The sequence below is a fragment of the Ursus americanus genome, chromosome X, assembly GCF_024610735.1.
Source record: "Ursus americanus isolate L20-20 chromosome X, mUrsAme1.1.p, whole genome shotgun sequence".
Taxonomy (NCBI): domain Eukaryota; kingdom Metazoa; phylum Chordata; class Mammalia; order Carnivora; family Ursidae; genus Ursus; species Ursus americanus.
The window spans coordinates 44222561-44294649 of NC_142164.1; the positions used below are offsets into that span (position 1 = coordinate 44222561).

Here is a 72089-nt window from a genome sequence, read left to right on the forward strand (position 1 = left end):
GAGAGAGGGAACACAGGCAGGGGGAGTGGGAGAGGAAGAAGCAGGCTGCCAGTGGAGCAGGAAGCCCGATGTGGGGCTCGATCCCAGGACCTTGGGATCACTCCCTGAGCCAAAGGCAGACACTTAACTACTGAGCCACCCAGGTGCCTCCGGGAAACAATTATTAAAATTTTAAAAATATATTTTTAAAAAGAAGAGATGAAACAGAAGAAACGGAAATTACAGATCAGTGAGGGATATGTGTGTGTGTTTGTACCAATTTCAGGGTTTAACAAAATTGTTTGCTTTTACAGAAAACTTCGAGAAATGTATTCAGTTTGAAACTTTTCCCGTCAACCTAAAATTTTAAGTGCTACTCTCTTTAGAAGCTAAGTAACATCCTAAATATTAAAGAACAATTTTAAGTATTACTTCATCCTTGCTTGAGCTAAGAAAGTATTCCTATACATAAATGCATACAAAATAAACTTTCTGAAAAATATATAGCAAACTCATTCACTTTCTACATTACGTATACCAGTATTACTGTATTATTTTTTAAACACAATCATTAAGGACAATAAAGATTTAAGAATAGATGTTCACCTATGCTAAGAATTAGAGAAAATAAATCGGCAAATTAAAGAAACAATTTTTAAAACTCATTAAAGGGTTACCAAACTTGCCTGATCTTACAAATTATCTGGGGTACTTTGTAAAATACAAACTGTCACGTCCTATTCCAGATGTACTAAATTAAAACCTCCAGAAGACAAACCTGTGTATCTGGGTATCATTTACATATCTAGGATGCCACCCAAGAAAGGGTAGATTTGGAAAATCCTGGTAGATCAGGTTTACAACAACAACAACAAAAAACCTAAATGATAAACAGAACAAATATAAAATTTTGCTGTTCAAGTGAAGGAAGTGCAAAGGAACCATACACAAGGATGTTTCCTGAATCTATGCTTGTAACAGAAAAAAAGAGAAAAAAATCTAAATGTGCATCAATAGGAAAACAAAAAATGAACAATACAAATTATACAATGGAATACTGTACTACTGTAAAAAAGACCTACATCTATACATCAACATAGATGAATCTCAGAAAAATGATTTGTAATAAAAGCAGGTTATGTGTTTGTATATGTATGCATATATGTATTTACATGCATATACACACATTTAAAATACATAAAAATGTCTCTATGTGTCTGTATGTATATAAATATGTATTTATATATATTCAAACTATATACAGTGTAAAAGCATGGATGTATGCTTTATTCTCTCAACATTGTTTTGCATGATTCAGTATTTCCTAAATTAATATGATTGATTACAACCTGTGTTGGTGAAGGCATGAACAGATAATATTTTTGAGGGCAATCAGCCATATATACACTATTGAAACAATACCAGTAACTGTAAATATATGGAAATAATGCCAAGATGAATCAGTTGGGGGTTGGTTAAATAAATTAAGATAATTTGAACACTCTTGAAATATCAAAACATCGAAAACAGAGTGCTTTAACTGTTACTAACCTGAAAATATGGTATACTATTACATTAAAATAGAAGCATAATAAATTATATGAATAATAATAGTGAGAACATTCAGTAAGACCACATACTAAAATTTTTATCTTTATATATTACAAGTTTATATATATTTCAAATTTTATATAATAAACCTCCAAAGACAAAAATTAAACTAATTTTTAAGAAAATTTTATATGAAATTAATTGAACTAAGTAATTTTAAATGATCATTTAGTCTTCAACTGACTCAAATGATTTAGAAAAAAAATAACGTGTCCTTCTACATGAAGTGAAAATAATAAATGTAGCAAAATGTTAACAAGTGGGGAATATAGTGAAGGCTTTGTGGGGCTTCTTTGTGCTATTTTAAATATCATTCTGTAGCTTTGAAATTATTTCATAATAATGTTCTTTTAAAAAAAGACCACTTACAAAATAATGGAAGTTTTTTTTTTAATTTAGTTTTGGTCCTTTTTGCCTAAGACATGATTCCCAAACCTACCTGATATTAAGAATTGTGGGGCACCTGGGTGGCTCAGTTGGTTGAGCATCTGAATTCAGCTCAGGTCGTAGTCTCAGGGTTGTGGAATTGAGCCCCACTTCAGGCTCCGCACTCAGTGGGGAATCTGCGTGGAATTCTCTCTCTCCCTCTCCGTCTGCCCCTCCTCCCACCCCCACATGCTTGCAATCTCTCTCTCAGATACATAAATCTTTAAAAAAAAAAAATAGTGTAAGGAACTTAAATACAGGTTCCCAGACCTGGCTCCATTTTACTGAACTAGAATCTTCAGGGAAAAGTCTGGGAATCTTAAGCTCGGGTATTTGTTATGATGTGGCAGGTTTAGAAAACATTACCTGATGGCCTTGAAAACAATTTTTTATTTGAATATAGATGACACGCAATGTTATGTCAATTTCAGGTGTGCGATATAGTGATCCAACTTCTCTATATGTTATGCTCTGCTCACCACAAGTCAAATAAAATAAATGGAATAAGAAAAAATAAAACAAAAATCAAACAAAATTTTAAAAATACAATAAACCAGGTAATACTCAGTGTTGGTGGACTCATGAGAAAACAGGAATGCTCATATGTTATAGATGTCAAACTGAGACAATATTTTTCAAGGCTGATTTCCATGACAATTAAAAGCATCCATAGTCATTTCAATGACAGTCCTAGGAATTTAATTTAATACCTATTAGTATTTAAAAAACTATGTACAAAGGATTTCAATCAACATTGTTTCTCATAGTTAAAACTACAAATAGCCCAACTATACATAAATATTGGAATGGATGTGTGTGTGTATTATCTTTATTTTAAAGGAAAATATTTGAACTGATTCAGAGTAAAATGTGAGTAGTATTATTTCTCGAGGCAGGAATAAAGCTGATATTGTCCTTCTACCTTGTCTGTATTTAATTTTACTAATTTTACTGAGGACTTTTTCTGGTATCTTGGGAACTTGCTCAACCCAGGCTTAGGACAACCTCGAAGTGTCAGAGATTTTAACATTCCCAGAGTAACATCTACCAGTAAATAACCAATGCCTGTGGATAAACACTCCAGTTTCCCATTGCTAATTGGGGTAATTCTGAGGGGCATTCTACATGGTATTTTAGACTTAGAGGGTCCCCAGCAGGATTGGGCCAGTTACCTGTTGGCCATGTCTGTCTCTGGTGCTATAGTTCTAACGAACTTTTTTGTCCTAAGATTATATACAAAATAACATTTGTTATATACTACTTTCAATGGTTTTGTGTCCTTTTATCTGAATATTTTATGTCTGTATTTAACAGGAAAAAGGCACTTCAATTTTGTTTTCCAAATAGCTGACCAATGATCCCAGCACCATCCCTCAGTAATCTAACCTCTCCCTGCTAATTCAAAATATTTGTCAGATTTCTAATATTTCTCTGTATTTGGGCTTGAAAATGGCTTTCTCTACTGTTTATTTGTCCTATATTTATTCTGCTATAATATTGTTTTTAATATTATAACTTCACAATACTTTGTATCTGTCAGCATAACTTTCCAAAATTATTATTCTGGATTGTTGGAAGACTTCAGTGTTTGTTCTACTTTAGAGGCCACGCTAGAGTTTTGTAAAGTGACATTGTCCTAAGATAATTTAGAGGAGACCATAGTTTGTCACAGGCTCTATAGGTATGAAAATCCACCAGCAAGACTCAGTGCCGCACCTCATGGGAAGACCTCACAGAGACCCTTCACAGGGGAACCATCAGGTTAGGTTTATAACCTAAAGTCCTTAAAAGGGGGGTGCTGTCTGAAGCATCTATATTTATAGGGTGATTCCGCCCTGCAGGAGAAGGAGGTTGTCAAGATTTTACAACTCGAAATCCTATTTTTCAACTGAAAATAACTGTATTGTCTAATTACAACAACCAAAAATGGAACGCATGCTAATGGGAAACAAAACAAAAATAACCACCCTTTCCCTTCAAAAACAAAAACAAAAAACAAAACAAAACAAAAAAACAGAAAGGGAAATAAAGTAAAAGGTTGTTTTTTAAAATTTTATTTTAAACGTCACTTTCTATGTATTTTCCAGATTTCCTTGCCTCGCTATGACGGGTAATTCTGGGTTTTACTTGCAGGGGAGTGGAGGGGAGAGAAGTGGGTATTTAATGGTTTAGAAGAGAAAGAAGTAATTATTTAAAGCCTCCGGCAGAAATCAGGAGACAGGCAAACATAAACTGCAAAATATCATGATCAATTTGGTCTTAAAGACTGCCAAACAGGAAAAAAAATAGGAATGCGACGTAGCGTAGCGAAGAGAAGACACGGATGAAGAAAATGGTGGCTCCGCCCACGCTCCCGCCCCCACCCTCTTGCCGCAATGCAGGTGGGAACCATAATTGGGTATCTGAGCTCACAGTGACGTGGCCCTTACGAGACCTAGAGCTGACGCGTGGGTTCGTGTCTCCTCCTAGTTGCAGTCTGGCAGTCGTTTGTGGCTGTGCGCGGTCTCGCTCTTGCCTTGAAGGCAGGCGAGCCTGCAGCCCAGGGAAGGAGGAAGTCGAAGAAGCTGACCCTGATTCGTAGCAGGTTAGTGGGCGCTGACTGGGGTGGCAGAGGGCTAAGACCAGAGCGGGTTCAGGACTGGATTCTTTCTACCCTTACCCAATACCCATTTTTATGGTGCAAGAAATGGAGGGCTTGGTGGGAGGAGATCGAGAGGAGCCAAGAGTTGGGAATGGGTACCAGTTAGGATGTTCTAGGAGTGAAGATCTCCTGGGCGATCCGGCGTCTGGAAGGGAAGGGCCAGAGAAGGGGACAGCGAGGAAACAGCCTGATTCTTGCAGGGCGACGGGAGGGTGTCGCAACCGTTGGCCCTGGGGATGGCGGACTCCAGGGGGGGTCTAGGCCTCCGTTCTGAAATCTGTTCTCCACCCTCCGTCCATTTTGGAGCCGGAAATGGTGGGCTGCGGCAAACGGTGGGGGAGGGGGGCGGAGCGGGGCGGAGATGATGGCTGCTGCAGAGGATCGGGACAGAGATTAGGTTCGGGAAACGCTTCCCTTCTGCGGAAGACGAAGCGTCCCTTCGAACGGAAGCTTTCTGGCTGAGGTATAGTCGGGGAGCAAGAAGCTGTTTCTGATCGCTGCAGGTCGGTGTGAGCGTGGGCGCTGCTTGCGGACCTTGGGGTAAGCAAGACAAAGCGCTGAAACCTCAGCGGGTCCAGTTTGTAATGCCCACGCTACCTCTTCGCCCTTCGTCCATTTTGATGCATAAAATGGTGGGCAGTGAAAGGAGGGTGAGTTCCAGAAAGGCTAGTGGGACCCAAACATATTGAAAATTTTTATAAACTACGTCACCATCCAGCAAGCTCTTTTGGCTCCCCCGCACAGCAGGTTGTCCATTAGCGTTCAAGAAATGGTAATTAGGTGACGGGAAGGATGAGACAGGGGTTAAGGGGCCTAAACAAGAGGTGAAACTGGTTTGGAAATAATCATCTTTGATTACAATGCCTATTTCTGGAGGGCGGGGTAGCGCATGAAAGGGCAGGAAATGAAGCCGTGATACAGGATGGAGGAGAAAGAGAAGGTGGCAACATTTGATTAACGGAAACCTAAATCAACAACGGAGCTGGTGCCCCTGATACTGGCCCTTTAATCAAGTGATCAGTCTTGGCCACTGTCGCATTTTTGTCTGCAGGTCTTTAGGTCGGTTGGTGCAGCAGATTGCAAGGCTAAGAGAGGAAGACCGCTTCTGATCCCTGCAGGTAGGGGGCTGCTTGGGACCCTCTGGTGTATGGTTATCAGGGGTTAAGACAGAATCTGCGGGACTCACTGTCCTTTCTGCCCGAGTTAAGTGCGGGAGGTGCGAGGAGTGACCTAAGGAAAAATTGACGCGGAAAATGGTGGGCTTTGGAGGAGGGCTGGGTCTGGGGCGTCCCCTAGAGGGCGCACGAAGTCTCTCAAATGGGAAAACCTTTTCTGATCGCTCTGAATCCTGTTGTTAACAACGCATTCCATCCTTCTTGCTTTTTATCTCCTAGGAAGAGTAAGCAGGAAAAAAACCTCAACATGGAAAATGTACCCCAGGAAAGCAAAGGAGACGAGCAGCCTCCAGTGCAGAATGAAGAAGAAGCCCACCCTTTGGGAGGTGGTGAAGGCCAGGAGCCTGGAGGAAATATTAGAGCGGGTTGGGCCCCACCTGCCCCTGATGTTAGAGAGGATATGCCCAATAGGCTTGTTAATAACCTTGACATGATAGATGGAGATGCAGATGATATGGAACGGTTCATGGAGGAGATGAGAGAGCTAAGGAGGAAAATTAGGGAGCTTCAGCTGAGGTACAGTTTGCGCATTCTGATAGGGGATCCCCCTCACCATGACCATCATGATGAGTTTTGCCTTATGCCTTGAATGCTGAGGTTAATAATAATAAACCCCCTGCTTCCCAAAGTTGCATTTTCTTGATGTACCCTTTACTGTGAACCTGTGGTGTTCTATCATTTTTCTGATTGGAGATTTCATTTTGACTTAACTCTGGAAGTTTTTCTGTCCGCAGGGGAGTTTCATCAACTTGCATGGAAAGATGTTTATTACATACTGTGAACATAATAAAGCAGTTTAAAAAGCAGTCTGTAGATATACTATCTCATTTAAAAGCATGCATATTATATGTGTCAGGATGTTTTTTTCTTACTTTGTTTAATTTCTCTTGATGACCTGTTTTTTCTCATTTTTCCAAAATGAATACATGTGTATTATGTGTGTCAGAAAAAAGGTAAGAGGCAAAGAACTTGCCTGTTGGCTTATAAAGGGAATGGAGATAATCAATAAATACTTGAGACACAATTTAAAGACACGTAAATCTTATATTACCTCTTATAATAAGATCTCTTATTTAGAAGCACAAACCTGGTCATTATTACAGATACATTTCTTTACAGTCAGCCTATTAATCTATAAATAAACATAACACATGCACCCTGTAGATGCTCTTCATGTTTAGAGAAGGGCCCAAGGAGTATGTCTACCATCAAGTCTAATTAAATGCCAAGTGGGTGACACCTTTTTTTTTAAAAAGATTTTATTTATATGAGAGAGAGTGCACATGAGTGGGTGGAGGGGCAGGGGGACAAGCAGACTCCCTGCCGAGCAGGGAGCCCCCTCACAGGGCTCCATCCCAGAACCCCGAGATCATGACCTGAGCCAAAGTCAGATGCCTAATTGAGCCACCCAGGCACCCCTGGGTGACACCTTTCTAGACCTTTGCTTCTGTGTCTCCATTCCCCAGGTAATGCCATGACTGCTAAGCACTCCTTCCCCTTCTGTTAGGTTTTGCTTTCTCCACTGGTCCCCACCACTGCTGATGTGCTGGAGTCCTAAAGGTGACAAAGACCTACTGATTTCTCTTGAACCTTCAGTGGTCTGAATTCCCATTTTGCCCTTTCAGAAATTTGGAGAATGCCCTTTACTGCTTTGTAGTTATACTTAGTCCAGGTGGGTACTTCCCTAGTGCTGCTTAGGGGTCCAAATAGCCCTTTAGGGTTTTTCTCAGACTTTCTTATCCCCTTCCCCTAGATAAATCTGAGTGACACTGATATTGTGTTCAAAATTGGACTATCCTTTCCATCCTCTGATGAATATGGCCTGTTTCCTTGACTCCATTTTCTGTGCAGACAGTGCTACAGGTTTCACTCAGCACATGCACAGGTGTGGGGGTGGCTTTATGTCCATAGCATCCTAACCCTAGAATCCCCAGTAGTCTCTACTCACGCTAACCTACATGGATCAAAGAAGTTTCCCTCTTTGCTTTGATTTTTGCTATGCCCAATAAACCTATAATCACAGGACAATGGGAAACTGGCTGAGACTAGAGACCTAGTAGGTAGACCTTTGTTTTAGAGTATTTTCCATCACACAGTCATCACTGGTCCCCAAGTAGACTGTGCCTTTCTCATAGTAAATAATATTTCCCAATTTGTCCTGGTACCCTCGGTTCCTAGCATAGAGACTGGTAAGTTGCAGGGTACAACAATTAAGTATAGCCGAGTCAAGTGTCCTGCAATCTGGGCTCAGGTTTGCCTCTGATCACTTATGGGCCAGTTAGTTTTTTTCCCTACAGACTGTAGCTTGCAATTGAAAAAGGAACACAACAGAGAAAGCATTATACAACAATTTCAACACATGGATTTACTGTAATGTTACATATGTCAGTGTTTATCAGCATATGCTATACAGACCAACTGCATCATAATCACTGGCTAAAAATCCAGTCAACTAGGTTTTACTCCACGCCCACTAAATCCTACAAGTTCATCAGACATCTCTGGACTTAGATAAATTAAAGTGGAGACCCCCAGGTTTAGTTCAAGTTTGGGCACTCCCCTCCTCATGCATATATGAAATTACTTTTTAAGTGCCTTAATTAACATATATCTATATCTATCTATCTATCTATCTATATCAGGCTTTATTTTTCCACCAGACTGTGCCTTTTTTAAAGAAACAACTGTCTTATTTTTATGTTGTTATCTTTAATGCATAGGTTCTCAACCTTGGCAGCAGGTTTGAATTACCTGAGAATTTGAAGTAGAGCTCAGGATCCACTCCCAACCAGCTGAATCAGACTCATTGGAAATGACACCAAAGGATCATTACATTGTAAAAACTCATAGTCATTCCGATATACGTGTAGAGTTTAGAACAACGGAGTATAATTTGTGACCTAAGTACCTCTGGTTTATTTTCTCTGCACTACCCCTGATTGACTGTGTGATCCTAAGCAATTCATTTCACTGATCTAGAATTTAGATCTTGTGAAATACACATCAAAGTGAAGGAATTACACCCTATATTTTTTTGTTTATTTTTTTAATGTTTTTTTATTATGTTAGTCAACATACAGTACAACCCTGGTTTTTGATGTAAAGTTTGATGTTTCATTAGTTGCGTATAACACCCAGTGCACCATGCAATACGTGCGCTCCTTACTACCCATCACCAGTCTATCCCATTCCCCCACCTCCCTCCCCCTGAAGCCCTCAGTTTGTTTCCCAGAGTCCATAGTCTCTCATGCTTCATTCACCTTCTGATTACACCCCCTTTCTTTATCCCTTTCTTCCCCTACCGATCTTCCTAGTTCTTATGTTCCATAGATAAGAGAAATCATATGATAGTTGTCTTTCTCTGCTTGACTTATTTCACTTAGCATTATCTCCTCCAGTGCCGTCCATGTTGCAGCAAATGTTGAGAAATCGTTCTTTCTGATAGCTGAGTAATATTCCATTGTATATATGGACCACAACTTCTTAATCCAGTCATCTGTTGAAGGGCATCTCGGCTCCTTCCACGATTTAGCTACTATGGACAATGCTGCTATGAACATTGGGGTGCATATGGCCCTTCTCTTCACTACGTCTGTCTCTTTGGGGTAAATACCCAGTAGTGCAATGGCTGGGTCATAGGGTAGCTCAATTTTTAAATTTTTAAGGGACCTCCACACTGTTTTCCAGAGTGGCTGTACCAACCTGCATTCCCACCAACAACGTAGGAGGGATCCCCTTTCTCCACATCCTCTCCAGCAATTGCTGCTTCTTGCCTTGTCATTTTTTGCCATTCTAACTGGCGTAAGGTGGTATCTCAGTGTGGTTTTGATTTGAATTTCCCTGATGGCTAATGATTTTGAACATTTTTTCATGTGTCTGTTAACTATTTGTATGTCATCATTGGAAAAGTGTCTGTTCATATCTTCTGCCCATTTTATGATTTATTTGTTTCTCACGTATTGAGTTTGGAAGTTCTTTGTAGATCTTGGATACCAGTCTTTTATCTGTAGCATCATTTGCAAATATATTCTCCCATTCCATTGGCTGCCTCTTAATTTTTTTGACTGTTTCCTTGGCTGTGCAGAAGCTTTTTATCTTGATTAAGTCCCACAAGTTCATTTTATCTTTTGTTTCTCTTGGCTCATAGAATTTTTAATTTCTGCCAGATTCGCTCTCATTTCCACCCTTAGAGATTCTATATTCTCATTAACATTTTCGTTAAGACTTTTTTCAAGTCTACACATCATCTTGACCATTGTTACTATGAATTCCATTTCTGATAATTTGGTTATATCCATATCCATTAGTTCTGTGGCAGAGGCCACAGACTCATTGTCTTTTCTTTGCTGGGAGGATTTCTCCTTCTCGTCATTCTGATGAGGAGAGGTTGAGGGGTTGTCCAGAGCCCAAATTATTGACCGGGACCCAGGCCGTTCGCCCTTGTTTTATAGGGATCTTAGGGATGTGGGCTTCTTGATTTTTCAGCCTGCCTTCTGGGGGAGGGGCCTGCCGCGCCGATACTCAGGCAACCCTCTTTGGGTAGAGTCTCCATGTCCCCTGCGAGGGGGAATGGGGATGGGCACACTGTGAGCTGGTATTTCCAGGCTTTTGTTCTCTGATGGCTTTCACTGGCAGCTTGCTTTGCCTCTTCTGAGAGTCAGAGCAGCAGTGGCCGAATCTCAGCCTCTGTCTCAGAACAGAGGGATCGCGGACCGTTCTCCACTGATGTTCTGGCCACTTTAACTCTGTTTCTGTTGGTGCTGCTCAACCCTGCAGCATCCCGGGATATGCGCCCCACACCCGGTGTCCCAGCCCTCACTTCCAGGGCCTGTGCGTCTCTGTCCTTTGTGTTTCTAACACCGCCAGCCGCCAGCCGCCAGCCGCCCCTGCGTGCTCCGGAGCTCCCGGTCTCAGTCTGGCTCCAGTGAGCGCACCGGATCTGGTGGTGCGCGTTCCCGGCTCATGGTCTCAGTCTGCTCTCTCGTGGGTGCCCATCCGCGAGTCCGCCCGCTCCCCTGTGCAGGTGGCTACTGCTTCCCGGCGCCCAAACACGGCGGCTCCCTCCCCCTTCCGTTTATCTTCTGATATCTGTGCAAGGTTTTACGGCTCCCCACTTCCGTACCTCAATACTCAGCGCTGGAGATGTTCATTTGTAGAGATCCAGATCTATCTTCCTGTGTCTCATGCTGATTCCGTGGATGTTCAGGATGGTCTGGTACCTATCCAACTTGACTCAGGGACCGCTGAAAAAGGGGTCCCCTACTCCTCTGCCATCTTAACTCCTCCTACACCCTAAATTTTTAAAATAGTTTATGCGAGGGCACCTGGGTGGCTCAGTTTGTTAAGTCTCTGCCTTTGGCTCAGGTCATGATCTCAGGGTCCTGGGGTGGAGCCCTGCATCAAACCCTGCATCTGGGGCTCCCTGCTCAGCAGGGAGTCTGCTTCTCCCTCTGCCCCTCCCCCCATTGTCTTTGAGGATGCTCACGCATGCGCGCTCGCTCTCTCTCTCTTTCTCTCTCTCTCTCTGATAAAATCTTTTAAAAAATAGTATATGTGAGTGTTCCTTCAAGTTTGCTAGTGTATCAAATGCTTCAGAATCACATGTGGAGCTTGTTTAAAATACAGAATCCTGTCCCTTCACCCAAGACTACCCTTTAGTAACGGTGCCTAGGTAACTGCAATGTTAACAAACTCCCAGGTGATTCTGTTGCACACTAGAGTTTGAGAGTTACCTGTGTATGCATTTTTATCTAAAGTACATTAAGGACAAACCAATAAAATAACTAAAAGAGAATATAGATATATGTTAGTCTGTATTCAAGGAAAAGAGCATAGAGGAGAAGGCCTATCTGAGCATTAGAAAAATAAAAGACAAGGGGTGCCTGGGGAGCGCAGTCGTTAAAGTGTCTGCCTTTGGCTCAGGGCGTGATCCCGGCGTTCTGGGATCGAGTCCCGCATCGGGCTCCTCCGCTGGGAGCCTGCTTCTTCCTCTCCCACTCCCCCTGCTTGTGTTCCTTCTCTTGCTGGCTGTGTCTCTCTGTCAAATAAATAAATAAAATCTTTAAAAAAACAAAACAAAACATGATTTCCTCAACTGAAGACTATGCAATGCTTTTCTCTCATTCCAATGTGGGTAACATATAAACAATAAAATGAATAAAAATTTCATTCCTCTTGCCAATTTAAAACTTTGGTTGTGAGAGTCCATCCTAGCCATTTTGAATTGATCCCATTACTAAGGAGTGTTTATCTTCTTGTCTCAGGGAAAAAGTGGGAAGTTGAAAATAAGCATAAATATTCATTTGTATTGGTTTCCTGTGACTGCTGTAAACAAACAAACAAACAAACAAACAAACAAAACTACCACAATACAAATTTATTCTCTCACAGGTCTGGAGACCAGAAGTCAGAAATTAATTACCACAGGGTAATGCTCCCTGTGGAAGCTCTTCAGAAGAATCCACTCATTGCAGTGCAACTGTTATCAAAGCTACAATAATCAAAATAGTGTGGTGACATAATGACAGACATGTAGGACAATGGGATAAAATAGACATCTCAAAAATAAACCCACACATGCGTAATCAAAAGAAAGTCAACAAGGGTGCCAAGAACATTCAATAGGTAAAGAACATACTTTTCAACAAGTGGTCGTGGGAACACTGCATATTCATAGGCAAAAGAACAAGGTTGGACCATTAACTTACACCATATACAAAAATTATCTCAAAATGGGTCAAAAACCTAAACCTAGAGCTAAAACCATAACTCTTAGAAGAAAGCATGCGGAAAGCTTCACAGTATTGGATTGCTCCCTTTTGAAAGGAGAATATCTATTATATGCCTATCCCACCATCATATTTGGAAGCACTTAAATTATTTCACAGGCTCACAGCTAAAGAGGATTTTTGCCTCTGGATGAATCATACTTCTAGTCTCACCCAGACTTCATTTAGCTAGTGAGATGAGACTTTGGAGTTGATGCTGGGATAGGTTAAGACGTTGGGGTATGTTGGAATGGAATAAATGTATTTTATATTTTCTATATGAGAAGGACATAAATATTGGGGGGGCCAGAGGGTGGAATGTTATGTACTGAATTGTGCCCCCCGCCAAATTCATAGGTTGAAGCTGTAACCCCCAGCGTGACTATATGTGGAGATATGGTCTTTAAAGAGGTAAATAAGGTTAAATAAAGTCTTAAGGGTGGGGCCCCAATGAAATAAGCGTTCTCCTGAGAAAAGGAAGAGACTCCAAGAGTGTTTGCTCAAAATAAAAGGGCCATATGAAGATAAAGCAAGAAGACAGCCATCTGCAAACCAAGGGAAGAGGCCTCAAGAGAAACCAAACCTGCTGACAACTTGATCTTGGAATTTTAACCTCCAGAACTGTGAGAAATTAATTTCTGTTAAGTCACCCAACCTGTAGTATTTTGTTATGACTGAATTAGAAGGCCAGAACAGGATGTAACACAAATTGGTGATTGCCAGAAATTAGGTAGATAGCATAAAGGAGGGAAACTACTTAATGAGTAAGTAGCTTTACTTTGGAATGATAGAAATGTTTTGGAACCAAGTAGAGGTGGTGGCTACACAACATTGTTAATGCACTAAATACCACTGAATTGTTCACTTTAAAAATGGTTCATGTTTTTTTTTTTAATTTTTATTGTGGAAAAATACACATAATGTAATATCTACATTTTAATCATTGTTAAGTGTACAATTTAATAGCATTAAGTACATTCACATTGTTGTAGAATAATCACTGCTATCCATTTCCAGCAATTTTTCATCATTTCAAACTGAAACTCTATACCCATTAAACAATAACTTCCCATTCTCCATCTCTCACTGCCCCTGGTAACCACTATTCTACTTTATGTCTGTATAAATTTGACTCCTGTAGGACCCTTATATAAGTGAAATAATACAGTACTTTTTTTGTGTGTGTCTGGCTTATTTAACTTAGCATAATATTTTCACGGTTCACCTATACTATAGCGTGTAGCAGAATTTTATTCTTTCTTAAGGCTGAATCATATTTTTTAATGTATATACCACGTATTATTTGTCCATTTATTTCTCAATAGACACTTGGGCTGCTTCTCCCTTATGGCTATTGTGAACAATGTTGCTATGAGCATGGGAGTACAAGTATCTATTTAAGCCTCTGCTCTCAATTATTTTGGGTATATACCCAGAAATGGATTCCCGGGAACATATGATAATGATATGTTTTGGGTTTTTTTTTTTTTTTTTTAGTTAACAGCATGTTGGTGCTGCTGTACCACTTTACATTCCCATCAGCAGTGTACAAGTGTTCCCATTTTCCCCACATCCTAACACATTGTTTTCTGAGGTTTTTTTTTTATAATAGCCATCCTAATGGGTGTGAAGCATATCTCACAGTTCTTTGGATTAGCATTTCTGTCATTGTGATGTTGAGCATCTTTTTATATGCTTTGGTCATTTGCATATCTTTTATGAAGAAATGTCTATTCAAGTTCTTGGCCCATTGTTTTCGAGTTGTAGGAGACCTTTATATAGTCTCCTTTAATAGACATATGATTAACAAATATTTCCCCCAATCCTGTAGGTTGCCTTTTAGCTCTTGATAGTGTTCTTTGATGCACAAAACATATTTTGATCAATTCCAATTGTATTAGTTTGGGCTACTGTAACAAAATGCCATAGACTGGGTGTATTAAACAACAAACATTTTATTCTTGCAGTTCTGGAGGCTGAGATGTCCAGGATCAAGGTTCTGGAAAATTCAGTGTCCAGTAAAAGTCCTCTTCCCAGTTTGCAGATGGCCACCTTCTTGCTGATCCTTTCATGTTGGAAAGAGAGAGAACTCTGGTCTCGTCGTCTTTTTGTAAGGACAATGATTCTATCTAGATGCTTCACCCTTATGACCTCATTTAAATCTAATTATATCCCAAAGATCCCATCCCTAAATACCATCACACTGGGGATTAGGGTTTCAACATATAAATTTTGGGAGGACACAAACATTCAATCTATAGTAGTCCAACCTTGGCCCCCCAAATTCATGTCCTTTTCACATGCAAAACACATTCATTACATCCCAACAGCCTTAAAAGCTTTAACTCATTCCAGCATAAAGTCTAAAGTCAGAAGTCCAAAATCTCTTCTAAATATTACCTAAATGAGATATGGGTGAGATTCTAGGTGTAATTCATCCTGAAGCAAAATTACTTTCCAACTATGAACCTATGAACCAAATAAGTTATGTGCTTCCAAAATACAATGGTGGGGCAGGCATAGGATAGACATTTCCATTCCAAAGGAAGAAACAGGAAAGAAGAACGGGGTGATGGGTCCCAAGCAAGTCCAAAACCTAGCAAGACAAATCCCATTAGATCTTAAAGCATGAGAATAATCTTCCTTGATCCAATGTTCTGCCCTTCAGGCCCTCTGAAGTGGCAGTATCACTCCTGTAGCTCCTAGGGTTGCTGCCCATGCTGTAGCTCTGTGGTAGCCCTTCCCACATGTCAGCTCTCTTCATGGGGCCACCCACATATAATCTCTGATAGGTGGAGAACAAATCCCCAGTGGTCTGCCAGGTGGGAGCTATGCTCCTTGATTCTGGACCACCCATGGCTTTGGTTAGAGACTATCTAACTTATTGACACTGAAGATGGTGGCCTTGATAATCTCTGAATCATCTTCATAGCCATTCTTTCCTATTCTTGAATAGTGCAAGTTCATAGCAGAATAGGTTTATTATCCTGTCCTGAAGAATTTGGAAACTGAAAAGCTTCCTTCATTCCACCCCATCTTTATCCTCTTCGGTTCAAATTGGCAGTGTTTCTGCTGGGGTGGCTGATTAGAACTGTGGTTCACACCCATACTAATCTCCTTATCAAATGATTGTTCCACCATAGGCTTAGAACCTGTTTTCTAATTTTTTTTTTTTTTTTTTGCAATTTAGGTGGGCCAAGGATTTTCCGAATCCTTAAGCTCTGGTTCCTTTTAGCTTAACAATTCCTTCTTCAATCACTTCTCTCTTTTCACATTGTATGATAAGCAGTCAGGAGGAACCAAGATACTCCTCAAACACTTTTCCCAAAAATATTCTCAGCTAAAAATCCATTTTTGTTGCTTGCAAGTTCTACCTTCTACAAAACACTCAAATGTGAACACAATTCAGCCAAGTTATTTGCCACCTAATAACAACGGTTGCCTTTTCTCCATTGTCCAATAATATGTTCCTCATTCTGAGACCTCACAGAATGGCCTCTACCATCCATATTACTACCAACATTCTATACATGATTATTTATGTATTATTCTCTAAGAAGATGAAAACTTTATTTCTAGCACTCTTTCCTTTCTGAACCCTCACCACAATTGAGTTTAACAATCCTTTCAGGACAACATTGGCTTTTTCTAGCATGCTTCAATATGTGAATTTTGGTGGGACACAAACACTCAGTCCATAGCTCCAATTTATCTTTTCTTTTGTTGCTTATGCTTTGAGTATCATATTCAAGAAATCATCGCCATACCCAATGACATGAAGTTTTTCCCACCTTTTTATTCCAGGATTTTCAGTTTCAGTTCTTATGTTGAAAACTTTGATCCATTTGAGTTAACTTTTTATAAGTGGTGTAAGGTAAGTGTCCAACTTCATTCTTTTGCATGTGGATGTCCAGTTTTCCCAGCACTATTTATTGAAAAAATAGTCTTTTTCCCCATTGAACAGAAAATAATAGGAATGAGAAATTCCCTTGGGCTGGCTGAAGAAGGAATCACTCAACTTAAAAATAGGTAAATAAAGATTTCAAGTCTGAAAAATGAAACAAAAATTAATGAGAGTATATAGAGACACAGAACCTTGGGACACTATCAAGTATACCAACATAGACATAATAAGAATAACAGAAAGAGATGAGAAAAAGGAAGCAACAAGGAAATACATTTGAAAATACAATAGCCCAAATGTTGTGTAATCATTCTTTCTGATGGCTGAGTAATATTCCATTGTATATATGGACCACATCTTCTTAATCCAGTCATCTGTTGAAGGGCATCTTGGCTCCTTCCACGATTTAGCTATTGGGGACAATGCTACTATGAACATTGGTGTGCATATGGCCTTTTCACTACATCTGTATCTTTGGGGTAAATACCCAGTAGTGCAATTGCTGGATCCTAGGGTAGCTCAATTTTTAACTTTTTAAGGGACCTCCACACTGTTTTCCAAAGTGGCTGTACCAACTTGCATTCCCACTAACAGTGTAAGAGGGATCCCCTTTCTCCACATCCTCTCCAACATTTGTTGTTTCCTGCCTTGTCAATTTTTGCCATTCTAACTGGTGTAAGGTGGTATCTCAAGGTGGTTTTGATTTGAATTTCCCTGATGGCTAATGAAACGATTACACAACATTTGCAGCAACATGGATGGGACTGGAGGATAATTATGCTAAGTGAAATAAGTCAAGCAGAGAAAAACAATTATCATATGGTTTCACTCATCTATGGAACATGAGAAGTAGGAACATCGATAGGAGAAGAAAGGAATAAAGAAAGGGGGGTAATCAGAAGGGGGAATGAAGCATGAGAGACTATGGACTCTGAGAAACAAACTGAGGGCTTCAGAGGGGAGGGGGTGGGGGAATGGGATAGGCCGGTGACGGGTAGTAAGGAGGGCACATATTGCATGGTGCACTGGGTGTTATACGCAACTAATGAATCATGGAACATTGCGTCAAAAACTGGGGATGTACTGTATGGTGACTAATATAAGAAAATAAAAATTATATATATAAAAAAAGAAAATACAATAGCCCAAACTTCTCAAATTTGATGAAAAACACTAATCCACAGCAGTGTTCTAATCAGAAATCATGGAGATCAGAAGACAGTGGAAATTCATCTTCAGAATGCAGAAGAAAATGAATATTAACCAAGACTTCTTAACCAACAAATTCTCCTTTAAAAATTAAGTATTAATTAAGACATTCTCAGATAACAAATACTGAGAGAATTTTTAGACAGTGTCACTGTTCTATAAGAAATATTAAACAGAGTCCTCAAGGCTCAAATCAAAGGACACTAGATGGTAACTTGAATCCACATTAAGAAATAAAGACCACTGGCAAGGTAACTAAAATAGGTAAATATAAAAGACAAAGTGGTTGGCTAAATAATGGCCTCCCAAAAGGTACTCATATCCAAACCTTGTAACCTATAAATATTACCTTATATGGCAAAAACAGACTTTGCTGGTATGATTAAGTTAAGGATCTCAAGGTGGAGAGATTATACTGGATCTTCTGGGTGGGGCCCAAGTGCAATCACAAGTGTTCTTACCAGAGAAAGACAGAAGGAAATTTGACATTGAAGAGGAAGAAAGGAATGTGATGATGGAATCAGAGACATTTGAATATGCTATGCTGCTGGCTTTGGAGATAGAGGAAGTGGACATAAATCAAGAAATGCAGCTCTAGAAGCTGGAAAAGGCAAGGAAATCGATGTTCCCCTAAAGATTCCAGAGGCAGTATTGCCCTGTTAATACCTTGGTTAAGCCCCATAAAATTATTTCAGATTTATGACCTCCAGCATTGTAAGACAATAAGTTTCTGATGTTTAAGCCATGAAGTTTGTGGTACTTTGTTACAGCAGCAATAAAAAATACAGACAGTATAAATGTATGTTTGTGACTCTTTCCTATTTGATTTAAAGGAAAACTGCATAAAAACGATAACTATAAAACAGTGTTTATGGGTATACAATGGCTAAACGTGTAGTTTCTATGACAATAATAGCACAAAGGAGGAAGGAGGGAATGGAGATATATTAGAACAAACTTTTTAATGGTATTGAAATTAAGTGAGAATTGACAAAAGTAGATTGTTTTAAGATGTTAATTTTAATCCCTAGGGCAACCACTAAGAAAATAATTTTTAAATCTTCTAAAAAACAACAACAGAATTAAAAGGGCATACTAAAAATGTCTTTTCAAAAGAATGCAATAGTGGAGAAATAAAGGAGCAAAAAAGACAGTAGACATATAGAAAACAAATAGTAAAATGGCAGATGTAAATTCTACCTTACCCATGATTACATTAAATACAAATTGATTAAACACTCCATTCAGAGGGCATCAATTGGCAGAATGGGCAAAAAAGCATAATCTAACTGCATACTATCTACAAGAGAAACACTTTAGATTCAAAAAAATAGAATGAAAGTGAAAAGATGGAAAAATATATACCATGCAAAGGGTAACGAAAAGAGTAGTGGCTATTTTAATATCAGGCAAAATAGACTTTAGGACAAAAAATGTTATTGGTGGGGCGCCTGGGTGGCACAGCGGTTAAGCGTCTGCCTTCGGCTCAGGGCGTGATCCCAGCGTTGTGGGATCGAGCCCCATATCAGGCTCCTCCGCTATGAGCCTGCTTCTTCCTCTCCTACTCCCCCTGCTTGTGTTCCCTCTCTCGCTGGCTGTCTCTATCTCTGTCAAATAAATAAATAAAATCTTTAAAAAAAATTTAAAAAAATGTTATTGGTGAACAAGAAAGGTATTTTATAATGACAAGTCCGGCCCATCAGGAATATATTAAAACATATGTAAACATATATAAATATCAAAATACATGAAGCACAAACTGCCAGAAAAAAAAGAGGAAAACAGACAATTTGATGATAGTAACTGGAGACTTCAAAATGACACTTTAAAAACTTGATGGAACAAGTAGGAAGAATATCAATAAGAAAATAAGACAGTTGGGTGCTTGGGTGGCTCAGTCTGTTAAGCATCTGCCTTCAGCTCAGGTCATGATCCCAGGGTTCTGGGATCCAGTACTGTATCGGGTTCCCTGCTCAGAGGGGAGTCTGGTTCTCTCTCTGCCCCTCCCTCCCAACCCCCCACTTGTGTTGACTCTCTCTCTCTCAAAAGTAAATAAATAAAATCTTAAAAAAAAAGAAGACAGTTGAATAAAACCAAACCAACTAGAATAACAGACATCTATAAAATACTCCAAGCAACATCAAAATACACATTCTTTTTTTTTAAAGATTTTATTTACTTATTTGACTGAGAGAGACAGCCAGTGAGAGAGGGAACACAAGCAGGGGGAGTGGGAGAGGAAGAAGCAGGCTCCCAGCAGAGCAGGGAGCCTGATGCGGGGCTCGATCCCAGGACCCTGGGATCAGGGACTGAGCCGAAGGCAGATGCTTAACGAATGAGCCACCCAGGCGCCCCCAAAATACATATTCTTGTCAAGCACCCATGGAACTTTCTCTTGGATAGACCATACAGTAGGCCATAATAAAATACCATATAAATTATAAGGATTAAAATCATATAAATAATATTCTCTGAGAATAATGGAATTAAGTTAGTAATCAAAAACAGAAGGAAATCTGAAAAAATCTACAAACATGCAGAAATTAAACAGTATATTTACATTTAATCAGAAGAAATCATGAGAGAAATTAGAAACTATTTTGAGATGAATAAAAATGAAAACACAACATACCACAACTTACGGGATATAGTTAAGCAGTGCTTAGAGGGAATTTTATAGTTCTAAATCCTTATATTAAAAAGATGAAAATCTCAAATCAATAATTTAAATTCTCACCTTAAATCACTAGAAAAAAACTGCTTAAAACTAAAGAAATCAAAAGGAAGGAAATAGTAAAAATTAGAGTGGAAATAAATGTCATAGAGAATAGTAAAACAATAGAGAACATCACTAAAACCAAAAGCCGGTTCTTTGAAAAGATAAGGAAAAAAAACTGGCAATGCTATAGCTAGACCTACCAAGAAAAAAAGGATAAGGATTCAAATTATTAAAATCAGGAATGAAAGAGAGGACATGACTTAACTCTAAAGGTTTACAAAGGATTATACAGTGATACCATGAACAGCCGTATAACAATAAGACAAGACAGATGAAAAGAACAAATTCCAATAAAGACACAAACTACCAACACTGACAAATAGAAAGAAAAGTAACCTTACTGAAAATAGCAATGGAATTCTGGGACTTGACCCCTCACCCAAAAGCAACTAATAAGCTGGCAAAAAGTATCAGAATCAACTTTTGTAGAACTCTGGAATCTAGTAAAATAAAAATTGTAACAACCAGGGGGAAATTTGGTGAAAAAAGAGGCTGCTGCTTTGTGGTCTGCCTACCATCCACCATGCCCTAGGTTGTCAGCAGTCTGTGCATGACAACTTAATATCCTGATTTAGATGGCTAGTGCCAGAGAGAAGAATTCAGATCCTATTCTCATAGAATTGTGGTTGTGGGTCCTAGTTTACCTGGCTGTTCCCTCAAAGACCAGCACAAAAACTTCCTTCTATCACATGATACAGAGCATTCCTTGGATTGGCACTGGGGCAGCTACCCGGGTGACTTTTGCCTAAAACATTTAAAGTTATAGGTATTGACCACAGCAGCCTAGGGTGAGGAACAACATTTGGGATAAACAATAGACAGATTGAGAAGTATAAGTATGAGAAGTTGGGGAAAAGACATACATGGAGGAACAAGCACTTTTAAAAACTCATATATACTAAGGAATCAAATAGTATATGTCCATACCCAAGATTGGATACATGCTCAGAAAAAGGCCAGAGAAGACCCTAAATATTCACCGTGGGCTGGCCTTAAGGTCTGCACAAGCACAAAGTAAAGCATTAAAAATACCTAGACTCAGAGCTCATCTGCAAAGACTGGGAAAGTATTCTTTTTTCTGTTGGCTCTAGACATTTAAAGTAACTCTGTCCAAATACCAGTTGATTATTGAGCTAATCTGGCACAGATTTCAGTGGCTACACGTGACAGAGAATACAGAATTTACAAAAAATATTTTAAAAAGTCACTAAACAAAGAAACAACCAACAACAAAGAACAACAACAAACCCTGGAAAGTGGGAGGATCTGATTTACAGAGTTGACATTTTCTAATAAACAAAACTTCCAGATTCCAACACAACTTATGAGGCATATGAAGAAACAAGGAAGTATGGTCTATTTCTAGGAAATAGTGGAAAGAAAAAAATTATTAAACTGAATATAAGAAAGTTCATGTATTGGACAAACTAGGAAAAAATTTTTAGATCAACTTCCTTGAGTATGTTCAAAGAGCTAAAGGAAACCATAGACAAAGGACTAAGGAAATGAGGGGAAAATGCCTCAGCAAATATAAACTATCAGCAGAGGGACAGAATATAGAGATAGATTATAAAAAGGAACAAATATAAATTCTGGAGCTGAAAATAACTGAAGTGAAAAGCTCACTAGAGGGGCTGACAGCATATTTAAGCAAGCAGAAGAAAGAATCAGTTACTCCAGAGATAGATCAATTCAGACTATCCAGTCTGAGGAGCAAAAAGTAAAAAGAATGAAGAAAAATTAACAAAGCCTAAAAGAACCAGGAGACACAAGGAAGCATACTTAACATATGCATGATAGGAATCCCAGAAGGAGAAAAGAGATAGACACAGGAAGAAAGAATTTTTGAACAAATAAAAGCTAAAAATTACTCCTAATGGGACACACTAATCTATGTATCCAAGAAGTTCAGTTAACTCCAATCAGGATAAACATGATCCAAACCAAGACACATAATAGTCACATCGTCAAAACCAAGTATATGATGTTACACTGTAACAACTATAGTTTTGGCAATTTTCTAGTTTTTGAGTTGGGTGGTGGTTTCACAGTATGAAAGAGGAAAGGGAAGGGAAAAAATAAAGGGGAGGAAAGGAAAGAGGGAAAAAGGATTAATGATACAATTGTGTTGCAGACCAAAGATTACAATAAATCTGTTCAGGGGCGCCTGTGTGGCGCAGTCCTTAAGCATCTGCCTTCGGCTCAGGGCATGATCCCGGCATTCTGGGATCGAGCCCCACTTCAAGCTTCTCCCCTAGGAGCCTGCTTCTTGGAGCCTGCTTCTTCCTCTCCCACTCCCCCTGCTTGTGTTCCCTCTCTCGCTGGCTGTCTCTCTGTCAAATAAATAAATAAAATCTTTTAAAAAAATAATAAATCTGTTCATCTGTGATACATTTAAAAAAATTTTTTAATGCTTTCTTTTTTAGCTACCTGACATTCTACATGAGAACAGGTCAAATATTGGAGTGCAAGTTTCAAGTGCAAAGAGAAGTGAACGGAGAAGGTGAGAAGGAAGTTGCTGAAAGCCCGTTGTGGTATATGGATTTTGAGATCCCTCAGGGACATTCAAGCAGTGGTATCCAATCGACAGTTGGCAAAGAGGGTCTGTGGCTAAGGGGAGGAAATAGCCTGGAGATGGAGACTTGAGAATCATCTGTGCTTAGAGGGAAATGAACAGAAATCACTCAGGGAGAGAGAACATGTGGACTGAGGAAAGAGGAGGCCCAGGAACACAGCTACTCAAGGTGGCAGCGCCGCTTCCTGGCGGGCACTACTACCTGGGCTCGGGAGTCCGGCAGAGCCGGTCTTGAAAGCAGCCTGTGGGCCTCAGTTGATGAGCGCTCCGGGCAAAGCGGGTACGGTCCCTGTGATCAGCGCTCACACCTGGCAATGACGTACATCTCAGAGGGATGCTGTCCGAGGACCTGAGATGCGCCAGGTAAAGCACCTGCGGTCGGGAATCCTCCAGGCTTCTGCTCGCTGCTGGATTCCCCCTTTGCCCCCCGCCCCCCCCCCATCGTGTGTGGTTGCTCGGTCCTTTGGGGATGGGGGTGAGGGGGTGGGACGGGGGGGGACTGAGCTGCTCGGGTGACGCGGCGCTCACGTGACCGGCTGGGCGCCGACGTGGGCAGCAGCCCCCGCGCCCGCCCGCTCGCCCGCCCTGCGGTCCCGTCCCTGCGCTGTCCGCTCCCGTCGCCCGCGCGGAACCAGCTCCCTGAGCTGCCCGGGCGGCGGGCGAGGGGCGAGCGGGCTTCGGCGAGCCCGAGGAGGCGCAGGCCTGCCCCGGGCCCCGCAGGTCAGTGTGAAGGTGGGCGCTGCTGGCGGCCCCGGGCAGGGGTGGAGGTGGCTGGGAGTAGGATCCGGGAGCAGCACCGGGTGGGATGGGGTCCGGGAGGTTGGTGAGGAGGGGGATGCCGCTCGGAGGTGGGCAGGTGGGGAGGGAGCACCCCACCGCCTCCTCGACGCCCCTCCTCTACACCCTCCATTCATTTTGGACCTGAAATGGGGGGAGGCGCCCCCGCAGTGCGACAGTGAAATGTAGACATATTCTAGAAATAACCCCCCTCACGCTCTGCACCTGAAAGGAAATACTGACCTCCTCGGAAAGGGGGTGGGGGTGGGCGGCTTGCCTGCAAGGGAGGGGGACACAGAGACCCAAACAGTTTGGAAAGCATCCTGGTTTAGAGCCTGAGGCCTGAAAATTAATGGCGGCTGGGATGCGGGGGAGGTAGGCGAGGGAAATGTTGCATGAGGAGGGCGCAGGTTCAGGAAAGAAACCTCAGTCGGCTGAGCACACAGGCCCTGCCCCTGTCTCCTGTTTGTCTGCAGGTCTGTGTGTCTGTCCCCAGCACTCTGCAAGGCTAGAAAAGGAGGAACAACCTGTTCAGAATCCCTGCAGGTGAGTGAAAGGGGGAGACCACTGGACAGAAACGGTGGGGAGAGGGTGCGGAGGGCACAGTGTGGGCAGAATTTGAGGTCCCCACTGCCCATCTCACCACCATGTATATTGCACCCACCCCGCCACACTGAGGGATGGTACAGAAAGTGGTAGGGCCTGCCAGGGAAATGGTTGGCTCTCACGTGTGGGGTGAATTGTGGGGTAAAGGGTAGGCAGAAGACACACTTGGAGGGCTTCCCCAGCCACGGGGAAGGATGCCGGTACTATCAGCACCTGCATTCCACCTCCAAGTCCTCAGTTTCCCTTGTCTCCTTTGACTTCTCTTACCCCCCCATCCCACCCTACCCCCCAGGACAAGGAAAAGAAGGGAAAATCTCAACATGGAAAATCTCTACAACGAAAATGAAGGCAAGCTGGAAATCGAGGGAAGGCCAGAAGATGAAGTAGAGCCGGAAGATGAAGAAAAATCAGATGAGGAAGAAAAGCTGGAAATGGAGGGGAAGCCAGGGTATGAGGGAAAGCTCCAGAGTAAGGGGCAGCCAGATGATGAGGGACAACTGGAAGATGAGGGAAAGCAAGAAAAGCAGGGCAAGTCTGAAAATGAGGGAAAACCACACAGTGAGGGCAAGCCAGAATCCCTGGCAAAGCCGGAGGGTGAGCCACGGGCTGCCGAAAAGCGCCCAGCTGAAGATTACGTGCCGAGGAAAGCAAAAAGAAAAACGGACAGGGGGACAGATGATTCCCCCAAGGACTATCAGGAGAATTTACAGGAAAGGCACTTGGGCAGTGAGGAGATGATGAGAGAATGTGGAGATATGTCAAGGGCTCAGGAAGAGCTAAGGAAAAAACAGAAAATGGGTGGTTTTCACTGGATGCAAAGAGATGTACCGGATCCGTTTGCCCCAAGGGGGCAGCGGGGTGTCAGAGGAATGAGGGGCGGAGGTAGGGGCCAAAGGGGTTTACATGATATCCCATATCTTTAATGCCTTTGGCCTTCAGTTCTAACTTCTCTGATGAGAATATTGCTGACGCTGCTTTCCCTGGCAGGCATTTGCCAGGCTATGTGCTTTAACCTTAAGCCGATACTTTGCTTTAGGTGTCACTCTTGTTACCAGCAGCATTTTGACCCAACTACAGTGTTCTCTGTCTTTCAGGAGGGGATTTTCACCCATGTGCATGGAAGAAATGTTCATGGTACACTGTAAAATAACAATAAAGAAAAAACAGGTTTCAGAACCACATATACAGTATCAGACCATTTTTGTAAAAATATGTTTGCATAATGCATTTGTGCACAGAGAAAACTTTGAAAGTGTGTTACACTAAAAAGTAGGCAATGGCTTTTCCCACATGGTAGTCAAAGTAGGTCTCACCCATACTAAAAACTGAGTTCAATCCCCTCATGGTTAGGTACTTCCATGGTATTCCTCTGCAGGCATGCCCAACCCCATGTCTTCCCCTAGTTGTAACCATGTCAGTGAGCACAGCTGCTCCTTCTGAGTCTTGTACCGTCCTATGGCTCCCACCGTGTGTAATGCTTTATTTGGTCACTCATCTCTTTTTCCTAAATATATGAATTGTGTTTGTCATAATAAAAAATAACTAAAATCAGAAAAGAAAAAATGGTAAGTGATTGAACTGTTCTGTGAGTTTAAGAGGGAAGGGAAGACACTTAAACTTCCTGTTGTCTGAATGTACAATAATAGATAAAACTCACATTTTCTAGGACGCATAGCTGACAGTTATAACAGACCCACTGCTGTAAGGGTCAATGTTGTCATCTGTGAAATGGGGATATTACTTGCTTCATGGACCTGCAAAGTGGATCAGATGAGCTGTGTTTCAACCCAGCCTCTACCAAATACTTGCGTGTATGTCGGGGGGAGATGGCTGCCACACCATTCCCAGGCATCAGCAGGTATATGGATGGAATCAGACACTTGGAGCAGGACTGAAGGATCTCTCACCTGTGCCCAGTAATAAGTCTAGGCAGCTAGAAGATGAATGCCATTATCTCCTGGATACTTCCATGTCTGCTGGGCACTGTGCCCTTTCTCCTGGGTTCTGTACCTATTACTGATAATAATGATCTGGAGGCCTTAAGGTGCCAAAGTCCTATCAATTTCTCTAAAGCCAATGCCCACCCACCCTTGACCCTTATAGAAGTGTGAATAAAGCTCTTTCCCCACTTGAGTTATAGTTATTCAGTTACCTGTAAGTATCCCACTAGTGCTACTTCAAAATGATAATTTATGTGTATTTTTTTGGTATGTGTGTTTTTGCATACATGAATATCTCCATCAAATTCAGATATTGCAGGCTAGACCAGGAAAAAAATATTTGTATGATAAAAGCTGTGCTGGTGTTCCTGGGTGGCTCAGTTGTTTAAGTGTCTGACTTCGGCTCAGGTCATGATCTCAGAGTCCTGGAATAGAGCCCCACGTTGGGTATGGGTCTCAGTGGGGAGTCTGTTTGTCCCTCTGCCCCCCTCCTCCACTTAAGTTCTTTCTCTCTCAAATAAATAAATAAAATCTTTTTTTTTTTAAAGCCGTGCTATTCTTACAGGTTAATATCTGCAGACTCTCTTTCCTAGGATGAGTTCTCTCCTTGTCAGGCCCCACTTTAGCAGTTCAGCTGAGCCTTAAACATATTTGATTTTTAGATCCTTATTAGTGAACATGTGGTGCATGGACCAGCTCATCACTATCACTTGAGAGTTAATTAGAAATGCAGGATCTCAGGCCCTACCTCAGACCTACTGAGTTAGAATCATTTTAACAAGATCACCAGATGATTCCTATCCACATTGAAGTTTGAGAACCGCTGGCTTAGATGGAGACTCTTTTCAGGCTCTCCACTCCCACCTTCCCATAAACTATGTACCTGAAAGTATAAATATATGCACCGTATAAGGTATACATCACAGATTATTAAATAGACTCATGTTTGTCAAACTGTAGTTACCACTCTCCCATGCATTGGTAGATCTTGGAATTAATTCGGTGTGTCAAGACTTGCAAATTGTTAAGGAAATAAGATAGAATAAAGGCAAATAGAAAATATCAAATTGCAGGTATGGTGAATATTATATGAAATTTGTGTTTCAGATGTGTGTGTGTGCGCGCGTGTAAAATGAGTTGCGATACAAAAATATATTTCTAATTGTGGGCTGTGGTTTTAAAAACCTGAGAAACACTTTATTTGATTCTTTGCATCTCAAAACATATCCAGTCCATTTCATATTTGTATCCCTAATGCCCAACACGGTACCTGACAAATAGTAGGTATTTAATAAAAGCATAAATAATGACTAATTTGGGAGCCCTAAGTTTTTCCCCAAGCTTAGCCCCTATCTACATAATTAACTTTGGACAAATAATTTTAATTGTCTAACAGGGCTTACCAGCACCAAGGAGAGCTCCTGGGCTAGACAGAGTAGAACTTTTCAACCCCAGGAAGACAGGCTCTGTAAAGGGAAACTAAACAACTGTGGTATCCATGCTGTGAAGGGACCCAGTGGAGGACTCTGTGTATGCCACAGGAGCACAGTGTCATAAAGGAACAGTATGCCTGCCAGGGTGGGAGGCCAGGGTAAGGAGCTGCCATGGAGGGATAACAATTGAGTTACCTATAGGTGATCTTTCTCCAGTTAGCCTGTGGGAATCAGGGCCTTAGATTTTAGAGACAACATATATCATATTGGTTTTGTGCTTGGACTCCATATAGTTTCCAATTTTAAGTGGTACCCAGAGCAATAAAAAGATCTATAGTAGGTCCAGGCTATAGTGCAAGATTCTCTGACACTTCAGCCTCATGACCTTACAGACCTAGTTGTATTATATTTTTACTGTACAGAGTTTATTCAGCCTTAAAAATCCCTGATAATAGAATTAAAAACACCCTCCTAGGGTTTTTGAGCAAACCATGCCCTCTTCTTTTAGCAATTAGTCTCCATTTGAGAAGGTGCTCACTTGGGCTTGCTACCAGACCCTGGTAGAGACTTAACACCTGGCCATGAGGTATTAATTTTCTGTATGAATGAGACACCCATTATGAACATGTTTCTATTTACTCTGTTGAATAATAAAGTTTTGTGTAAGCACCACCAAATGGATTAAAAGACTGGACTTGGGTACATCAAAATGGCACAAGTAAATTACATGATACCCATTCCTGCTACTTCATTGTCTCTATCTCTCAACCATCATGTATGGCCTCATGGGAGTTCCTCATTACCAGTTAGAAGAAGAAGGATAAAAAGATGATCCAGTTTGTAGATGTATCTTCTTGGTATGCTGATAGTAGATGTAAATAGATGTCTGCTGCACTATAACCCCACTCAGGAATGACTCAGAAAAATACTGGGAATCAGGGAAATTCAAATCAAAACCACACTGAGATACCACCTTACGCCAGTTAGAATGGCAAAAATTGACAAGGCAGGAAACAACAAATGTTGGAGAGGATGTGGAGAAAGGGGATCACTCAATGCAAGTTGGTACAGCCACTTTGGAAAGCAGTGTGGAGGTCCCTTAGAAAGTTAAAACTAGAGCTACCCTAGGATCCAGCAGTTGCACTACTGAGTATTTACCCCAAAGATACAGACGTAGTGAAGAGAAGGGCCATATGCACCCCAATGTTCATAGCAGCATTGTCCACAATAGCTAAATTGTGGAAGGAGCCGAGATGCCCTTCAACAGATGACTGGATTAAGAAGATGTGGTCCATATACACAATGGAATATTACTCAGCTATCAGAAAGAACGAGTTCTCAACATTTGCTGCAACATGGACGGCACTGGAGGAGATAATGCTAAGTGAAATAAGTCAAGCAGAGAAAGACAATTATCATATGGTTTCACTTATTTATGGAAGATAAGAAATAGCAGGGAGATCGGTAGGAGAAGGAAGGGAAGAATGGAGGGGCGGTAAACAAAAGGGGGAATGAAGCATGAGAGACTGTGGACTCTGGGAAACAAACTGAGGGCTTCAGAGGGGGGTAGGGGGGTGGGGGATTGGGATAGGCTGGTGATGGGTATTAAATTGTCTCCCTCTCTGATTTCTTCCCATTCTGCTTTTCCCTGCCTTCCCCTATGATCCTCTGCACTGTTTCTTATATTCTTCATATGAGTGAAACCATATAATTGTCTTTCTTTGATTGACTTATTTCACTCAGCATAATACTCTCCACTTCATTGTCAAAGTAAATGGTAAGTATTCATCCTTTCCGATGGCTGAGTAATATTTCACTGTGTATATATATATACACCATATTGCATGTTGCACTGGGTGTTATATGCAAATAATGAATCATGGAACACTACATCAAAAACTAAGGATATACTGTATGATGACTAACATAACAATAATAAGAAATTATTATTAAAAAATATATCCTTACTAGTAATTTGTCTGTTCAAGTTTTCTATTTCACCATGATTTAGTCTTGGATTAATGTTTCCAGCAATTTATCCATTTCTTCTAAGTTGTCCAATTTGCTGGCATATAATTGTGCATAATAGTCTCATGACCTTTTTCATTACTGTAGCATTAGTTGTAATTTCTCTTCTTTCATTTCTAATTTTATTTATTTGAGTCCTTGCTCTTTTTTTCTTGGTGAATGTAACTAAAGATTTGTTAATTTTGTTTATCTTTTTTCTTTTTTTAATTCTTTATTTTATTTTTTATTGTGTTATGTTAGTCACCATACAGTACATCATTAGTTTCTGATGTAGTGTTCCATGATTCATTATTTGCATATGATACCCAGTGCTCATTATAACACATTGTTTACCTTTTCAAAGAACCAGCTCTTAGTTTTACTGATCTTTTCTATTGTCTATTTATTTCCACCCTGATCTTTATTATTTTCTTCCTTCTACTAACTTTGTGCTTCATTTGTTCTCTCATGAGTTCCTTTATGTGTAAAGTTTGTTTATTTGAGCTTTATCTTGCTTCTCGAGGTAGGCCTCTATTTCTATGAACTTCCCTCTTAGCATCACTGCATCCCATAGATTTTGATGTCATATTTCTATTTTCATTTGTGTGAAGGTATTTTTGATTTCTCCTTTATTTTCTTTGAAGTACCATTGGTTGCTCAGTAGCATGTTGTTTTATTTCCACATTTTTATGTTTTTTTTTTCATTTTTCTGCTTGTTATTCATTTCTAGTTTCATACCACTGTGGTCATTAAAGATAGCTGATATAATTTCAAACGTGAATATATTGGGACTCATTTTGTGGCTGTACATATGATCTATCCTTAAGACTGTTCCATGTACACCTGAGAAAATATATCTTCTGTCGCTTTTGGACAGATGTTCTGTATACGTTTATTAAATCCATCTAGACTGATGTGTCATTCATGGCCAGTGTTTCCATATTGGCTTTGGATGATCTATACATTGATGTAAGCGGGTGTTAATGTTCCTTATAATCACTGTATTACCATCAATTTCTCCCTTTAGTTCCATTAATATTTGCTTTATGTATTTAGGTGCTCCAATGTTAAGTGAATAGATATTTCCAGTTCTTATATTTTCTTGTTGGATTGATCCCTTTACCATTATGTAATGCCCTTCTTTGTCTTTTGTTACAGTTTTTATTGTTTTTATCTTTTATTTAAATTCAATTAGCCAACATATAGTATATCATTAGTTTCAGATGTAGAGTTCAGTAATTCATCAGTTGCCTATAACACCCAGTGCTCATCACATCACGGGCCCTCCATAATGCCCATCACCCAGTTATCCCATCCCCCCACCAACCTCCCCTCCAACAACCCTCAGTTTATTTCCTATAGTTAAGAGTCTCTCATGGTTTGTCTCCCTCTCTGATTTCTTCCTATTCTGCTTTTCCCTCCCTTCCCCTATGATCCTCTGCATTGTTTCTTATATTCTTCATATGAGTGAAACCATATGTCTTTCTTTGATTGACTTATTTCACTCAGCATACTACTCTCCACTTCATTGTCAAATTAAATGGTAAGTATTCATCCTTTCTGATGGCTAAGTAATCTTCCACTGTGTAAATATATACACCACATTTTCTTTATCCGTTCATCCATCGATGGACATCTTGGCTCTTTCCATAGTTTGGCTATTGTGGACATTGTTGCTATAAACATTGGGGTGCAGGTGCCCTTTAGATCACTTCATTTGTGTCTTTGGGGTAAATACCTAGTAGTGCAATTGCTGGATCATAGGGTAGCTCTATTTTCAGCTTCTTGAGGAACCTCCATACTGTTTTCCAGAGTGGCTGTACCAGCTTGCATTATCACCAACACTGTGAGAGGGTTCCCTTTTCTCCACATCTTCACCAAGAATTGTTGTTTCCTTACTTGTTAATTTTAGCCATTCCGACTGGCGTGAGGTGGCATCTCCTTGCGGTTTTGATTTGTAATTCTCTGATGTGGAGTGATGTTGAGCATTTTTTCATGTGTCTGTTGGCCATTTGTATGTCTTTGGAGAAATGTCTGTTCATGTCTTCTGCCCATTTTTTGACTTGATCATTTGTTTTTTGCGTGTTGAGTTTGATAACTTCTTTATAGATCTCGGATACAAGCCCTTTGTCTGATATGTCATTTGCAAATATCTTCTCCCATTCCGTAGATTGCCTTTTAGTTTTGTTGACTGTTTCCTTTGCTGTACGGAAACTTTTTATTTTGATGAAGTCCCAAAAGTTCATTTTTGCTTTTATTTCCCTTGCCTCTGGAGATGTGTATAACAAGAAGTTGCTGTGGCCAAAGTAAAAAAGGTTGTTGCCTGTGTTCTCCTCTAGGATTTTGATGGATTTCTGTCCCATATATAGGTCTTTCATCCATGTTGAGTTTATTTTTGTGTATGGTGTCAGAAAATGGTCTAGCTTTGTTCCTTGGCATGTTTGCTATCCACCTTTCCTAATATCATTTGTGGAAGAGACTGTCTTTTTTCCATTGTATATTCTTTCCTTCTTTGTCAAACATCAGTTGATTACATAGTTGTCCATTTCTGGGTTCTCTATTCTGTTCCATTAATCTATGTGTCTGTTTTGTGCAGTACCATACTGTCTTGATGATTACAGCTTTGTAATACAGCTTGAAGTCTGGAATTGTGATGCTTCCCACTTTGCCTTTCTTTTTCAACATTACTTTGGTTATTCAGTGTCTTTCTGGTTCCATACAAACTTTATGATTATTTGTTCCAGCTCTGTGAAAAATTTTGATGGTATTTTTTAAAATTTTATTTATTTATTTAGAGAAACAGAGAGAGAATGAGCAGTGGGGAAAGGCAGAAGGAAAGAGAGAAAAAGAAGCAGACTCCTTGCTGAGCAGGGAGCCCAATACGGGGCTTGATCCCAGGAGCTGGAGATCATGACCTGAGCAGAAAGCAGACACTTAACTGACAGAGCCACCCAGGTGCCCCTGTTGATGGTATTTTGATATGGATTGCATTGAATGTGTAGATTGCTCTGGGTGGCATAGACATTTTAACAATATTTATTCTTCCAATCCATGAGCATGGAATTTTTTCTATTTCTTTGTGTCTTCCTCAATTTCTTTCTTTTTTTTTTTTTTGGATGAGAGTAACATTTATTTTTTTATTTTTATTTTTTTTTACAAAACTTATTTTTATTTCTTAATTACAGATACACTGCACATATTTTCAGATCTGTGCACATATATCTATATCATTCTTTTTATTACTTGTATAACACTGCTCACCTCCAAACATGTTACACAGTTTAGTCATTCATTATGTTTATTGTCTATCTCCTTTCATAGATAAGCTTCATTGGATAGAGAGTTCTTCATTTACTGCCATATCCAAGTGCTTAGGTTAGTCTTACCATATAGCAGGTTCTCAACAAATACTTGCTGAATGAATCAAGTTTTATTTCATTTTTTTAATTTTTAAAAAATTTTTTTATTATATTATGTTAGTCACCATACAGTTCATCCCCGGTTTCCGATGTGAAGTTCGATGATTCATTAGTTGCGTATAACACCCAGTGCACCATGCAATACGTGCCCTCCTTACTACCCATCACCGGCCTATCCCATTCCCCCACCCCCTCCCCTCTGAGGCCCTCAGTTTGTTTCTCATAGTCCATAGTCTCTCATGTTTCATTCCCTCAATTTCTTTCATAAGTGTTCTATAGCTTTCAGAGTACAGATCCCTTACCTCTTTGGTTAGATTTAATCCTAGGTATCTTATGGTTTTTGGTGCAATTGTAAATGGGATCAATTCCTTAATTTCACTTTCTTCTGTCTTATTGGCAGTGTATAGAAATGCAACTGATTTCTGTGCATTGATTTTGTATCCTGCCATGTTACTGAATTCCTGTATGAGTTCTAACAATTTTGGGGTGGAGTCCTTTGGGTTTTCAACATTGAGTATCATGTCATCTGCGAAGAGTGAGAGTTTGACTTCTTCTTTGCCAATTTGAATGCCTTTTATTTCTTTTTGTTGTTTGCTGAGGCTAGGACTTCTAGCACTATGTTGAACAACAGTGGTGAGAGTGGGCATCCCTGTTGTGTTCTTGACCATAAGGGAAAGGCACTCAGTTTTTCCCTATTGAGAATGATATTCATTGTGGGCTTTTTGTAGTTGGCTTTTATGATATTAGGGTATGTTCCCTCTATCCTTACACTGTGGAGAGTTTTAATCAAGAAAGAATGCTGTATTTTGTCAAATGCTTTTTCTGCATCAATTGAGAGGATCATATGGTTTTTGTCCTTTCTTTTATTGATGTAGTGTATCACATTGATTGGTTTGCAGACGTTGAACCACCCTTACAGCCCAGGAATAAATCCCACTTGGTTATGGTGAATAATCCTTTTAATGGATCTTATTGGCTAGAATCTTACTGAAAATTTTTGCATCCATGTTCATCAGGGATATTGGTCTGTAATTCTCCTTTTTGGTGGGGTCTTTGTTTGGTTTTGGGATCAAGGTAATGCTGGCCTCATAGAATGAGTTTGGAAGTTTTCCTTCCATTTCTATTTTTTGAAACAGCTTCAGAAGAATAGGTATTAGTTCCTCTTTAAATGTTTGGTAGAATTCCCCTAGGAAGCCAGCTGGCCCTGGACTTTTGTTTATTGGGAGATTTTTGATTACTTGTTCAATTTCCTTGCTGGTTATTGGTCTGTTCAGGTTGTCTATTTCTTCCTGTTTCAGTTCTGGTAGTTTATACCTCTCTAGGAATGCATCCATTTCTTCCAGGTTGCCTAGTTTGTTGGCATATAGTTGCTCTTAATATGTTCTTATAATTGTTTTTCCTTGGTGTTGGTCGTGAGCTCTCCTCATTCATTCATGATTTTATTAATTTGGGTCCTTTTTTTTTCTTTTTGATAAGTCTGGCTAGGGGTTTATAGATATTATTGATTCTTTCAAAGAGCCATCTCTTAGATTCGTTGATCTGGTCTACTGTTAGTTGGTGTGTATTTCATTGATTTCTGCTCTCATCTTTATTATTTCTTTTCTCCTGCTTGTTTTAGGTCTTATTTGCTGTTCTCTCTCCAGCTCCTTTAGGTGTATGGTTTGGTGTTATATTTAAGACTTTTCTTGTTTCTTGAAAAAGGCTTGTATTGCTATGTACTTCCCTCTTAGGGACACCTTTGCTGCATCCCAAAGGTTTTGAACAGTTGTGTTTTCATTTTCATTAGTTTCCACAATTTTTTAAAATTCTTCTTTAATTTCCTGGTTGACCCATTCATTTTTTTAGTAGGATGCTCTTTAACCTGTAAGTTTTTAAGTTCCTTCCAAATTTCCTCTTCTGTTTGAGTTCAAGTTTCAAAGTATTGTGGTTTGAAAATATGCAGGGAATACTGCTCAGCAGGAAGACTGCTTCTCCGTCTCCCACACCCCCTGCTTGTGTTCCCTCTCTCACTGCCTTCCTCTCTGTCAAATAAATTAATAAAATCTTTAAAAAAAAGAAAAGAAAATATGCAGGAAATAATCCCAATCTTTTGTACTGGTTGATACCTATTTGTGACCCATGATGTGATCCATTTTGGAGAATGTTCCATGTGCAATCGAGAAGAATGTGTATTCTGTTGCATTAAGATGGAATGCTCTGTATATATCTGCGAAGTCCATCTGGTCCAGTGTGTCATTCAATGCCCTTACTTCCTTGTTGATCTGCTCACATGGTCTGTCCATTGTTGTGAGTGGGGTCTTAAAGTCCCCTACTATTATTGTATTATTATCAATGTGTTTTTTTAGTTCTGTTATTAATTGGTTTATATAATTGGAAGCTCCCAAGTTAGGAGCATAAATATTTATGATTGTTAGGTCTTGCTCAGTTAGCGGCCACTCAATAGTGTGTGCACCCTCGTGGCTCCTCTTGTGGGAAGGAGGAAAATCTTGCAGCTGTTCTGCAGCTTGCTGGACCCCTGCTCTGGGAGCACATACCTGAGAGTGTGCACACCTGCATCGCTCCTCCCAAAGGAAGGAGGAGGGTCTTGCCCCTGTGATGCTGTTTGCTGGGCCCCAGCTTGGAGAGTGGTCACCCAGTTGTGCCATGGTTCACAGTTTATGGCAACACCAAGCTGAGAGCCCACTCCTGGCCTTGCTGATTATAGTTAGTGTCCCCGCTCCAATGCTTGGGAACTCTGTCACACTCAAGGCACTCCTGTTCTTTCTCTGACCCCAGGGATCCCAAGACCACACTGTACCGCCTAGGATTCTGCCCTGCTTCAATACCTGAGCACCTTTCAGACAGGGACGTCCCTCACTAGAGCAGACTTCTGAAAGTTTTGATGTTGTGCTCCAGTGCTATATCACTTTCTGGTAGCCAGTTAATAGTGGCTCCCTTCCCCTGGGGTTTATCTTCCAACATATCCCCTCAGATTCACTTCTCTGCACCTCCTACCTTGCGAAAAGTAGTCACTTTTCTATTTGTAGAATTGTGGCAATTCTTTTCTTAGATCTCAGCTTGAATTCACAGGTGTTCAGAATGATTTTAGTTCAATTCAAGGGACCAGATGAAATGAGTGTCCTCTACTCTTTCACCATCTTCCCTCCACAAGCTTGTTACAGTTTTTGTTTTAACGTCTATTTTGTATGGTATGAGTATATGTACACCCTCTTTCTTTTGGTTTCCATTTGCACGGAATATCTTTTTTTATCCCTTCATTTTCAATCTGTGTGTGTCGTTACTTCTGAAGTGAGTCTCTTTAGGCAGCATATAGATATGTCTTTTTTTTAGATCCATCCAGCCACTCTAAGTCTTTTAATTAGAGAATTTAGTCCATTCACATTCAAAATAATTATCACAAGGTTTTACCGATTGCCATTTGCTAATTGTTTTCTAGCTGTTTTTGTAGTTCATCCCTGTTCCTTTCTTCTCGTCTTACTCTGTTGCCTTGTGGTTTGATGACTTCCATTAGTGTTATGTTTATATTCTTTTCACATTTTCTTTTGAGTATTTAAGTTTTTGCTTTGAATTTACTATGAATTTCATATATATCATCCTATGTAAATAACATTTTATTTGATAGAAACTTATATTTGAACACGTTCCAAAATACCAGATTTTCCCCCTTCCCATGTTTTGTTTTTGATGTCACATTTTACAGATTTTTATTTTATGTATCCTTTAAGTAATTATTGTAACTTCAGTTAATTTTACTACTTTTGTCTTTCAGCCTTCATAGTACCTTTCTAAGTGATTGATCTGTGTTTATTATATATTTACCTTTTCCAATAAGATTTTTACTTTCATATTTTTTGTTATTAATAAGTGCCTTTTTCAGCTTAAGGAAGTTCCTTAACATTTCTTGTTTTGTTTTTTTTTAAGATTTTATTTATTTATTTGACAGAGAGAGTGTGTGTGTGCCCAAGCAGGGGGAGCAGCAGAGGGAGAGGGAGAAGTAGGCTCCTCACTGAACAGGGAGCCCAATGTTGGGCTCAATTGCAGAACTCTGGGATCATGATCTGAACCAAAGGCAGACACTCAACTGACAAAGCCACCCATTTCTTGTAAAGCTGGTTTAGTAGTGATAAACTCCTTTAGCTTTGGGCTGTGTAAAAAAAATTCTCATCTCTCTTTCAGTTATGAATGATAACGTTGCCAGGTAGAGTATTCTTTGTTGCAAGTTTTTCCTTTCAGCACTTTGAATATGTCTTGCCACTATCTACTGACTTGCAAAGTTTCTGCTGAGAAATCTGATAGCCTTATGGGGTTTCCCATGTATACAACAATTTATATTTCTCTTGTTGCTTTTAAGGTTCTCTTTAACTTTTGACATTTTAATTATAATGTGTCTTGGCTTGGATCTCTTTGGGTTTATCTTATTTGGAACTCTCTGGGCTTTCTGGACCTGAATGTCTGTTTCCTTTCCTAGGTGAAGACATTTTCAGCCATCATTTCTTCAAATAAATTTTCTGTCCCTTTCTGTCTCTCTCTTCTCCTTCTGGGACCTCTATAATGTAAATGTTATTCTAACTGATGTTGTCCTATTGGTCCCTTAAGTTAGCTTCATTTTTAAAATTTGTTCTTTTTGATGTTCTGTCTAGAGCTCTTCCAGCTTGGTGATTGGCTCTTCTGCTTCATCTAGTCTGCTGTTGTATACTTTTAGTGTATTTTTTCCAGTTCAGTTATTGTATTCTTCAGTTGAATGACGCTAGTACTTTTTTAATATTTTCTGTCTCTTCGTTGAAGTTCTCACTATGTTCATCCACCCTTCTCCTGAGCCTGAGTGTTTCTTTATGACCATTACTTTATTTCTCTATTGGGTAGATTACTTATCTCTGTACATTAAGATCTTTTTTTCTGAGGATTTTTCTGGTTCTTTCATTTGGAAGATATTTCTATGTTTTGTCATTTTTCCTGAGTCTGTGTTTATTTCTATGTATTAGGCAAAATAGCTACCTCTCTGTCTTGAAGGAGTCTCTTAGCTTTGTGTAGCTGATGAAACTTCCTGTTCAACCATGCCCTAGTTCTTGTTTTTCTTTCAAATCTTTGTGATTATCTAAACTGCCTGGTTTATTCTTGAAGTGTTCCTGTTTTTGGAAGTGTGCCAAGACCTATCAGTGCTCCAAAAGAAGGAATCTCTTTTAGCATCTAGTTCAGATTGACTGGAAACCAGAGGCAGGCAGCAACTTTTAAATTATGAAAATATATACAGTCCTGTCAGGCTGTAATTATATTCCCCCTGGCCTCCACACCAGGAAATCTGGAAATTTTCTTTGGACAATAGTTGCAAAAATCAGGGTTCCAGGTATGTAGATAAGCTCCTTTCTGGGATGTCTCATCAAGCTGCAGCGGGCCAAGAGGGTTTGCAAAGATGGTGTCTCTCTCCTTATATTTTCTGGAAGCACCTCTTTAGCCCCTAGTTATGTGGCAAACCTGAAGCCTGTCTTTCAGGCTAAGCTCCAGGCTAAGTAAATAGGCCTTTTTCACAGGAAGCCTGGGGTTGTGTTTCAGTCTGCTGTTTGTGCTGTGCCCTGGGGGTGGTGGCTGGCCAGGAACTGTCTTTCTGATTGTTACATTCCCATGGAGCTTAGGAACACCAGTCCCATTGGCCACCAGGGCCAGGTAATCAAGAAGCACCCATTGTGTAAATTGTGTGCACCCTTTGGTTTTAGCTGGGCAGCTGCGGAGTATAGGGGTTGGGATATGCTTGCTGGCTTCAATGTCTTGGAAAATGTCTTGACTGTGCATGCCCTTGCCTTCAGGAATGCATCAAGACAGTGCCTTTTCTGTGACCATGTGCCAACTTTAAGCTGGGAGTGGAAGAATGCCATGATTGCTTTCACTCCCAGCACAAGCCAGGGAATGGAGGGAGTGTTGCAATCACCCATGATCTCTGGCTTCAGCAAAGCTGTGGGATACAGCCACAACTGCTCACCCCCACCTGTCTTAGCAAGCTGGCAGGAGGGTTCTGCACCTGAGCTCACCTACCTGTGCTAGCAGGGTGAGTGGACAGTGCAAAAAATGGCATCTGCCAGTGCCTCCAGCTCTTCAAAGTGTTTCAACTGTTCCCTGTCCCTTCAGCAGATGCTTTTGGATTAGCAAATGAATCTCCTTCACATACAGTTTAGGTGCTTTTCAAACTGCTGCTTTTTTGTTGGGTCTCAGGATGAGAGAGACAACATGTGAGCCCTTTAAAAGTAGAATCTCAGTTTCCTATAGCACATTGGGCCCCGTGGGCATCAGCTCAATCGGTTTCCTAAACCAAACATTTTGGGAGCTTGTCTCGTGCAGATCCCAGGGGTTGGGATGGCTGATGTGGGAGATATGTAAGAGATATGGAGGACTGGTGATATCCTTCCCTATTGTGTATCATTGTATTGGGGGTGGGATTTTTGGTGAGACTGTGTCTCTCTGTCTCTCCTGCCCATTTCAATGTGGTCTTTGTATCCCTTGTTGTGGAGAAGCAATTCATCTAGTTTTCAGGTCTTCTTCAGAGGAGAAAGATCTGTCTATACGTAGCTGCACATTTGGTGTGTCCATGGGAAAATATAAGCTCAGAATCTTCCTAAGTGCCATTTTGTGGAAGTCTCTCTTTCTTCTTGAGTGGGTTTTAGTAGTTTGTGTCCTTCTAGGAATTTTTCCGTTTCATTTAAATTATCTAATTTGTTGGCATATAATTGTTCTAGTATTGCTTCACATTCTTTTTTTTTATTTCTGTAAAGTTGATAGTAATGTTCCCTCTTTCACTTCTGATTTTAGTTATTCAAGCCTCTCTTTTTGCCTTAGTCAATTTGGTTGAAGTTTGTCAATTTCATTGACCTTTTCAAAGAACCAGCTTTGGTAAAAACTTTCTGCAGCGTAAGGATAGAGGGAATTTACCTCAATATCATAAAAGCCATATACAAAAACCACATAGTGAATATCATTCTCAAGAAGAAAAACTGAGAGCTTTCCATCTTAAGGTCAGGAACATGAAAAGAATATCCACTCTCATCACTGTTTTTCTGCATAGTACTGGAAGTCCTAGCCCCAGCAATCAGATAATAAAAAGAAATAAAAGGCATCCAAATCAGCAAAGAAGTCAAACTCTCACTCTTCGCAGATGACAAGATACTTCATGCTGAAAACCCAAAGGACTCCACCCCAAAATTGCTAGAACAGGAACTCAGCAATGTGGCAGAATATAAAATCAATGTACAAAAGTCAGTTGCATTTTTATACACTAACAATGAGATAGAAGAGAAATCAAGGAATCAATCCCATTTACAATTGCACCAAAAACCATAAGATACCTAGGATTAAATCTAACCAAAGAGGTAAGGGATCTGTACTCTGAAAACTATAGAACACTTATGAAAGAAATTGAGGAAGACCCAAAGAAATGGAAAAACATTCCATGCTCATGGATTGGAAGAATAAATATTGTTAAAATGTCTATGCCACCCAGAGCAATCTACACATTCAATGCAATCCCTGTCAAAATACCATCAACACTTTTCACAGAGCTGGAACAAATAATCCTAAAATTTTATGGAACCAGAAAAGGCCTCAAATAGCCAAAGGAATGTTGAAAAAGAAAGGCAAAGCAAGAAGCATCACATTTCCAGACTTCAAGCTGTATTACAAAGCTGTAATCATCAAGATGGTATGGTACTGGCACAAAAACAGACACATAGATCAATGGAACAGAATAGAGAACCCAGAAATGGACTCTCAACTCTATGGTCAACTAATCTTTGACAAAATAGGAAAAAATATCCAATGGAAAAAAGACAGTCTTTTCAACAAATGGTGTTGGGAAAATTGGGCAGCCACATGCAGAAGAATGAAACCGGACCATTCTCTTACACCATGCACAAAGATAAACTCAAAATGGATGAAAGATCTAAATGTGAGACAGGAATCCATCAAAATCCTAGAGGAGAACACAGGCAGCAAACTCTTTGACCTCAGCCACAGCACTTCTTGCTAGACATGTCTCCAGAGGCAAGGGAAACAAAAGCAAAAATGAACTTTTGGTATTTCATCAAAATAAAAATCTTCTGCACAGCAAAGGAAACAGTTAACAAAACTAAAAGGCAACCGCCAGATTGGGAGAAGATATTTGCAAATGTCTTATCAGATAAGGGGCTAGTATCCAAAATCTATAAAGGGCTCATCAAACTCAACACCCAAAAACCAAAAAATTCAGCCAAGGAATGGGCAGAAGACATGAACAGACATTTCTCCAAAGAAAACATACAAATAGCCAACAGGCACACGAAAAAATGCTCAACATCACTTGGCATCAGGGAAATGCAAATCAAAACCACAATGAGATACCACCTCACACCAGTCAGAATGACTAAAATTAACAAGTCAGGAAACAACATATGTTAGTGAAGATGCAGAGAAAGGGGAAACCTCTTACACTGTTAGTGGGAATGTAAACTGGTACAGCCACTCTGGAGAATAGTACGGAGTTTCCTCAAATAGTTAAAAATGGAGCTACTCTATGACCCAGCAATTGCACTACTAGGTATTTATTCAAAGGATACAAACAGTGATTCAAAGGGGCACATGCACCCCAATGTTTATATTAGCAATGTCCACAATAACTAAAATATGGGAAGAGGCCAGATGTCCATCAACAGATGAATAGATAAAGAAAATGTGGTATATATGTACAATGGAGTATTACTCAGCCATCAAAAAGAATGACCTCTCACCATTTGCAATGACATGGATAGAACTAGAGGGTATTATGCTAAGCAAAATAAGTCAGAGAAAGACAAATATCATATGATTTCACTCATTTTTGGAATTTAAGAAACAAAACAGATGAACATAGGGAAAGGGAGGGAAAAATAAGATGAAATCAGAGAGGGAGACAAACTATAGAAGACACTTAAGTATAGGAAACAAACTGACGGTTGCTGGAGGGGAAGTGGGTGATGGGATGGGGTAACCGGGTGATGGACATTAAGGAGGGCACTTGATATAATGAGCACTGGGTGTTATATGCAACTGATGAATCACTAAACTCTACTTTTGAAACTAGTAACACACTATATTTTAATTAATTGATTTTAAATTTATATATACATATATGTTAGAAAATTGCAAAAAAAAACCCAACAACAATCAGCTTTGGGTTTCACTGATTTTATTTTTTCTATTTTCCATTTCATTAATTTCCACTCTAATTTTTATTATGTCCTTTCTTTTGCTTGATTCAGGTTTAATTCACTCTTCTTTTTGCTGTGCCTTCGGTGGAAGGACAGGTTGTTGATTTGAGATCTTCCTTCTTCAGTTGGATCCCACAATTTTAGTATGTTGTGATTTCCCTTTTGATTTCTTCTTTGAGCCATTGGTTATTTAGAAGTGCGGTGTTTTATTTTCACACATTTGTGAATTTCCCAATGTTTTCCTGCTATAAATTTCTAATTTCACTCCATTATGGTTGGAGAACATACTTTGCATTATTTTCATCCTTTAAATGTATTGAGATTTTTTTATGGTGTAGAATATCATCTATCCTGGAGAATGTTCCACGTGCCTTGAAAAGAATGTATACTCTGTTGTTTTGGGTGGAGTGTCCTATAGACATCTGTCAGGCATGGTTGTTCCACAGTGTGGTTTAAGTCTTCTTTTTCCTTGCTAATTTTCTGTCTAGTTTTTCTATCCATTATTGAAAATGCAGTATTGAAGTCTCAGTGTACTATTTTTGAATTGTCTATTTTCTATTAATTTCTATCAGTTTCATTTCATGTATTTTGGTGATTATTAGGTGCATACATGTTAATAAATTGTTATATCTTCCTGATGGTTTGGCCCTTTTATCATTATGAAATGTCTTTCTTTACCTACAGTTACAACTTTTGTAATAGCATCACTTTTGTCCAATGTTACTATAGGCACTCCAGCTTTCTTGCGGTTGCTGTTTGGAAGACATGTTTTTCTCTGTCTTTTTATTTTCAATCTATTTTTATCTTTCAATCTAAAGTATGTCTCCTGTAGACAACATATAGTTGGATCATGTTTTTTATCCAGTTTGACAATGTGTACCTTTTGATTGGATTGTTTAATGCATTCATATTTAATGTCATTGTTGATATAGCTGGATTTACTTCTGTCATTTTACTTTTTATTTTCTATGATTATGTCTTTTCCCCTATTCCTCTTTCACTGCTTTATTTTGCATTGCCTGGTTATTTTTAAATGTAGTATACTTTAATACTTTTTACAATATTTTTTACTTATGTTTTTAGTTTTTAGTGGTTGCTCCTGTTTACCATATATATCTTAACATTTCATAATCAGCTTCAGGTTCATGCCTATTTAATTCCAGTGGTGTTTAAAAATGTTATTACTATATAGCTTTATTCCCTTATCTCCCCTTTTGTGCCATTATCATTATATTTTACTTTTATTAATGTTGCAAAGCCAACAATACATTGTTATATTTATTACTTTACCATCTGTAGTTATTTCCTCAGCCCTTTACAGCTTTATTCCCACCGATCTCTTTTGTGATGTTATTAGCAAATATATTACACATATAGTAAAATTTTATATGTCATAGTCCCAATAGTCTCTCTCTTTCCTCTTTTCTGATACTACTCTTACGCATAATGCTGGTGTGCCCAGTGGTGTACCACATTTCTCTGAGACTCTGTTCATTTTCTTCATACTTATTTCTCTCTGTTGTTCAGTTTGCATAATCTCTATCTATTGATCTATCTTCAAGTTTTCCAATTCTTTTCTGCCAGTTCAAATTTACTGTTGAATCCCTCTGGTGAAAAACTTTTACTTCAGTTGTTCCATGTTTCACCTCCAGAATTCCATTTAGTTCTTTTTATAATTTCTATGGTTTTATTGATATTCTCTTTTGGATATGACATTGTCATTATACCTTCCTATACTTCTTTTTTTTTTAATTTATTTATTGACAGAGATAGAGACAGCCAGCGAGAGAGGGAACACAAGCAGGGGGAGTGGGAGAGGAAGAAGCAGGTTCCCAGCGGAGGAGCCTGATGGGGGGCTCCATCCCAGAATGCCGAGATCACACCCTGAGCTGAAGGCAGACGCTTAACAACTGAGCCACCCAGGCACCCCATACCTTCCTATACTTCTTTAAACATGCTTTCCTTCAGTTCTGTGGAAATATATATGTATATATTTTATAGATAGGTATTTAGATATATCTATATCTATATATCTTTGAAACATTTTTCTATTAGATCTGATACCTGGTCACTCTCCCAGTTTTTGGTTGCCTGCTTTCCTTCCCAGTGTATGAGTTACACTTTTTTGTTTCTTTGCAAATCACATAATTTTTGCTTGGAACTGGACATTTTATATTATATATCAACTCTGGATACTCCTCCCCCCACCATGATTTGTTATTGCTATCTACTTGTTTATTTGTTTAGTGACTGGCTGGACTATTTTAGTAAAATCTACTGCCCACACACATAGTGTTAAGCCTCTGATGCTCAAATTTGGGTGTGAACATAGACATACTGGAATCACAGTGGTATTGGTAGAGTTTTCCTTCACTGTTTACCTGAACACATCTAGCTGTTAAATTCCACTAATTCTTGGCTGATTGCTCTCTTGTTTTCAACAGTGCACTGGGCATAAATTTCTCTGCAAATTAATCCCATAAAACTGTGGCTCCTTCAGGTGGATACTTTCTGAAGTCAGCGTTTCATACTTGTTTGATACTTGACTCCAAGAGGCCTCCTCTAAGCTGTCTTATTTTTCACTTCTCTCCTGCGAACCAGCCAGCCCACAGTCAGGCTCTATGATTGTTAGATCCATGAGTATTCTTCCAGTTTATTTTCACCATAACCATCACTCTTCTTGAGAGTGCTCTTAGGCTTAAGATTCTTTGTGCTCTGTTGTAGGTGAAGTCAGTTCCTTTGGGAATAGACAAAGAGCTATTTTATGGCTTGCTTATCCCACTAGTAAAATCTCTGAACAGGGGCTCTGGAACTGGGGATTGGGCAATGGATAGCTTCTTTCTGAATATCACATCTGTTGTATGATCTGAGCCCTCAGTGGAAGGGGACAGCAGCCTGAGGTCCTCTCAGCTTGCCTTTCCTGGCATAGTACCACTGCCTCATAAACTGAGGCTGAAGCAAGAGAGCTAGGTTCTTGTCTCAAAGAGTTGAAGAATGAATCTCACAGACAAAGGAGAGTGAGTAAAGTGATAGAATTTTATTAAGCAAGGATACAGAAAAAGCTCTCAGGAGTGAGAGGGTCCTGACAGGGTTGCCACTGAAGGCTTGTAAGCTGGTCTTGTATTGAAAACTGATGGAAACTTATGGCCTTGAGTTTCTTGTGCTGTCTTGGTTTGAGCATGAACTATTGATGACACCCTTAATGACTTAATTCTTTGAGGTTTGGTCATTTTCTACAATACATTGTAGCCACCAAAGAAAAATACTCTGGACCATCCAAGGCCAGGTGGTCTGTTTCCTTATCTCTTGTTCACTCTTAGTGCTAGGAATAGTCTCAGAGCCTAGCCAGGGCCTCCTATCTTTCCCTGCCTATAACTTAACCCTTTCCTTATTCAAGGCAGGGACAACTGGGGCCCCAAATATTCTAGGCATGCTATGCCCAAAGTAGATTCTCTGTTCCGCAAGTGGGAGTTGGACAGAAGAAGGGAGACCACCCCTTTCAGCGGAACTCATCCAGGATTTAGTCTCAGCCACAGGCAGTTAGGGATAAGGATGAGGAATGCTGAAATCTTGTCCCTCTTGTGAAGTAGGCCCTCTGGCTGGGATCTTGGGGAGAGGGAGCCCTGTGTTTTTGGCTGCAACAGTGTGGAATGAAGTATCCACCTCACTGAGCTTGGAAAATGGGGAAAGAACTGTCTTGGTTCAAATATTACAGGCTCTCACTTACTAAATTTTTGTAGATTTTCTTGAACAGATATTTTTTTGTGTGCTGTTTGTCCTTAGGACCATTTCCAAAACCTTCAATGGTTGTTGGTTGTTTTTTTTTTAAGATTTTATTTTATTTATTTGACAGAGAGAGAGACAGCCAGCGAGAGAGGGAACACAAGCAGGGGGAGTGGGAGAGGAAGAAGCAGGCTCCCAGCGGAGGAGCCTGATGAGGGGCTCGATCCCAGAATGCCGGGATCACACCCTGAGCTGAAGGCAGACGCTTAATGACTGAGCCACCCAGGCGCCCCGGTTGTTGGTTTTTTAAATATAATTTTCATCACTTTAACTGGGTATCAGATCAGTAGTGGGGCTCTTCAGGCAGTCATGACAGAAGTCAGTTTTCCACTATTTCTTCATACTGTTTCTTCTCCATTCTCTTTCTCCTCTTCTTCTGGAACTCTGATTACATATACAGTAGATTTTTTCCCCACCATGTCCCATTAATCACTCATAGCCCTTTCTGCATTTTCTATCTTGTTGCCTCTCTGTTTCTCAGTCTAGAGGTTAACACCAGTTCAGAGTCTTTAGCTAATAACTCGCAGAAAGTCTTGATATTTCCTTTTCCCTAATGCACAGTCACCCTAAAAATATCTGCAGGTCCCACTGGGAAAGGTTGAATGGAAGATTTATAGTATACACCGTGGCTGTGGGGTACACCTTAAAGTTACTCTGCCTTCCCCTCAGTTGGGTAAGAAGTTGAGAAACCCACCACAGCAACTCATATTAGGCTTTCCAGCAGATCTAGAATTTTTTTCTGCCTAAAATATGTTGAGCAGCATCCTATAGACTGCCCAATTATTTCATTTTTTTGAATTCTCTGTTATCCATCACCACAGATCCTTGTGGTTCAAACATCCTCTAATTATCATTTCACTCCTGTGGCTTATTGTGATAGTTGCACTCATCTTGTCTTATATGATTAAGCACTGTCACCTGACCTCCACCACTCTGGGATCCCTTTCTTCACATTAAGATCAAGTAGCCAATTCCACTGCAGCATTATCCACCATTGTTTCCAGCCTACAGAGCACAGACACACAGAAATTTTCAAAGAGATGTTTGGTGATCCTCTCACTACTGCATTTCTTAATATTTTGGAGCATGTCTACACAAATGGCCCTATCTGATATATCAGAGTTCCACTCCTTCCCTTCTTGCATCCTTACCTTATCGTAAAAGCACATAGAACATTTAATTGGCAGTGGAACTCTGTGACACTCTGAGTACCCAGACTTGGTGCTCAGCTTTATATATCATAAGATGAGGGACTCCTTCAAACATGTCATGCAGGCTTTCTAGTGCTCTATGTGTTTTCTGTTGTATTTTCATAGCTCTCAATTTCCTCTTTGCCCTACACATACTCTTTAGGACCGTGAGATAACTCTACAACTTTTTGGATACTTATATTCAACACAGTATTTAAATGACACATCTGTGATTTCCCAAAACTTTGGATTCCTATACTTCATTTCATGCCACCAGTGGTGTAAATTTGACTGTGTTACTGATACATGCCATGTACCAGTGAACCTCTCCTAACACCTGCTTTACACTCTCCTTATCCCCATTATAAGGATGTTATTTTTCCCTCTTCAAATGAGCAACCCAATTCCTGTAGTAACTTTTGGTATTTACTACTGTGTCTGAGAAGTGCAAGGCAGAAAACAGGAGGCACATTCACATTAGAAAATGTGAGAGGAGTTTTTTTTTTTTTAAGAATAATATGCAATGCTGTGGGAAGAGTATTTGAGAACCACAAGGGACATGCAATACTCCACGGCTAGTAAAGGTAGGATTATCAGCCCTGGGCCTGAGAGACAAAGGAAGAGAGGATTTCTAAAAACTGGAGACACAGAGCCTATGTTGAGAGGGCCGCCTTACAGAAACCTTTGGAGAAGAGACTTGGCATCTGGTGACAGTGCAGGAAACAAACTGGGGGGAAAATTTCCTGACCACATTGTTCGCTGCTGGTTCCCAAAGGACACGGGAGTCCTTTGATGTAGTCCATAGAGGTCAGACTTCCCAGGATACAGAAAGGGAGGAGAGTGAATAAGATGGAGAGATATCCAGCAACTGGGTGAGAGTCATGTCTGGAGTAGTCGCTGGGAATTTTGCCTGCAGTGAGAAGGGGTACCCTATTGGCTTTATTTACATCGTAAGGAGGAGAGTAAAAGGCATATTGTTATTAGAGGGTTAATCCAAATAAGACTGGGATTTGTCTGAGCTGTTCTACTGAAATAAGAAATGTACCTGTGTAGTACTGTCCTATGGTAAGGCATTAAAGATACTAAAAGTATTGTTTCATAACCACGGGTCTGAGAAGTTATGGATGTTTTGTACCAGCTTGTTGTTTATTGGTAACAACAAGGTTGATTATTTGCACCTGGTCTTGGTGAGCCTTTCCACCAAGAGCTCTGCTGTTGAAGCTGACTATATAGCAAGAATACGCCTACATAACCAGCAGTGTAGGAGAATCCTGGGCAGACACTCCATTTGTGCTCTCTGGTTCTGACGTAGTCTGTGTACACATCAGTGGTTTTTGGTCTAAAAGATGAAGCGCATATTGCTGGGGTTCCTAATGAGAGGGAGGACAATTGGAGCTTGCACCTGGCCACTCCAGACCCCTTGTTATGAGAAGTCTTTTAGCTGTGACACATATCTTTAATGCTGTTGCTATATTGCATCTTTTTCTCTGCACTAAACTATGGATTTGCAAGCATTGACATTTGGAGTCCCATGAATCTTCTTTAGCAACAGAACTGTTTAACTCCTATAGTTATCATAGCATCTGAAGAAGGAAATACACAATACTATGATATGCCTTCCATTTGCCTTTGTTTGTAGATATGATTTGCTCTAAAGGCACTTTGAGGTTCTCTTCAGTAGACATATTAATCTTTGCCTTTATGTATTCTTACCCCCAAACTTTGTTTTACACCTTAGAAAGACCTTCATCTCCCATCCCTCTCTAGAAATAGATGTTGAAATTGTTTTCTTCTGTTTACCTATTGGTGGTTCACACTTAATATGACTGACATCATAATGAATATATAAGTCAATGGACATTAGCCTTTAGGATGAATCAGAATCACATAGGAAGCAGTAGATCTGAGGTAGCTGTCAGGAGTTCACATTTTCAGCAGAGTTCCCTGGTGATTCTGACATGTGGCAGACTAGCACACTTTAAAAACATACAAGCATCAGTAAAATGAGATAAGGTTAAATTTGTGGTAATCCCTTCTACATGGTGTTCTATTTGGAACTGGAGGTAAACCCTGCTAGAGAAGTCCATAGTTATTTATCTAGACAAGAAATTATCTGGGGTGAGAACTCCTAACTATTATTATTTATAAATATATTAAGAACCTATGACTTGTCAGACATTGTGCTAGGCATTAGAGGTATAGGATGGAAAAGAAAGATTGCGCTTTGAGAAGCAGAGTCCAATTCAGTGTTTCTCAGTTTCTTAAAAGTGTTAGTCCACAATCATAAATACATTTTTCATCACAACTCAAGGTGTACAAACATACATGTATATGTAACTGAAACACAAATTTCACAAAACGATTCTCACCCTACCTACCTGTGATGTGATATAATCTGATTATTTACTATTTGCCTCTAATCAATCTATTCTACCCTACTTCCTTAATAAATTGCACGTCTTGACTCACTAAATTTGTTTTAGTCTCTATTAATGCAGGGAATGTGGAACTAAAGTTTAACACAGTTAAACTACAGTTTTCCACAGTTAACACAGCTTAACAAAGATAATCTGATGTATAGCTTATGTAGTACATGTATTCGTTCTTCTAAGCACATATTTCATGTGAAGGTGGGAGTGGGGAGGCTAGGTAAAGTCTCCTTAAAAACAGTGCTTCTCAAAATTTAATGTATACAGAAATCAACAACAGATCTTGTTAAATCAAGATTCTGATTCAGTATGTCTTTGATGGGGACTTTAGACTCTGCATTTCTCTCTCTCAGGTGATGCTGATGCCGCTGGTCCACTGACCACTATTTGACTAGCAATGCTCTAAAAACCTTAAGTGTGGGAAGATGTGTTAACCTTGTACGGTAGGACCTGGCAAGAGTTTCCTAGAAGACAATTTCCTCTAAGGAAAGAGGAATCAAGCAGACAAGGCACTGACAGATGAGAAAACCAGTGTGTGCAACTCAGATTTTATTCTAGCTTCCCATATCTGAATCTGGTAAGGAGATAGCTGTATGTAAAAACACACTTACAAAGCAACAAACACAGAAAGGATTGTTTTGCTAAAAGAATCTGAAACCCATTAAGGGCCAAAGTATCACTTAGGTGTTAACCCACTTGGGCCAGCATATCTCTAATGAGGAAAAGGGCTTTATCCTCACTTCTATAAGTGACATGGTGTGAGGCAAATTTGGGGCTTGCTGGGGACTCCAGGTAAATTGACTGGGCTTTGTCACCTTAAGGACACCAGCTCATCAGCAGCAGGGGGAGCCTTAAGAGTGTGCAGAACTCATGAGAAGAGGCACAGTGTCCAGTACACATGGCAATACCCAGGGGAGGGTGGCACCAATCTTTTGGGCTTATTCCTGAGCATAGGCAAGCTGTATTTTATCCCTCTTCCAAGTGTCTGATGGGGGAGGGGGGTGTTGGTCCCTGCTAGTGTAGGGGAAAAGGCAGAAACCAGACCAACACAGGTCATATACTCAGGACCTCATCTATTCCACTCAGCAATCCTGTGAGGCAAGTATTACCCCCATTTCACAGATGACAAGACTGTCTTTTACAGTAATGGATCTGTTGTAACTTCTAGGTTGATTCCTCTAAATATGAGTCCTAGGGTTTTACATATTGTTTTATGTTCTGACAATGATTTTAAGTGTCTCCTTTGCCTTCATAAACTCATTGAACAGATCTTTGTGTTTCTTTCATGTATTGTTTTCCGTTTTTACATTTTAGTATTTCTTTATGAGAAAAGTAATCTGTGTTCTTTAGGGGGAAAAATATATGAGTAGAAAGAAAAGAAAGAAAATAAGTCCCTCACAGTCTTATAATTCAGAGAACCACTGTTAACCTTTTGGTGAACAAAAGTTTCTATTTTTCCTGTGCCTAGATGTACTATACAAACTTATGTTTTTTAGAAAGGTAGACTGATTCCGTAGATGATATTATAAGCTACTTTAATTTCCAAGAATTATAAAGTCTTTGCAATGCACATGGGTAAAAATCCCCTACTGATAGAGTGCTCTAGTTGGGTCAAAAGGCTGCTGATAAGGAGAGTGACAGCTAAAGCAAGTATTAGCAGAAGGTTAAAGCACAGGGCCTGGCAAATGCCTGCCAGGGGCACTACACAAAAGGAATGTCTTCAAAGCCCCTCTGGGGGGCCCTGCACCCACCCCTGAGTTCCCTTGGGCCCCTTGGGTGGAAGGGGTCCTGTAAACTTTTTTTGTATCCACATACCCCCCTCCCCATTTCTGTCTGGTTTACTTCACCTCATCCTTCACCCTGGCCATCTTGTCAAATTCTCTTATCATCTCCTCATTGCTCAAATGCATAACGTGTATGGCCTCCTTATATTCCTTGAGGCATTGAGCCAGCCCCTTGTTAGTTTTTCTAACGCCCCCAGCTGGGCATTTTCCCTCAGCCTTTGGTTCGATGGCTGGCTTTTCTTCTTCTTTTGGCTTTCCCTTGCTCTCTGGCTTTCCCTCCATCACTGGCCTTCCTTCGCTCACTGGCTTTCCATCTGTTGGCCTTGTCATATTCTCTGGCTTTTCTTTCTCCTTTAGTACTAATTTCCTCATCTTCTGTCATTCTCTCATTTTCTAACTTTACCTTGTCTTCCAGAGTACAAGCTACTTCTGGCTCTCCCGCATCCTGTGACTGTTCTTCGTATTCCATCTTTCCTTGGTTCTCGTCATTCCTTCATTTCTATTGCAGAGTTTTTCCATATTGAAATTCCCTTCCTTTTCCTGTCCTGGAAGTGGGAGGAAGAGTAGACAAGGGAGACTGAGGGCTTGGGGGTTCCCTTAACCTGGCCTGGCCCTCCAAGTGTGTCTTCAGCCTCGCTCCTTCCCCCATCATTCCTCCCACAGAGGTGAGCCAACCATTTCTCTGTCAGACTCTGCCATTTTCTCTTTGTTTGTTCAGCGTGGTAAAGTGTAAATATGCTGGGAGGTGGGTAGTGGGGCTCCAAATTCTGCCCATGCTGTATCTTCCACACTCCCCACTGCTCTGAGTCCCTGTCCAGAGGCCCCCTTATTTCATTGACCTGCAGAAATTCAGAACAGGTAACTCTTCCTTTTCTAGCCTTGTAGAGTGCTGACAACAAACACACAGAACTTCAGACAGACAGAAGGGGGGCTGGGCATTCACTGGATGCACAAAGACTCAGGTCCCTTTTCTGAATCCCAGCCCTCCAAGTGTCTTCTGTATACTATTTACCCCACCATTCTTCCCTGGCAGGCCCTACCACCCTCTGTACCATCCTTCAGGATGTCTGGGTGTATGCAATATATGTGGTAGGGGATGGGCAGTGGGGACCTCAAATTCTGGCCAAGCTGTGCCCTCTACACCCTCCATCATTCCTATCCGGTGCCCCGCCCCCCTTCACTGACCTGCAGGGATTCTGGACAGGTTCCTCCTCCTTTTCTAGACTTGCAGAGTGCTGGGGACAGACACACAGACCTGCAGACAGACGGTGACAAGGGCAGCGACTGTGCATTCATTCTTCTGAGGTTTCTTTCCTGAATCTGGGCCCTCTTCACACAACATTTCCATCCCCTACCTCCCCTGAATCCCAGCCGCCATTACTTTTCAGGCCTCAGACTCCAGACCAGGATGCTTTCCAAATGGTTTGGGTCTCTGTGTCCTCCTCCGCTGCAGGCAAGCCGCCCACCCCCACTCCCTTTCCGAGGAGGTCAGTATTTCCTTTTAGGTGCAAAGTGCAAGGGGCGTTATTTCTAGAATATGTCTACATTTCACTGTTGCATTGTGGGGGCGCCCCCCCTCATTTCAGGTCCAAAATGGATGGAGGGCACAGAGGAAGAGCGTCGAGGAGGCGGCGGGGTGCTCCCTCCCCACCTGCCCACTTCCGCGCGGCATCCCCCTCCTCACCAACCTCCCGGACCCCATCCCACCCGGTGCTGCTCCCGGATCCTACTCCTAGCCACCTCCACCCCTGCCCGGGGCAGTCAGCAGCGCCCACCTTCACAGTGACTTGCGGGGCCCGGGGCAAGCTGCGCCTCCTCGGGCTCGCCGAAGCCCGCTCGCCCCTCGCCCGCCGCCCGGGCAGCTCAGGGAGCTGGTTCCGCGCGGGCGACGGGAGCGGACAGCGCAGGGACGGGACCGCAGGGCGGGCGAGCGGGCGGGCGCGGGGGCTGCTGCCCACATCGGCGCCCAGCCGGTCACGTGAGCGCCGCGTCACCCGAGCAGCTCAGTCCCCCCCCGTCCCACCCCCTCACCCCCATCCCCAAAGGACCGAGCAACCACACACGATGGGGGGGGGGGCGGGGGGCAAAGGGGGAATCCAGCAGCGAGCAGAAGCCTGGAGGATTCCCGACCGCAGGTGCTTTACCTGGCGCATCTCAGGTCCTCGGACAGCATCCCTCTGAGATGTACGTCATTGCCAGGTGTGAGCGCTGATCACAGGGACCGTACCCGCTTTGCCCGGAGCGCTCATCAACTGAGGCCCACAGGCTGCTTTCAAGACCGGCTCTGCCGGACTCCCGAGCCCAGGTGGTAGTGCCCGCCAGGAAGCGGCGCTGCCACCTTGAGTAGCTGTGTTCCTGGGCCTCCTCTTTCCTCAGTCCACATGTTCTCTCTCCCTGAGTGATTTCTGTTCATTTCCCTCTAAGCACAGATGATTCTCAAGTCTCCATCTCCAGGCTATTTCCTCCCCTTAGCCACAGACCCTCTTTGCCAACTGTCGATTGGATACCACTGCTTGAATGTCCCTGAGGGATCTCAAAATCCATATACCACAACGGGCTTTCAGCAACTTCCTTCTCACCTTCTCCGTTCACTTCTCTTTGCACTTGAAACTTGCACTCCAATATTTGACCTGTTCTCATGTAGAATGTCAGGTAGCTAAAAAAGAAGAAAAGGAACCATTAAGACATTTTATTAAATGCACCACAGATGCATAGATTCATCATAACCCTTGGTTCACAACACTTTTTAGTAACCCGTTTGTCCCTTTCCTTCTTTGAAACCACCACCCAACCAGAGAACTAGAAAATTGTCAATATTGTAGATTCTACTGTGTATTCTCTCTCTCTCACACACACACAGAGTATATGTGTGCATGAGTGTTTTTACGTGTAAATATGAGAAACTTCCATTTCTGGTTTTTTTTTTTTAAGATTTTATTTATTTATTTGACAGAGACAGCCAGCGAGAGAGGGAACACAAGCAGGGGGAGTGGGAGAGGAAGAAGCAGGCTCCCAGCGGAGGAGCCTGATGTGGGGCTCCATCCCAGAACGCCGGGATCACTCCCTGAGCGGAAGGCAGACACTTAACGACTGTGCCACCCAGGCCCATTTCTGTTTTGATTTGCAAAATGCCACATCTTGTTTACACAATTGTGAGTTATGTGTGTGACACAAGCAATTCTAACTATGTTTCTGCTGCATGTTTCTTAATTTAGCAAAACATTGATCTTTCTACAGTGTTTTGTTCCACCAAAATATATATTTACATTATCACCATGTAACAAAAATTTTATCCTCAATGTTGAATTTTTGACTGAATTCACAATGTCATTCATAACAAGGCTGGATGTTTCCCTTTCATGGATATGAACTTCAAATATATTTGATCATTTTTGTTATTGTTCCATAAATTTGATTAAAGTAATATCAAATCACTTTTGGTATTAACTGATTTCTGTTTTAATCATCTGATGATGCTGATTTTAAGATATCATCAATAAAAATATATGAATGAACTATCATCAATAATTGTTTCCTGAGTACTTTTGTTAATAGAGCCAACATATTATCAGCTATCATTCCTGGTTTTTTTTTTAAAGATTTTATTTATTTATTTGACAGAGAGAGAGAGAGAGAGAGCACAAGCAGGGAAAGTGGCAGGCAGAGGGAGAAGCAGGCTCCCAGCTGAGCAGGGAGCCCAATGCAGGACTCGATCCCAGGACTCTGGGATCATGACCTGAGCTGAAGGCAGATGCTTAACCGACTGAGCCACCCAGGCGTCCCTACCATTCCTGTTTTTAAACATGTACGCAGAAACTTGAAATTCAAGATTTGTGCAATTAAATTAGAAGAAAAATAATTTAATCTAAATTAGAAGTTGTGTTCATACAATGAGAAGTCAAAATAACTGCATCTGTATGTACTAAATTAACACATTCTTCTTAAAATACTACCTTCTGAAGTAGATGTAAATGTTTCTTCAGCGGGTTTGTAGATTTGGGTTTCATGAGGTCAATAATATCACTACAGTCCCCTTGGTGCATAGTAAATGTCAGCAAACGTTTTGTCCAAGTTAAGTAAATGTTTATCACCAACTTTCTTAAGAAGATGAAATTTGTTACTTAACTTTCTGTTCAATATGCACTTTCATTTCTTATTCAAAAATTAAAGAATCATCCCAACAATAAAATAAGTGTAGTATGGTAAATGACAAAACCACCATACCAAGAATTTTCATGCTCCACAGTAGGACAGCTCAGCCTTTAATTCCCACACATTTCACATACACTTAAACCTATAATTTGCCATATTTTCCTCTTATCTTATTGTCTGATGGGCTGGCATTTTCGTGCACTTTGGGTGTCCTTGGCATGGATCATGGCCCAACTAGCTAATCACACATAACCAGTAGAGGTAGCAGCATCAAAAGTTTTTCTCACTATCACTTAAAGCAAAAAGGAGCTAGCTCTGCAGCTGCTCCTGCATGAGTTTATTTCATTTTACCAGTGACAACCCTGCACGTTGTCCTTGAAAGGGTTATGTTAATTATGTTGAATTGGGGAAGAAACATTCCAAGTGTGATTAAATCAAGAATTTTGAGATGGGAGGGTATCCTGGATTATCCAGTTGGGCTATAAATACAATTACAAGTGTCCTTTCTATAAGGGAAACAGAGGGAGCTTTTACCACGGAAGAAAGCACTGTGACAACTGAAGTAAGATGCTAAGCTGCTAGCTTTCAGCTGCTGGCTTTGAAGATGGAGGAAGGATCCAGGATCCAAGGAATGTAGTTATAGAAGCTGGAAAAGGCAAGAAAAAATGGATTCTCCCATAGAGCCTCCAAAAAGGGAGCCTCTCCTAGAAACCTCCAACAGCTTTGATTGCAGAACAGTAAAATTGATTTTAGACTTAATGGAACACCCTTGGAAAAGAATAAATATGTATTGTCTTAAGTTTTCAAGTTTATGTTTATTTGTAACAGTAGAACTAGAAAACTAATTCAAGTAAACAAGGTCTGCTAAACCCATTCTGGCTTATTTTAACATCGATATCAGTAATAATAATACATTGTTTAAAAATGAAGATATTGGACAATTGTTAAACTACAAGGGTTACCAGGTCAACACGTAACCCTTCTATCAAGGGGAAACTGGAAGTATTTTTATCCTAGAACCACCTGCCTAGTGCCTGGCACATAGCAAGGGTTCAACTGGGTGAGTTTTCTTAGTTCCCTAGACAAGAAAGACCATATATGTATATATTATGTATATATAGGCAATATTTACATGTAGTTGTAAAAAACAACAGAGTGAGTTATCTTATGCCCTTTACTCATTTTCCCTCAATGGTAACTTGTGTAACTACAGGACAATATCACAAACAGAAAAATAACATCAATAAAATCCACGGACCTTATACATATTTCACCATTTTACATGCACTTAATTGTGTGTGAGCATTTGGCTATATGACATTTTATTATATGTGCCTTCCCAGATGGGACCTCACTAACCCCTACATCTATCTGAGAGGTGTTTTACCAAAAAAAAAAAAAAAAAAAAAGCCTGCACAGGGGAAATGACATACCCAAGCCCCTATGGTATGCCTGGCCCCTGGTGTCCTATTGCAAAGTTCTTTTGCAAAGCCTCTTCTTTCTTGGTCACATTACACATATTATTCTTGAGAAAATAATATATCATTAAAAAGTGGTATGGAGAATATATGAAATAAAATGAAAGGGGTGATGGTTTTCTTTTTCAAACTCTCGAACTTGTCCAGTGATTATTTTCCTTTTTTTCTAAATTAGCAGAGAAATCACTCTAGTACATAGAAATGACTATGTACATAGAATACATAGAAGTTATACATAGTGGAAACTTGTACATTACCCATATAACATTTAACATTTTCACATTATAAGTATGTAATCATGCTATTTGGGTTATGTCAAAGAAATCTCCTTTAAAGGAAGGATGGATGTGAGAAAGGAGGGGAACTAACATCAGTTAAGTACCAAATGTACCATATGCTGTGTATGACACTTGAAATATTTTGGTTTTTTTTAAAGATTTTAATTAGAGAAAGAGAGAACAAGAGTGAGCATGAGCAGGGGGAGGGGCAGAGGGAGAGGGAGAAGCAAACTCCCCCTAAGCAGTTGAGCAGGGAGCTTGACAAGGGGCTCCACACAGGGCTCCACACAGGGCTCAATCCCAGGACCCTGGGTTCATGATCCAAGCCAAAGGCAGAAGCTCAACCGACTGAGCCACCCAGCGCTCCTGAAATATTTTGCTTTTTTGCTCTTCACAATAATTGTCTGATATAGATATAATTATTCCCATTACACAAATGAGAAAATGAAAACTCAGAAACGTGTAATACTCAATGGCACAGGTTTAATTTAATTCTTTGACCTCATAACTTTTCTGTCTTCTATTACTTGATAAATAATTTCAACTAGTTCATGAAATATATACAATTATGATTCCCCAAGTGCAGATCTCACTCCCGAAATCCAGGATTACATTATTATTATTATTAAAGAACTTTTCATTAGCTATTATGCTTCATAATTTATATAAATTTTATTTGTTTAACTTTATTAGATTTATTTTATTATTCTATTTTATAAAAATTTAGATTGTTTCCAATTTTCTTTTCCTCTGCAGCACAGAGTTCTATTACATTACTTACTTCCCTTGTAATTAAGTGAAGTCCATGAGTAGCAAGCAATTTTGGTGCCTCCTATTGCAGTTCTTTGGCACACATCCACGACTGTCAGGGACAGTTCCCTGTGAGCTCCACTGATGGCAACAGTGTCTTACCTTAAGCAGGCCACCTTCATTCACTTTTCTGCTACAAATTCTTCTCATTAGTTTCAAGCAGTCCTCTTAACCCCCACACAAATCCAACCCTGAATTGGATGGGAATTAATGCACTCAGAAACAACTCTTAACCAACAGAATATGGAGTGATGAATAAAACTTCCAGCCTTCAACCTTTGGGCAGACATTTCTGGGAGTCATTTTTATAGTCCCAGCCAGTCCTAGTCCCCATTACTTAACTACAGCTGTAATGTCGATAATACACCAATAAATGTCAATAATACACCAATATATTAACTTTATATCTTTGTTGACTCCATTCTCGCTCCTACTTCACTGTTGCTTTCTAGGATCACCTCCCAAATAAACAACCGCACCTAAGTTCTGCTATTGGGGGAATTCAAACTAAAACACTAAGTAATGGGATGTGGACAAAAGTGATGTTTGCCACTTCTATACCTGACCACTAAAAGCCTCCAGCAATACACCATTCCCTTGCTCTCTGCCAGCAGGAAATTGATCATAGGACTCTGAGGCTCAACGGAATATCAGGGCCACAAGATGGAAGGCCTTGGGTCCTTATATCCCCACTTACAGGAAAGGTATCCATGACAACTACTTGACAAGTAATAGAAGTGTCCGGCTGTTACATCGAAAACCGGGGATGTACTGTATGGTGACTAACATAATATAATAAAAAATCATTATTAATAAAAAAAATAAAAAATAAAAAAAAAACAGTAAATAAAAAAAAAAAAAAAAGAAGTGTCCGGCTGTTTTATGAGAGAATAAACTTCTATTACCTTAAGCCAAAGACAAATTAGAATTGTATGCTATGCTATTAATCTATCCTAACAAACACAGTTGGGTACCATCTTTTTCTTGGTGGCAGTTTGAGAAGTTAAAAGTCATTTCTCATTGTTTTCTTATAATGAGAATAAAAGCATCCAGACAAAGAGAGCAAATATATCTCTGATTTGTCTTGAGTTCAAAGAGAGCAAATATGTCTCTGATTTGTCTTGAGTCCAAAGGTTTGGGGACAGAAATTCTCTACTTTCTTGGGTGAATCAGAATCTCATAAGAATGGCTCAACTTCATGGCTATGAGCAGACAGGCCCTAATCCAGTTACTCACGTTGGGAAGACAGGCTGGTCTTTGACCCACCTGATGGGTACCAGGATAGCAAGTCATGCTTGCCCAACTGCTCCTGGACTGCTCGGTATGTTCACATATTTATAGGAAAATCCTGGACCCATCTCACAGTCACCAGTGGAGTCTTCAGACCAGCCACATCACACCAGGATTTCAGCTGTCTGCTGCCTTCTTGAGAGGCAAAAAGCTAAGAATTATTATAAATTCTTTGACACACAAATACCCATTTTATTTACTAACTAAATACATATTGAGTTTAAAACCCATAGTATTCCAATAGAGGTGTCTCATTAACTCTATAGTGGAAGTAAGAGGGTAAGAAGGAACATGAATATATGGGAAAAGAAAAGGATTAACTCTGAGAACAGAGAACTCTTTCACAATAACTTTTAAACTTGCTCAATTTTCAAGGCATTGAAGACTTTCTTAAATCCTCTCTGGACCCCTCATCCCCATTCAGCCACAGAATACCTCTGTTTCAATGCCTATCTCTCATTATCTCTGTATTTATCTTTTTCTCTTCCTTTTCAAAGTTCAGAAAGCGTTTTCTGAATTCCCTGTTAACATTCTTTACGTCCACTGACTCATTATCCCACTGCACTATGGCTTCTGTCCCCATGATTGTAATGAAAGTGGTCTCATTATGGTCACAAGCCACTTTTTTCCACTAGGTCCACCAATTTTGTATGAATATATTAACATACTGAGTGCTACTTTTAATGAGCTCCTAAAACGTGCATGTTTGTGCAGACAGCTTCTGCCACTTAACAAATCTTTGACATTTTTTTCAGACTATGGAGCATGAGGTGCTGGATACAAACCCAGCCTGCACTGCTCCTTAACTATGCAGTCCTGAGCTAAGTTCTTATTCTCCCTGTCCCTCAGCTTTTCATCTATAGAACAAGGATTAACATTATATCTACCTTATAATGGAACTGTGAATATAAAATGACTCAATACACAAAAGGCACATGGCACATAATACACTTAGTCATTTTAATTTATTTTTCTGTATCTTTATCAGGCATGAGTTTACCTACTATCCCTGTGGTATAGACAGATGTTTCTTCACATTCAATGACTTTGAGGTATGCTATTATTGAGACAAGCAGGTTACAAAACTAAATGTAAAATGTGACCTTATGTTTGTACATAAATCTGTAAACGCATGCATACATGCATAAATATATAAATACCTGCATAAGGAAACTACTGGAAGAATATAATGAAGATAAAAACATTGAATTGTGCCCCCCTCAAAGATGGATATCCTGGTTAGATGTGTTATCGATAAGAATTAAAACAAATTATTTTGACATTCAATTCAAAAGCCTGGTAAAGAACTACAGTATAGGGGAGCCTGGGTGGCTCTGTCATTAAGCGTCTGCCTTCAGCTCAGGTCATGATCCCAGGGTCATGGGATTGCACCCTACATTGGGCTCCCTGCTCAGCGGAAAGCCTGCTTCTCCCTCTCCTACGCCCCCTGCTGGTGTTCGGTCTTTCTCTGTGTATCTCTCTGTCCAATAAATAAATAAAATCTTAAAAAAAAAAGAACTACACTATAACTAAAAGAATGCAGAAGAAAAGAATCACTAAAGGTAAAAGTAGAAATGAATGAGTTAAAACTACAGTAAAATTTATACAGATTATCTGTAGCAAAAAATCTATACAGAGAAATACACTAAAAAAATAAATGAATTCGGAATTTTAAAATTTGTTCAAGTTACCTATAGGAAAACAGAGAAAAGAAAATAGAGAAACAAAAAGGTGAGGGAACAAATAGAAAACAAAAAGTAAAATTACACTCAATCCATTACGTATTGATAATTACATTAAATGTAAATCATCAGAGAGGGAGACAAATCGTGAGAGATTCTTGACTCCGGGAAACAAACTGAGGGTTGTGGAAAGGGAACTGGGTGGGGTTGTGGGGTAACTGGGTGGTGGGCATTAAGGAGGGTATGTGATGTGATGAGCACTGGGTGTTATATGCAACTAATGAATCATTGAACACTACATCAAAAACTAATGATGTACTATATGTTCGCTAATTGAATTTAAATAAATAAATAAATAAGAAATACATCCTGGGTTTTATAGTTATAGTACTACTAATTGACTTAATAAATGTAATGAATAATAAATTTAATGAAATAATAAAAAATTAAAAATGTAAACGTAAGTCATCTAAATATACCAATTATAAGACAGAGATTGGTAGAGTAAACTAAGAAGAAAAAAAATGTGACCCAACTCAACGCTGTCTATAGGAAACTCACTTCAAATGCAATTATATAGGTTATTCGAAAGTGAAAGGATATAAAAAGATACAGTAGACAAGTTTTATTTAGTGAAAGTAGGAGTGGGTATATTTGCATCACATAAAATAAACTTCAGAGCAAAGAAAATTACCAAACATCGAGGAGGATATTACAATAATGGTAAAAGGTCAATCCACCAACAAGATGTAGCAATCCTAAATGTGTATGTATCAAACAACAGAACTGCAAATTATAGATATATAAACATATATCCACGATTCAGATAGAACTGAAATAAAAACTCAATTTATTCAGACTTCAAAACCTCTCTCTCTCTCTCAAGTTGGTACAACATCTAGATAATCTCTCATTTAATTGATGTGTTTATGGCATTTACATTTAAAGTAGATGTTAAAGGGGCCCCTGGGTGGCTCAGTCCGTTGAGCATCTGCCTTCAACTCAGGTCATGATCCCGGGGTCCTGCATCGGGCTTCCTCTTCCACGGGGGGCCTGCTTCTAACTCTCCCACTGCCTGCAGCTCCCCCTGCTTGTGTTCTCTCTCTGTGTCAAATAAATAAAATCTTTTTTTAACAAAGTAATTGTTAAAATATTTGGATTTTGGTCTACCATTTTATTGTTTGTTTTCTTTTTGTTTCCTCTGGTTTTCACTCATCTGTTTCCGCTTTCTTGATTTTTCTTGGCTTACATGAACATTACTTGATATTTCACTTTAATCTTTCTATTTCAATTTTGACTGTATCTCTTTGTATGGCATTTTTAGTGGTTGCTCTAAAACTACCTATTTGACTTTTCACATTCTATTTAAAACCAGTATTTTACCACTTCAAATGACATGTAGCAATCTTACCATGTTGTAGGTCCCTTTACCCTCCCCCATTAGTATTGTAGTTCTTTCATTCATTTTATCCACATTCACTGAAATGTCATCACAAAATGTTATATTTTTTGCTTTCAACAGTTAAAAAATTTTAATGAACACAAGAGGACATGAATAGTCTATTATATTTACCCAGACATTTACCATTCTGTTGCTTTGCTTCTGCAAATACAGTCATATTTATTTTAAAAACTAAGATATTTTCCTCCTTATAATATCATAACCTGCCTTTATTCACTAGTAGTATATACTGAATGTCATTCAATGTCAATAAGCAACCATTTACATCATAGGTTTTAGTGCTTGCAAAAATACTAATGCCCATAAAAAATAAAAGTATTAAAATTGGCTAACATTTGTTTGGGGTCACGTAACCACATTTAATTCTCATAACTACACTGTGAGATTGTTCATCATTTTACAGATGAAGAAAATAAGAGACAAAGAAATTAAGTACTTTTCCTAAGCTTGCACACTCAAAAAGTGACACATTGTGGATTTTACCCCAATCAGCACTGGCTACAGAACCCATGAATATTTAAGGTGATAGAGTTTGAGACAGAATCACACAGATAGTACCAAATTTCAGCAACAGAAACACACACTGACATACACTCAAATGTACAGATCCATTGTCAAAAATTTTGATAGACTTTTTTTCCTAGAAATGGTGTTCTTTGCATATATTTCCAAAGCAAAATTATTAGTAAATTATTTCTTAATTTTCTTAAAAGTAATTTGTTTTTAAACTTTTATCTTATACAATGTCCTGTTTATAATATTTCAAGCAATATAGAATTACATTATATATTAAATGTATTTATTTATTATGTATAAATTTACATATTAATATTATGTTTATAAAATGAAATTACCCTGAATCTCACTCCTGCCTGATTCTCACTCTCTGACCCAAAGGTGGTTCACTATCAGTAGGTTGTTGCATGCTTGCCATATGTGTTTCTTTATAGGTGAATTATTATCATATAGTCACAAGTATACAAAATGCACATATCTTTTTTACACTATTAGAATCACGTTATCCCTATTCTGTAACTTTCCTTTTTTCATCTAAAATAGTATATTTCCAGGTATTAATCTGTATTTCATTAAGTAAATCTTTTAAAAATGTTTGTTGAACATTTATATTGCTATTATATGTATTAGTTATCTGTTGAGGCATAACAATATACTCCAAAATAAAAGCAGCTTAAAGTAACAAACATGCGTTATCTTACTTTTGTGAGTTAAGAATCTAGATTTGGTTTAGCTGGGTGCCTCTGGCCCAAAGTCTCCCACAAGGGTACAACAAAGGTATAGCCTGAGGCTACAGTCATCTTAAGGGTCAACTGGGTGAGGACCCACTTCTAAGTTCACACTAATGTTTATTGGCAGGCCTCAGGACCTCACTGTTTTTTGGCCAGAGACACACTGTTTTTAATTATAATACTATTATAATTTAAAAGCGATATAGTTCACTATAAAAATTTAAGCAATATCCTGGATAGCATCAGTTTCCCAAGGGGAGTAGAGCATTCAGAACCCCAGTAGCTTCAGGACACATTGGGAAAAATTTTGGAGTAATTCCAGCTTTAACTACTGAGCATGTGTTTGCAAAGAGGTTTCCCTGATTTACCTGACCATCTCCTGACTTACTATATTCTGATCTGAATGATAAATTTAATAACATGTAACTTGAATGAATGTTAAGATTAAAGAAGATATAATCTAGAGTACGACTTGCTTACATTCTTTTTTAAAACATTAATCCTACTCTCCATATCATTTTTTTTTCCCAGAGGAAACACCTATTCTTCTGACTGAGCCCCTGCCATCTTAAAAAACAGTCCATTTGTATGGTCTTTATGTTCAGCTCTCTTGGCCCCAAAGACAAAATTTCATTATCCCTCTCCTCCTCCTCCTCCTCCTCCTCCTCCTCCTCCTCTTCCTCCTCCTCCTCCTCCTCCTCCTCCTCCTCCTCCTCCTCCTCCTCCTCCTCCTCACCACCACCAAGATTGGTTGTTGAGGAGTAAGCATCCACAATGGAGTGTAAAATGACCACTCCATAAGTCCTGGTGGCCCATCATCTATGTATCTGGTCACTGGGCATATGCAATGCTTCTCAACCTTCTTCATTATTATCATCATTCTATGGAGGCTTTTTTAGACATCTTTTTTTTCCTAATCATTGCCCCAACTGCAGAATGTTAAATGTTTAATACCAGAGGTGTGGTGCATATCTGTTTATGTGCCTTGGTCTTTCTAAGGGCTACAAACCATAGTACTATTTAAGATCTCTTTGCCCCTAAGAATCAATTTTCAGAACTTTCGGGATGATGTTTCTTCTGTTAAGAATGCATGGTATATTATGAAGGCAAGAGCTGGAACTCCAATTCTCCTAATTTCCCGTGTGTTGCTGGAATACTAGCTTAGTCTTTGTGAGCCTTCCTTTGGTCATCTGTAAAGGGGACTTCATGATGCTTTCCTTACAAGTACTGTTGTGAGAAGTCCTGTACAGAGTATATAGCATGTAGTAGAATTTCAACAAATATTAGTCTTCCCAGACTTCCAGAGAAGAAATGACTTTGACCTAAACCAAACAGCATAACTGCCATAGAGACCACCTAGAAATGTAACATCAACTAGTAGAATGTACATACATTGACATAATTAATGAAATTTGGGGGCCGTTTCCGTTTTAAAGATTGACATTTCTGGGGATTTGTGGTAAGGGAATATCATCAACCCATCTTTTGGTATTCCTGAATCATTCAGTCATATGGTTATAGAGAGTCTGTTAGTTTTCTGCTGCAGGTAAGGAACTGCTGGACATGGCATGTTCATCTTCCAAGAGGTAGCTGATCTCCAGAAACCCCAGGATACCTGGCACCCTAAGAGCCAGAACCTGCCTGTGTACTAATAATACTCCCTTACTGTTTCTTTTTAAAGCAAACAAAATTCCTGACGCCAGGGACAGGCTTCGTTCCACCAAACTCAGCAGAGTTCCACCAATTGCCCAGGTCCCAGTCTGGTGCTTCTAATTAGTCTGCTTTTTCACTGGTAGCCTGAAGGGCGAAGATGTTTTGATTTCAAGCAAAAAGCCAGGGGTTTTGATTTCAAGCAAAAAGCCAGGGGGTAGAAGAGTGTGAAGTGGCATTTCCGGTGTGGAGGACCAGCCAGCACGTCGCAGTTGCCATAGAAACCTGACGTCAATATGGCACCTTCAACAGAGACGTGGCCTGGCAGAAGAGCAGATCCCGCTTTCAGGTGTTTGGGACTCAGCTGAGGGTGTGGGTGGTGGGAGCTAAACCCTCCTGGGGTGAGGGGAGACAAAGGATTCAGATCCAAGTCGTCTCTTTACTGCTTTGGGACTCAGTGCCTCGCCTGTCTTGTGAGACAGAGAGATGGGCCCTTGGGGTCCCTCCTGGCCCCAGTGAGTGTAGTGTCCTTCTTCAGGGGTGTTTTGGAACTACTTCTTTCTAAAGGCAGGGGAGTGGGAGGATAAGACAGGGTTTTGGGTGGTGAGAGAGAGGGAGAGAACATGTGCGTGTGCATGTGTGTGTGCATGCGTGCATGTGTGTGTGTGCGTGCATGTGCATGTCTGCCCTCTCCGGTTCCTAGCATATATTAGAAACCAAATCAGGGTTATTGTTTCTTTTTCTCAGCTTTCCTTGGCCAGCTTAGTTACCACGGTGGTTCAGTGACTGCTGTGGGATTTGGTGCAGACCGATCATTCATTTATGATTCTTACTTGCGTCATTTGTTACTATGGTAGTTGTCAAATGTCGCTTTTCTAACTCCCTCATTCCTTCCAGATATATTAGTTGGCATTTGAATGTAAAGTAGAGCTTTCCCCTCTTCCTTAATTATTTATTTATATCAGTATGGCTCATAGATTCCTACTTTCCTCAAAGGGTGATCATCTGTTACTATGGTTATGTATTTTGCTGCTTAGATTGACCCAGAATTGGCCAATGTTAACCCATTCACGTTGGCTTCTGTGTCCATTTGATCACTCCCTGGAATTCTTTGAGCATATACTTTGCTCTCAGAGACTATCTCCCCATCTGTAGAAAGGAAATAAAGATGATCACTTCAGAGCATCGCTTTTTCAGAACAAAGTTTGAGACTTTGAATAACATCCTACAGTGTCTGGCATCTAGTAGCCCCTCAACAAATTTTATTTCAACATTCCAACTTTACCTTCTATTATGCCAATGTCGTGTCTCAGATATTAACATAATAGCATGAGTACCAGAGAGAATACTTGGACATGGAACAGCAAGCAGAGATGAGCCCACATTTTCATGATGTAAGAGCTTCGGTGTCACTGCTGTATGCGGGAGGGGGCTGTGGGATGGAGCTGGGGAAGAGCACAGCGTCACTGCCCAGCTTCCAGTGACCTGAGTGGGGACAGGCAAGCACATATTCACCCCTTTCCCCTGTGTTTCATGTGCTCTCCCTTCTCTCACTTTCTTCTTTGTCCCATGTGCTGTTTGTTCCCCTGATTCTCCCTTTTAGTGGAACACCAGAAAAGGGTGTGGACTCTGAGTCCCAGAAGAGGAGCTGGTAGAGAAGAACCACATGTGATGTTGAATCTTCTAGACAGATTCTTAGAGCAAGAGTGAAGAGATCTGGATCCCATCATTGAGGCCCTTTAGGTAAGTCACTACCCTTCCTTCCAGTGTGTTCTATACACCAAGATAACAATAACCAATTTTCCAACTACCCAGGAATATTATGGACTTTAAGTGTGATTCCTTGTGGTCATAGGTGGGAGGGAAGGACCAGTACACTTTCGAGCAATTACATTAACTTCTAGACATCCCAGATATCATAGAACTCTGCAAAGAAGACATTAAATTAATTCTACACAAATGTTACCAGTTTGGGTCAGGATTTTTCCACGTGTGGTCCATGGACCACGCCATCAAAATTATCAGGTGGTGCTTATCAAAATTATAGCTACCTAGGCACACCTTAGGTGTGCTGAATCAAAATCAGGAAGGTGGTGTGGGAGGTGTCTACATTTTGAATAATTTCTTCAGTTGTTTATGGTACTCATCCAAGCTTGAAAAGTATTACTACAGAGGTGCCTGGGTGGCTCAGTTGTTAAGCGTCTGCCTTTGGCTCAGGTCATGATCTCAGCGTTTTGGGATCAAGCCCTTCATCGGGCTCCCTGCTCAGCGGGAAGCCTGCTTCTCCCTCTCCCACTCCCCCTGCTTGTGTTTCCTCTCTCGCAGCCTCTCTCTCTGTCAAATAAATAAATAAAATCTAAAAAAAAGTATTACTATAGATTTGAAACAATATCTTCTTAAAATTTTAGATTCTTCGGTATCTAATTTATTTGTCAGTTGCTCCTGATACTCAAATCTGTGTCTGCTCCTGTGTGTCAAATATGTAACAATTCTTTTATGTAATATTTATTCAGTGTTTTTTATGTGAGGCACTGAACCAGGCACTGGAGACACAGCACAGAGAATAAGACAAGCAGGGTCTTTGGCAATAAGCAGGTAAACAAATCAATTAGCAGGACAATTCCATATGGGAATGAGTGCTTTGAAGAAAGTAAACATGAATAGAGTAGAAAATGATGAAGACAGGGATTATTACAAATGGGGTTGCAGTGAAGCTCTTTCTCAGGAAGTGACATTTGTGTTGAGTCCCGAATGACAAGAAGGAACCATGGCTGGGCTGGGCTTTTTGTCAGTGGCCCTGTGATGTATGTGGCATCAGTTGCTCCAGGAGCAGACAACAAGCTTGAGTGTCTGGAATCTGGCAGACAAAGTATGGATGGTAAGAGATGAGGTTGAAGGGTAGACAAGAGCCACATCATTTGGGCCATGTAAGGAGTTTAGAGTCATTCTGAGGGTGGAGGGTTACAATATGAAAGTAACATGAGTTGATTCATGGGCTCACAAGGTGACTTTGGCCACTGCGAGGAGAATTGGACCACACAGGGACAAGATGGCTGTGGGGATAACCATTAGGAGAATCTTGTAGAGGTCCATGGGAAGGATGATGATGGATTGGTTCAGCATTGCAGCAGTGTGCAGAGGACAGTGGTGGCCCTTGACAGGGTGTATTGGAGGTAGGACCTGCAGTGGCTGTGAATGGGGGTATATGAGCATAAAGATGAACTCAAGATGAGCCCTCAGCTTTTTGTTCAGCCTTGTGCAGAAATGGTGGTGCTGTTTTTTGAGATTGGTTGTTCCAAGCACTTTGGAAAAGTTCTCAAGACAATTAATTAGGTCATCCAACAGTAGTTATAGTAAAAATTAGTGATTTAAAACATACATCAGTTGATGAATAGGATCATTAAGCTTTATTAAAGACACATGCAAATTCACACTGTCAAAATGATAAAAACCGCAACTTGTGTGTCTTAAAAACATCTAGCATTTATTGAATTGTTACCATATGCATAGCACTGTTCTAAGAGTTCTTGTTTATTATTTCAATTAATTCTCAAAAGAACAACCTATGAGTAAGGGCAATTGTTTTTGCTGTTTCACAGAAGAGGAAACTGAGGCACTGAGAAACTCTCATTCTCTCAAGGTCACAAAGAGTATGGTATTCCAGTGTCTCTGCAGTTGAATGTTTTTTAAAGATGTGGTTCTTGACCATTTATCCTTGTAAAAACCAAAACACAAAGCAATATTTAAAAAAAAAACTTTTTCTTCTAAGGTCAATACTGTATAATCCTGGTCTTGGAGATGAGACAAGTGAGTGACTGTAAGGTAAAGTACAAGTATTCAGACCCACAGTTTGTAAGTGGCTTAACTTGAGGCCAGACTCTGTCTTCAAGCCCATACTCCTAACCAGTATACTTAGGAAGAAGAAACGTTTTTTAAACTATTTCAGCCCGTGATGGTCGATGTTAGGCCAGGGTCGAATCTCTTGGTGTGGAAATTATGTTTTAGGAGTCATTCTGTCATGTACTAAAGTTCAAGAAAAACAAAAATGGAGTAATTATAAAAACAACAGCATTGTGTGGGCATTTCACAACATCTTTATGTGTTATGGACATTTGGGGTATTTTCCCGTTTTTGACTTATTTTTTAATAATTGGGCTATGAACATTCTTCGATGGGTATTTTTTTTTTCATTTCTTAGGCGTATACCTAAGAGTGGCATTTCTGATTCATAAATGCAGTAAATACTTCCTATGTGTTTTTCTAAGTAGTTGTTCCAATCGATATTCCACCCCCAGCAGTGTAATGAAAGTTTCACTTGTTCCACATCCTCACTAACACTTGGTATTTTCCACCTTTTTCATTTTTGTTCCTCTAGTGGGTGTGTGGTGGTATTTCATGTGGTTTTAATTTTAATTTCTCTGAAATGTTATGTCTCTTAATCTAAAGAATGTCTCCCCTCTTTTTTTAACCTTCTAATTTATTTGCTTAAAAAATTATGCCTCCATCCTCTGAAGTTTTCATTCTGGATTTTCCTGACTGTATCCCTGTTGTGTTATTATTTTCCACTAGCCTCTCCTACTTCCTTTAAATTGGTAAGTAGATTTATAGGCTTATTAAGACTCAGGTTTTTTGGTAAGAGTACCTCAGATGTGATGGTATGAACTTTCTGCAGTGTCGCTCTGGAGAGCTCACCTTGTCTGGCTGTATCCTTCTGTGTCACTGAGATTGGTCACTGGGTTCAGGTGTTGTCAGCCTGATCCATCTGTTTACAAATTTTCCATCTGCTTTTTACCTCATACTTTTTGCAGCCTCTGAAGACCATTGCCTAGATCTGCATTTCATTAAAGGTTACAGAAGGGTGATGTTTTAACTCTTCTGCATTTATTAGCTGGAATTCTTCCATAAAGAAACTTCCCTTCATCAGCTATGAGATTACACTGAGGTATGGTATACACAAGAAGGGTAGGATGAATGTTTAATTCTTTTACATTATTTCCACTTTTCAGAGTTCTTCCCCTGCAATCCTCCAAAGCAAGCAGTGGATTTCTTTGCTTTGAGTATCATAATGAGCTCACAGATGCTTATGTTTTATGTGTTTTGGGACATTACAGTCATTAATCTTTTTGATATGTACAGTGTTCACTTTGTCCATTGGGAGCCCCTTCATGTTGGCATCTGAGTCTTTTTGACATGCTTTCTGGTATGAGAGTTTGGTCCAGACAATCCCTACCCAGACCTAAAGTCAAGCCATTTCTCCAAGGAAGGTGGTTCCTTTTAGTTTGAAGTGTTTTCAAAAGAGTCAGTCTAGGAACTACAGTTGCTCATTGGTACTGCGTTGGCCGTATTGTTTCTTGATATTTTCAGTGCATGGAGCCTGTAAATATGTATTATATTTTTTTAATTTCTTAAAATTTTTAAATTATGTTATGTTAGTGACCATACAGTACTTCATTAGTTTTTGATGTATGTATGATACTTTTAAGAAAATACACATCATTGTCTTGCATTATGGGCTGCTCCTCTATCTTCTTATAGGTAATCATTCTTGTCAGTTTTTGTTTTAACCTTCCAGATTTTAAACATATAAGCAAGTGTAGTATGTATATTAGTTTACTCCCCTAGTCACAGGTAAACGTGGCATTTGTCATCAGCACTGTCCAATAGAAATTTCCACTGAAATAAAAGTGTTCTGTATCTGCACTGTTCAACACTGTAGCCACTAGCAACGGTTGGCAGCTGAGCACCTAAAATGTGGCCGGTATGACTGAATAACTGATTCTTAATTTCATTTAATTTTTTAAAATTAAATTTAAATAGCTGTGGCTAGTGGTTACTGTATCGGACAGCAGCAACCCTACATATTTTTTCTGCAGCTTGTTTTATTCACTTAATAATATATCCTGGAGATCACTTCATAGCAGTCTAGAGAGGAATCCTCATTGTTTTTTATACCTGCATAGTATTCTCTGATGTAAATATATCTTAGATTATTCAACCAGTCCCCTATTGGTGGACATTTGTCTTGTTGCTAATCTTATGATGTTATAGATTGTTCTGTAAGGAATGGATTTGTACTTGCCATGCCTTTTTGTATTTTTGCACTGTTTCTTTGGGATAAATTCCTAAAAGAAAGATTACTGGTTCCAAGAGTAAATTTTACCAGATAGTATCAAATACCCTCCATAGAGTAGTATCATTTTATATTACTACCAGCAATGTATGAGAATGCTTGATAACACACAGATTACCTAATCGGTAAGAAGAGGTATCTCATAATCTGTTATTTTTCTTTGCATTTGTTATAATGAGTTAGTTTGAGCATTTTTGTGTGTTTAAGGACCTTTTTTTTTAAAGTGCATCTACATCTTTTTTAGTGAAAATTGGAAAATAGCTTATATCT

At 39.9% G+C, this 72089-nt stretch overlaps 3 protein-coding genes across 6 annotated transcripts; 2 read left to right on the top strand and 1 right to left on the bottom strand.

The window, feature by feature from the left end:
• The first annotated feature begins 4483 nt into the window (after nt 1–4483).
• On the top strand, nt 4484–6638 carry BEX5 (brain expressed X-linked 5). 2 transcript variants are annotated; one of them, XM_045789470.2, is made up of 3 exons: nt 4484–4600; nt 5709–5775; nt 6052–6638. In XM_045789470.2, the coding sequence occupies exon 3, from the start codon at nt 6080–6082 to the stop codon at nt 6419–6421; it is 342 nt and encodes a 113-aa protein (XP_045645426.1). In that variant the 5' UTR covers nt 4484–4600; nt 5709–5775; nt 6052–6079; the 3' UTR covers nt 6422–6638. The 2 variants fall into 2 exon arrangements, with proteins under 2 accessions (XP_045645426.1, XP_045645427.1); XM_045789471.2 differs by lacking the exon at nt 4484–4600 and adding an exon at nt 5005–5197.
• A 16523-nt stretch (nt 6639–23161) lies between these two features.
• LOC123787049 (transcription elongation factor A protein-like 3) lies at nt 23162–25630 on the top strand. Of its 3 annotated transcripts, none has more exons than XM_087859758.1 (3): nt 23162–23429; nt 24320–24388; nt 24742–25630. In XM_087859758.1, the coding sequence occupies exons 1-3, from the start codon at nt 23401–23403 to the stop codon at nt 25370–25372; spliced, it is 729 nt and encodes a 242-aa protein (XP_087715884.1). In that variant the 5' UTR covers nt 23162–23400; the 3' UTR covers nt 25373–25630. The 3 variants fall into 3 exon arrangements, with proteins under 3 accessions (XP_087715884.1, XP_087715882.1, XP_045645435.2); XM_087859756.1 differs by lacking the exon at nt 23162–23429 and adding an exon at nt 23646–23798 and having other exon boundaries at nt 24320–24389; XM_045789479.2 differs by lacking the exon at nt 23162–23429 and adding an exon at nt 23646–23786 and having other exon boundaries at nt 24320–24389.
• A 25912-nt stretch (nt 25631–51542) lies between these two features.
• On the bottom strand, nt 51543–52159 carry TCEAL2 (transcription elongation factor A like 2). The gene is given in 4 exon segments (XM_087859764.1): nt 51543–51674; nt 51677–52000; nt 52002–52129; nt 52132–52159. Coding segments are annotated over 4 exon segments (597 nt in total). The 3' UTR covers nt 51543–51557.
• Nucleotides 52160–72089: the final 19930 nt, after the last annotated feature.

Excerpts from the sequence above, each read along its gene's own strand:
- BEX5 (XM_045789470.2), top strand. The coding sequence starts at position 6,080 with ATGGAAAATGTACCCCAGGAAAGCAAAGGAGACGAGCAGCCTCCAGTG.
- LOC123787049 (XM_087859758.1), top strand. The coding sequence starts at position 23,401 with ATGCTGTCCGAGGACCTGAGATGCGCCAG. Across the intron at positions 23,430-24,319 it reads GAGGACCTGAGATGCGCCAG|GTCTGTGTGTCTGTCCCCAG; the intron begins GTAAAGCACCTG and ends GTTTGTCTGCAG. Across the intron at positions 24,389-24,741 it reads ACCTGTTCAGAATCCCTGCA|GACAAGGAAAAGAAGGGAAA; the intron begins GGTGAGTGAAAG and ends CCTACCCCCCAG.